We start from the raw sequence: 60,948 nt of genomic DNA, 5'->3' as shown, positions 1-60,948 counted from the left end.
GAGTCTTGGGATCAAGCCCCGCATCGGGCTTCTCTGCTCGGCAGGGAGCCTGCTTCCCTCTCTCTCTCTGCCTGCCTCTCTACCTATTTGTGATCTCTGTCAAATAAATAAATAAAATTAAAAAGAAAGAAAGAAAGAAACTGAGAAGCTGATTCTAAAATGTATATAGAAACACAAAGGACTTAAAAGAACCAAGACAACTTTGAAAAAGAAGAACAATATTGTAGTAGTTACACTTCAAAGTTTACCCTGAACTAAAAATAATTGAACCAGTGTGATATGGGCGTAATTACAAAACAAATGGATAGAACAGAATGAGTCCAGAAATATATGCACATTCATATGGTTGATGTATTTTCAGTAAAAATGCAATGCAAATGTAATGGGGAAGTATTTGAACAAATGGTACTGAACCAACAGTGTCCAAATGTAAAACAAAAGTGAACTTTGATTCCTATCTGATATCATACACAAAAGAATAGGAGAGAGAGCATCAAGTTAAACATACAAGGTAAAACTAAAACTCTTTCAGAGGGAAAAATAGAAGAAAATCTTCATTATTTGGTCACAGATAAAGATTTAGAATCTAAGGGGTGCCTGGCTGGCTTATTCAGTAGAGCATGTGACTCTTGATCTCAGAGTCATGAGTTCAAGCCCCACATTGGGTATAGAGCTAAGAAGAAAGAAGAAGAAGGAGAAGGAGAAGGAGAAGGAGAAGAAGAAGAAGAAGAACCCAAAGCAATAACCAAAAAATTGATGTTAGACTTTGAGAAAATTGCCAAATTCTAACTGAAAAATTGTTAAGAAAATAAGTTAGACAAGTCTCAGATCATGAAGTTGATGACATTTGTGAAATGTTCACAAAACATTTCTGACAGAGGCACCTGGGTGGCTCAGTGGGTTAAAGCCTCTGCCTTCAGCTCAGGTCATGATCCCAGGGTCCTGGAATCGAGCCCCGCATTGGGCTCTCTGCTGAGCAGGGAGCATGCTTTCTCCTCTCTCTCTGCCTGCCTCTCTGCCTACTTGTGATCTCTCTCTCTGTCAAATAAATAAATAAAAGTCTTAAAAAAAAAAAAAAAAAGAAAACATTTCTGACAAAGGACTTGTATCCAGAATATATATTAAGAAAACAACTACAAGGGGTGCCTGGGTGATTCAGTTGGTTAAGCCTCTGCCTTAGGCTCAGGTCATGATTCCAGGGTCATGGGATTGAGCCCCACATCGGGCTCCCTGCTAAGCAGAGAGTCTGCTTCTCCCTCTCCCTCTGCCTGCTGCTCTGCTTATTTGTGCTCTCTATCTCTCTGCCAAATAAATAAATTAAAATCTTAAAAAAAAAAAGAAAACAACTACAATTCATTAAGAAGAATCTAAACATGTGCAAAAGACTTGAATAGGGTCTTCAGAAAAGAAGCTACACAGATAGCCAAGACGTATGTTAAAATGTGCCAATCATTACTAGTCATCAGACAAGTACAAATTAAAACCACTCTGATACATTGCTGGTAGGACTGTAAACTGCTTTAAAACCACTTTGGAAAATACTTGACAATTTTAAAAACAGCTTTATTAAAGAATGGTTAACATAGAATAAAATGTACATATATAAAATGTGTGTTTTGCTAAGATTTTACATATATACAGCCATAAAATCATCACCACAATTAAGATAAAAATATCCATCAAGCACAAAAGTTCCTTACGCCAGGTTGTAATCCCTTCCTTTCCCTGCCTTTCCCTGCCTATCCACTCTAAACCCAGGCAAGCACTGATCTGTCTCTATAGCCTAGCTTGCATTTTCTAGAATTTTATATAAATGGAATGTACTTTATGGGGTCATCTAGCTTTTTTCATTCAGCCTAATTAATTCGAGATTCACTCATATTATTGTGTTTACCAGATCATTCATTTGTATTCATTTGTACAAGGATATACCACAAATTGTTTGCCCATTCATCAATTGAAAGTTAATTGTTTCTAGTTTTTTTTTTTTTTATTAAAACAATAGAGCTGATATGAACATTTAGGTACAGGCCTTTCTATGGACACATGCTTTCATTTGTCTTAGGTAAATACCCAGGAGTAGAGTGGCTGAGTTATGAATAATGAATGTTTAACTTTTTAAGGAACTTCCAAACTTGGCTGCAACATTTTACATTCTTACCAGTATATAAGCATTCCAGGAGTGCCATACCCTTCATGACACTTGGTATTGTCAGTGTTTTAAATCTTACACTAATAAATATGTATTCTAATGGATATGTAGTGGTAATTATGGTGGTTTTAATTTGCATTTCCATAATGACTAGGGATATTGAGCATTCACCCATGGGTTTGGGGTTTTTTTTTTTTTTTTGGCAATCCATTTATTTTCTTTGATAAAGTGTTTGTCCAAATATCTCACCTATTTAAAAAATTAGGTTGTTTTCTTGTTACTTAGGTTTTTTTTTTTTTTTTTTAGATTTTATTTATTTATTTGACAGACAGAGATCACAAGTAGGCAGAGAGGCAAGCGGGTGGGGGGGGTGGGAGAAGCAGGCTCCCTGCTGAGCAGAGAGCCCAATGTGGGACTTGATCCCAGGACCCTGAGATCATGACCTGAGCTAAAGGCAGAGTCTTAACCCACTGAGCCACCCAGGTGCCCCTTGTTATTGAGTTTTAAGAATGATTTACATATTCTGGATATGAGTCCTTCATCAGGTATTTTTCTTCCAGTCTTTGGCTTTTCTTTTCATTCTCTTAACAGAGTGTCTTTCAAAGAACAGAAGTTCTTAATTTTGATGAATTCTAATTTATCAAATTTGGATTTTATAAATCGTGATCTTCATATACATTTAAGAAATCTTTGCCTAACCCAAGGTCACAAAAAGTTTTCCCCTATGTTTTCTGTGGGAAGTTTTTTGTTTTTGTTTTTTTAAAATTTTATTTATTTATTTGACAGAGAGAGACACAGTAAGAGAGGCAACACAAGAAAGGGGAGTGGGGGAGGGAGAAGCTGGCCTCCCGGAGAGCAGGGAGCCCAATGCAGGGCTCTATCCCAGGACCTTGGGATCATGACCTGAGCCAAAGGCAGATGCTTAACAACGGAGCCACCTAGGCGCCCCATGTGGGAAGTTTTATACCAATTTTAGGTTTTATATTTAGTCCATGATCCATTTTGAAGTAATTTTTGGATATGGCATGAGAGCAATTTTTTGCACATGAATATTCATTTGTTCCAGTACGTTTTGGAAAAGATTATCCTTTCTTCGTTGAGTTTCCTGTGTGTATCTGTTAAAAATTAATAGACTATACACATGTGGTCTGTTTATGGACCTTCCATTTTATTTATCTATTTATCTTTTTTTTTTTTTTTTTTTAAGTAGGCTCTACACCCAGCATGGAACCCAGTGCATGGCTTGAACTCACAGCCCTGAGATCAAGACCTGAGAGGAGATAAAGAGTCAGATGCTTGACCAACTGAGCCACCCAGGTGCCCCTATATATCTTTATGTCAACATTATACCCTCTTAATTACTGAAGCTCTATACTAAGACTTGAAATAATATAGTACTAAGTCCTCCAACTTTGTTTTTCTATTTCAAAGTTGTTTTGGCTATTCTTGGTCCTTTGAATTTCCATATGAATTTTAGAATTACCTAGTCAATTTCTAAAAATAAGAAAAAAATCCTACTGGGACTTGAAATGGGATTGTATTGATACTATAGTTTTGGCAAAATTAGCAGTTACCTTATTGGCTCTTCTGACCAATGTGCATAGAATATCTCTTCATTTCTTTAGGATTTATTTGATTTCCCTCAAAAACTTTATAATTTTCACTGTGTGTTGGTGTACATTTTTTTCAGACTTATTCTAAGTATTTCATATATTTTTTAAAGATTTTATTTTTATTTATTTATTTATTTGAGAGAGAGCAAATAAAGGGGGAGAGGGAGAAGCAGGCTGCTTGCTGAGCAGGTAGCTCAATGGCAGACGCTTAACCAATTGAGCCACCTAGGCGCCCTAGTATTTCATATATTTTAAAGAAGTCTCTACACCCATCATGGGGCTTGAATTGTCAACCCTGAGATCAAGAGTCAAGCGACTGAGTTGGCCAGACACCCTGTATTTCATATTTTTTAGTACTACCAGAAATGGGATTTTAAAGATTTATTTATTTATTTTTAAAGATTTTATTTATTTATTTGACAGAGAGACAGAGATCACAAGTAGGCAGAGAGGCAGGCAGAGGGAGAGGAAGGGAAGCAGGCTCTCTGCTTATCAGAGAGCCTGATGGGGGGCTCAATCTCAAGACTGTGGGATCATGACCTGAGCCGAAGGCAGGGGCTTTAACCCCCTGAGCCACCCAGGCGCCCCATATTTATTTATTTTAGAGAGAGAGAGGGAGCAAGCATGAGTGGGAGGGAGAGAGGGAGAGGGAGAGAGAATCCCAAGCAGAGTCTGCACTGAACATGGAACCCAACATGGGGCTCTATCTCATAACCCTGAGATCACAACCTGAGCCGAAACCAAGCATCCGGCACTTAACCCACTGTGCAACACAGGCATCCCTGGAAATAGCATCTAAAAATTTAATTTGCTTATTGAGAGCATATAAATATACAGTTGATTTTTGAGTAGTGTTCTCTTTCCTGCAACCTTAAAAAATTCACTTGGTTCTGGTAGCATTTTTGTCATTTTCTAGGTAGACATACTTCTCATTTGTTAAGGACTGTTTTACTTATTACTTTCAATCTGGATGGATTTTATTTCTTCTTACTGCTTTATTACACTTTATTACACTGACTATATCATCCAGTACAATACTGAATAGAGCTTGTGAGACAAGTCATCTTAACATAGTTCCTGATCTTAGGGGGAAATAATCAGTTCATTCACAAGTAATTGTGCTGTTAGCGCATTAGAAATCCTTTGTTAGGTTAAGGAAGTTTCCTTCTAATCATAATTTTCTGAGGTGTTTTTTTTTTTTTAAATCAGGATTGGATGTTGATTTTGTCAAATGCTTTTGTCTGTATCTAAAGATATGATGATTTGTGTGTGTTAATATGGTAACTATAGTGATTTGCACATCCTAAACGAACCTTGCACTCAAGGGCTAACTTCACTTGGTCATGATGTATTAATGTTTTCACACCCTATAGGGTTTATTAAAATTTTGTCCTGAGGTTTTTCTTTAATCTATGTAAATAGGGGATATTTCTGTCAATTTCTTAACATATAAAGTCTTTATGGTTTTGATATCAGGGTAATACTGGCTTCATACAATGATTCAGGAAGTATTCCCTCCTCTTCAATTTCTTTACAAGGTTGTGTAAAATTGTTATTTCTTCTAGCGATGTTTGGTAAAATTTACCAGTGAAATATCTGGGTCTGGATTTTTCTTTGTGGGAAGGTTTTTACCTACAAATTCAATTATCTAACAGATATAAGGCCATTAAGGTTCTCTCTTTCTTCGTAAGTGAGCTTAATAGTTTGCATCTTTTAAATATTTGTACATTTCATCTTCTAGCCCAGTTTGTTGGCTAGTATTTCTGCCAGGTGGCTAGTAATACTCTCCATAAAGTCAAACACATCATTTCTTGTACTTTCCTGGAAACTACCCTTCCTGAGTCTTCCAACCTCCTGATCCAATCTGGACCTATTGACTTTTAGACAACTCCCAAACAGTTATGTTTGTACATTCCTTCCCTGCTCTCCTGTGTCAATTCCGTGCCTTTTTCATTCTTGTTTTACTCTCTGGTTTTCCTGGAGTTCATCATCCAGCTGCTTTCCACGTGAGCTTCTTGGGAGGCCCTTTGCCTCTCTCCTCAGATGTTTAGATTTCAACTTTCTTCCTTTGTTATGTCAACATCCCAGACATCCTTATTTCTTCCAAAACATTCATTGAAATAGCTCCTATTGGTTTCTCTCCCTTTCTTCTCATGGGTTAATAATTTAAAAAATGTTTTTACTGTCACCTCATCAAGGTATTGGGAGAGAAACCCATGTGTTTGATTAATCATCATAAAATTGGAACCCTGGCATTGCGTTTGGAACAAGGCATATATCTTTGATTTTAAGCAAGGAGAGAAAATTTGGTGCTGTGAAGATTAAAGGATTCATTCATGGGCTTTAGTTTTATCACTGAGAGTGATGATGGAGAAGGTGTGTAAGTATAAGGCTTTTGGAGAGAAAAAAGTCATCTCACTGAATAGGAATTACAGCAATCAGAGAAACATGTTATGGGCTTATTTGTGACCCCCAAATACATATGTTGGAGTCCTAACACCCAGTACCTCAGAATGTTATCATATTTGGAGTTAAGGTCTTTAAAGAGGTGATTAAAATGAGGCTATGAAGGTGGGCCCTAATCTAATATGGCTGGTGTCCTTATATGAAGAGGAAATTTAGACACACAGACTGATATCAGACACATGTAGGCACAGCATGACAAATGTGAAGACACAGCAAGGTAGTCATCTGTAAGCAAAGGAGAGAGGGCTGGAACAGATCCTTCCTATGGCCCTCAGAGAAAACCAACTTGCCAACACCTTGACCTCAGACATCCAGCTTCCAAGTATTATGAAAAAATAAATGTTCAAGCCACTATGAATTTTCTTCTGGCAACTCTAGCAAACTAATTCACATGGTCAAGTTCCTGGGCAGTGTTCAGTTCCAATCTGAGGTTTGTGGTCATTTAAGAGAGTTTTAAACAGAAACTAATAATCCTAATTAAGTGATTTTCTCCAGCATTATTCGGCAGTTCAGTGGGTTCCCAACAAAAGGCAAATGATCCAGTTCATCCAGGGGACTTTTCAGGGAATATGCTGGAGAGGCAAAGACACTGAAGGTGTATGGATTATCCAAATTAAATCATAAAGTACCCTCCACTTAGGGACCCAAGGCAGAAAATTAGCAGTTATACAAATGGTCACAAACTTCTGTTAATTCTCTTAACCTCTTTCCACCTCCACCACCCAAATATCAATATGTAATTGGATTATTTTAATAGCTACCAGGTCTTTCTATTCCTAGTCATTTCTTCTTTCAAGCCCCTTTTCACAATGCTTCCCCATTATTTAACTAAACATTTTTTTTTAATTTTTTTTTTTTAAGATTTTATTTATTTACTTGACAGGGAGAGATCACAAGTAGACAGAGAGGCAGGCAGAGAGAGAGAGAGAGGGAAGCAGGCTCCCCGCTGAGCAGAGAGCCCGATGCGGGACTCGATCCCAGGACCCTGAGATCATGACCTGAGCCGAAGGCAGCGGCTTAACCCACTGAGCCACCCAGGCGCCCTAACTAAACATTTTTGATGGCTCCCCATTACTTACAAGATAAAAGCCAAACTACTTAAAGTGTCATACAAGAACCTTCACGTTCCTGTGCCTGCTTACATCTTCAGTCTCATTGTCTATCATTTCTATTCCCCATTCAGATACCCTATATTGCAACCAAACTACTGGCAATTCCAGGACTAATCATTAGACTGTTACTTCTACCTTTACTTCCTGCCAAGCAAAGGAAGAATTTGTTCAAAGATCACTTCTTCTGAAGTTTTTCCTGACTCTTCAGGTAAGATTGACAAATGGCCCTTTCCCTGGACTCTTATTATACCTTATACTTATATCCATGAAGCCAATCATCATGTTTATTATTCACATTGTGCATTTTATCCAGTGACATAGTAGAGTCCTTGAGCTTAATGATCAATAGCACCAGAATGAGTCATGATAGATCTTCCGTAAATATTTGCAAAGTGAACAACTGGATGACACACAGAGCCTTAGAAGCTGTATTACAGATAGAAAGGAGTGACTGTTCCTAATGTACAGGTTGGCATGGATATATTTTATTACAATGTAATTATAATCAGCTGTGTGGCAATGAACTCTGTTGATAAAAAAAAAAAGATTAACTTTATGATGACTGTGGAGGTAATAACTGTAGAGTTCAAGCAGAAAATTCAATTGTTTCAATAGTATTGCTTTGACCAAGAACTGATTAAAACAAAACTACAGTCTTTTTTTTTCTTTTTTAGATTATTTATTTATTTGACAGAGATCACAAGCAGGCAGAGAAAGAGAGAGGGAAGCTCCCCGCTGAGCAGAAAGCCTGATTCAGGGCTCGATCCCAGGACCCTGAGATCATGACCTGAGCCGAAGGCACAGGCTTTAACCCAATGAGCCACCCAAGCGCCCCTAAAGCTACAATCTTTTTATTTCTAGTAGCTAGTGTACTATATTAAAATGAATATGGTCTTTTGAAAAACCTTATCCTGAATTCTACCTTTATCGTTTATTAGCTGTGTGAACATGGTAATGTTGCTGACATTTCTGAGCTTCAGTTTCTAACCTGCGTAATGGGGATGAAATACCTCTTTTCTCATGAACTGCCTTCTATTTCTTCAGACTCAAGATTTTAGCATCTTTTTCCTTCTCCAAGATTCAAGTTAACCATTACTTTTTCAAACTCCAAAGTCAAAGAAAGTTTCTGAGTTACATGAATATCAAAGCAATATAATTATGATTTTAAGCAAATGCCCTGGGCCCACTTCAACTTTCTCCTAAACAGCATCAGCTGTCACCATTTCCAGATGTGAAAATAAAAGGTCACAGGTATTAAATTGCTCACACGAACCAGAGACATTTCTGTAAGCTATAAAAAGCATTCAAAAAGTATTTATATACCACCAAGAATATGACATATTAATAAGGGTTCAGCCTGGTTAAACATTCAGCTACCACGTGGCAGGTACTTTTTAAGTGCAATGACTTAAAAAAACCCAGTATGTGCACCAAAGCCTATACATCCCAATGGCAGACATTTAAATATAAATCACCAATCAAGTATTAATGAAGATAACAGTCAATGTTGGCAAATGAGATTGGCACACTTTATACATGATCTTGCTGTTCTACAGTCTTTCTGGAAAGCCACTGGCAATATGCATCACGATCTTTATTTTTTTTAAAGATTTTATTTATTTATTTGACAGAGAGAGAGATCCCAAATAGGCAGAGAGGCAGGCAGAGAGAGAGGGGGAAGCAGGCTCCCCGCCAAGCAAAGAGCCCATCGCGGGGCTCGATCCCAGGACCCCGAGACCATGAGCCAAGCCGAAGGCAGAGGCTAGTCTAACCCACTGAGCCACCCAGGTGCCCCACATCACGATCTTTAAATGTTAAGAGTTTTTAGCTCTAAATTCTGTTTATGCATGTAAATTCAATATTTCATCTCGGGGTAATGGGGCTTATTTTTCTTCTGTGTTTTGAAAGTGTCCTATTAAATATGTACATAGCAGTTATTATTTCTAGACTACACAGAAACTGAAATCCAAGTCACACTCCTTATTGGGTATGATTTTGGACAAGTTTCTTAAATATGTCCTCACATGTAAAATAGCCCCAGGTGATAGGATTGCTGTATTTGGTAACACCTATGAAGTGCTTGACTATTAATATTCTTTAAAAGGTAATTTGAAACAACAAACATCTTCAACTGGTGGACTGTAAGGTTTATTAATTACATCCCAGAAAGGTCTTTTTAAATTTAAAAAAAAATTTTTAAATATTTATTTGAGGTAGGGGGAGGGGCAGAGAGAGAGAATCTTAAGAAGCTCCTGCCCCCACCCCCTTCCACCCAGCATGAAGCCCTATGCAGGGCTGGATCTCGCCACCTCAGGGGAAACCACAAGTTAGAGGGGCTTAACGGACTGTACCACCCAGGTACCTCAGAAGAAGTTTTTATATTTTATTTTTTTAAAGGTTTTATTTGACAGAGAAAAGGAGAGAGCACAAGCAGGGAGCCTGACCCAGGGCTCAAATCCCAGGATGCTGGGATCATGACCTGAGCTGAAGGTAAACGCTTAAGGACTGGGCCACCCAGGCACCTCAAAATGTTTTTAAAATACAACTTCATGTAGCAGTTCCGATGAGTACCTTTCACTTCATTTAAGTATCTTTTAGTAGCGATCCCAGAAGAAAATGCTATTTTTAGGAGTATATTTAACCAAAAAAACTTTTTTTCCACTTATGTTCAGGCAATTATTCTTCGTAAGAAAGGTAAGGCCCCATCAAGTATCTCACAACTAAACAGAGATTCCAAACCATAGTTCGTAGCTTTTTTTGAAGCTTTCATCCGGAATACATTCTATACCCTCTGTGACTTAGGAAATCTCTTGTATCTTCCCATCAGGGTGACGGAAAAGGAAACACTGTCACAGAGATTGAACTATGAAGTTTTATTAAAGAGTTTGGAGCCCCAGATATTCTATATGCAGACCACTATACTCATGCTGTTCAATAAGACTGGTCCAAAGGATCATTTTTCCCCCTCCTTCGGTTCCAGAATCAGTCCAGAGGTGGCAGCCCGGTGACTGCCTCCGGGTCAGGACCACTTTCTGCAGACATTGAGATGGTCGAGCTGGTCTACCACAAATCTGTGTGGGGGGAACTTGGACATGCTGGCCGCCTTAATGGCCTCGAAGGCCGCCGCCCTGCGCTCCGCGGCGTGGCCGTATTCCTGCTCCGCGGTGAGGTAGGGCATGCTCAGCCAGTAGTGGTTCTCCGCCTCTATCTCCAGGCGACGGATCATGTTCTGCTTCGCCTGGGAAGACACGGTCCGCGGCCGCCGGTGCTTCCCAATCCACTGTCTGCCAGGAATGCGATTGCGGCGGAGGAGGGCGGTCAGGAACATGGTACCTGCTGAGACGGCAGAAGTCGCACAAACACTGACGACGCGTTTGGCCGCGGAAGAAGCAAGGCGAGCGAGCTCAAAACCGGCTCTCTTGCCACTCGGCCAAACCCGACAACGCACACCGCACCCCATACAAAGCGGGATCCCAGCTAGGCGCGACAGTGAGAAGAAAGGGACTCGTGAAAAAACCAAATATGCCAACCAACTCACCGGCTGCGGCCCTCAGGTGACCACGGGTGACCTCCTGTCCTCCGCAGGAGAGCGGACGCGACCCCGGAAGTACGCCCGTCCCTCGGAACGGCCTTGCCTCTTCTCGCGAGACCTCAGCTCTCGCGAGCGAGGACTTGAGCGACTCCGCGGACACAGGGATGTTTCCGGCGCAAAAAGATTCAAACTAGTGGCGGGCTCAAGCGGACGGGTGGGATCTCCTAGCGTCTAGTGTACCGCGGAGGAGTCCTTACCCATGGATCTGATCCAAAGCTTCCACGCGAAGCTACGGTCCCTGGCCATCACCCTAGACAGCGAGACGGCTCGGCTGCAGCGAGCACTGGACGGAGAGGAGAGCGGTGAGTGAAGTGGGCGGGCGTCGGGGAGATCGCGGCTACTACGACCCACTCGGCCGCCCCAGCCAGCCAGGAGTGCGGCATTTGAAAAGGACCTTAACAAGTGAAAACGCACACACTTGCAGAAAGGTTATTGTCTACAATGGTGAGGAGTGCTTCGAAAGAGATACGGAATGGGGGGTGGTACTCCTATCAAAATGTTCCATATTAGCAGAGTTCCGAGGTGACAAGTGTCACCTTTTCATTATTTATTCTTATGCGCCCCTCAAGTATGTTGTGGCTGTTTCCACTTTTATGTACGACTACATTTGCTCTCCTCAAATAATGAAATAGCGCTATTACTGTGTTGCGAAGAGAAACAGCATAGACTAAGAATGTAAATTGACAGATTGAGCTCATAATGCGTACATGATATGCTTTCAAGTCACATATAATGGGTATTTATCAATAAAAATACAATATATTAAAACAAAATGCATTTATTTAGCAGGGTTCTTTAGATGCACAGTGACTTTGTCTCACCCAAATTGTTCACAGTTGCAGGAAATGTCCGTGTTTTTTCATCAAACAGTATTGCTAACACAAACACTAGGACTCAGTACTGCTTTTTTCCTTTCTCCCTCCCTTCCTTCCTCTACACCCAATGTGGGGCTCGAATTCAAGACCCAGAGATTGAGAGTCACATGCTCATGAGACTGAGCCAGCCAGGCACCCCTGAATACTGCTCTTTAAAAAAATAAATATAGCAGAATTTTTCACCACTAATCTTTATGCTAGAATTTTTTAAATTGTTTCATTCAGATTTTGAGATTATTTTATAAATGTCATAATTGTTATTTGCCTTAAAATATTGCACCCTGTAGACACAGACTCCTTTTACTTTAGTTATATTATGAAGTGTTCCAGCTATTTAAGAATATTTATTCTATTGACTGTAAAACAATACATGTACATGGCAAAATTTTGAGATATATATGCAAAAGTAAAAAGAGGAAAATAAATATTTCCTATAACTCAACCACTTAAAGACACCACTATTAGTATTTTATTATTTTTTGTTTTCTTTCTCTCTCTCTCTCTTTTTTTTTTTTTTTTTTTTTTTGTTGAGCTCTATGCCTGATGTGGGGCTTGAACATCAGGCATAGAGGGGCTTGACCCTGAGATCAAGAGTCACATAGTCAAGGGTCTGAGCCAGCTAGGTGCCTTTTTGGATTCTTGAGATATAGCTGAATTGATTTCCACAAAGCTTGTGCCAATTTACCCTTTTACCAGCATATTAACTGTGTACAGACATTTTGCATTTTCGTCTGGTTTTATAAGAAAAAGTTAGAATGATTTTTCTATTTGCAGCCAGCATGTATTACAGAAAATATGGAATTGTGATAGAGAAAATGATCACCAAAAAATCTCACCTATTATGATCAAAGTGATGAGTCAGCATGGAGTCTGCTAGGGATTCTCTCTCCCTCTGCTCCTTCCCTCTGCGCATGCTCTCTCTTTCTCTAAAATAAATCTTTAAAGAAATAAAGGATACAATTCAGCGGTTCTTGATATACTCACAGAGTTGTGCAACCATTATAGTAAGTTTAGATTTTCATCACCCTCAAAAGAAACTCTCTTGCTTGTTAATATCCACTCCCCATAGTCCCACCTCCACCTACCACACTAGCTTTATGCAAGCACTAATCTATTTTCTGTCTGTATAAATTTGCCTATTCTGGATATTTCAGATAAAACAAATCATACAATTTGTGGGCTTTTGTGATTGACTTATTTTAGCATAATGTTGTAAGGTTTATTCATGTCATAAGCATGTATCAGTACCTTGTTTCATTTTATTGCTGAATAATATTCCATTGTATAGCTATACCAGCCCACTGTGTTTATTTATCAGTTCATGAACATTTGGGTTGTTTCCACTTTGCAGCTATTATGAATGTATGTAAACATCTATGAGTGAGTTTTTGGGTGAACATAATGTTTTCAGTTCTCTTTGCTATGTGATTCGAAGTAGAACTGCTGGGTCATATGATAACCCTATGTTTATCTTTTTGAAGAGCTGCGAAATTGTTTTCCAAAGTGGATACATGATTGTACATTTCCACCAGCAATGAATGAAGGTTGCAGTTTCTCCACATCCTCATTTATTATTGTCTTTTTGAATATAGTCATTCTAGTGGGTATGAAGTATCACCATTGTGTTGACTTGCACTTCTGAAATGAAAATTGGTCAGCTTTTAGCAGTGAAAGGACATCTTCAAAGGAGGTGTATTTTAGAAAGAAAAATATAATTATTTAAAAAACTGCTTTTACATGATGTATATTATACATACTGCAACTGATTAATAAGGTGACAGTACAGTGGGTGAAGGATGTCTTTTCAATAAATGGTGTCAGGCTAGTTGGACACTCATGGAAAATAAGAATGGATCTTGATCCTTACCTCTTGCTATATAAAAAAAATCAATTAGATTGTATTGTAGCTTGTAGCTATAGGTAGATTGTAGCTCTAAATGCAAAAGGCAAACAATAAGGCACTTAGAAGAAAATGTAAGTGTTTTCATTGGCAGAGATTTTAAAACTAGGAACCAGAAGGTTCTCACCATAAAAAAATTGCTAAGTCAGATTACATTTTCTCTTTCTCCCTCCCTTCTTCCCTTCTTCCTTCTTGATCTGAGTACTGATTATGTAGGGTATGTTTGCTTTCAAAATTTATGAAGCTATATACTTATGATTTTTGTACATTATAATTTCATAAATTTTAAAAGAAAGGCCTTAACTTTTTTTTTTGGTGGGGGGTAATTGACAGATAAATTATGAGTAAATATTGACAAGGATTTTATTCTGGGAAACAACACTAAATTATATTTTCTATTTTGCACTTTTTCGTTTCTCTATTCATATTGAAGACTGTGAAGATTATCCAATGAGAATTTTATATGACCTTCATTCAGAAGTCCAGACTCTAAAGGTATAGCTTCTGCAATATTAATGTATCATCTTTGTGTCATAATTTTTAAAATCTAAATAGACTTAGTCAAAAGACAGAAATTATAATGTACTTTTTTCCTTATAAAAGGATGATGTCAGTATTCTTCTTGATCAAGCAAGTTTGGAAAGTCAAGAAAGCATTGGTTTCATAAAGGCAACAAAAGTACTGATGAAAAAAAATTCAGTGGATATCATGAAAATAAGAGAGTTTTTCCAGAAGTATGGATATAATCCACGTGCCAAGAAAGATTCAGGTGTGGACAACTTGTATTTTATGGTATTTGTTTCGTATTAAAGGAGGAAGCCTGCATGATTAAATATGACTACTCTGGGCTTGGCCATGCTTTCTGGTTCTAGCTCTGCCATTATGACCGTCATGCATGATTATTATTTATTCATCGCCGTGGTGGATGCAGTGCTGATTGGTGGTGTAAAACAAAGACAGTCCTTGCTCTCCTTTCCAAAGTACTAGGTAAAAGAAGAGTACAAGATATAAATCTACATGATTTTAGGATAGTTGGTTTCTAGACAGCTTTGCCAGTAAATAGCTGAGGGACTAATCTTAAAGCATGCTATTTCCTTTTTCTTCTCAATTTTCTCTTCTGTAGAATGAGAAATTTGGGGGTTATAAATTGAAAAGTCCTTTTTAAGTTCTACAGTTTTAAAGAAGGTTAGTATAGAATGGTGGTTTAGAATTTCACCCATAATCTGAATGCAAATCTCTATTTCTGTCATTTATTAGCTGTATTATCTTTGACCAGTTACTGAGCATTGTACCTCAGTGTCTCATCTGTAAAGTGGAGATGTTTAATAGTATCTACCTCTGAGGTTGTATAAGGATTGAATGAGATAAAATTTGTTTAGAATAGTACCTGGCGTGTTAATCACCCTGTGTTAAGTACTGTTAGGCCCATACCTATGAATGACTAATTTCAGTATGCTTCATTGTCTTTGTTTCTGTGAAGAGAATGATCTCTGTACATAAGTAAACCATTAATTAAATTCAGCAAATGTATATTGAGGATATGTGTGGAGGGTAAATTGAACAGTCTGCATGGTACAGTGGAAAGAATTCAGTTGACTTAATTGTGAACAAGCTATGGATTTAAGTACTGGCTCCACCAGTTACTACATGTGTTTGACCCTGGATAATTTCTTTGAATTGCTTTTTCCTCACTTGCAAAGTAGGAATGATAATATCTCCCAAGAGGCACTGATATGGTGATGATTTTATTAATCTCATCAGTGATAACCTTGTGATAAATACAAGAATAGGTTTTTGGTAGCTTTTATAACATTTCTCCAAATTAACAGAAAGCACAATGCCTAAACAGAAAGTAATCAGCAGCTCTTCCAGGGGCCAAAAGTCAAGAAACCAAAGTCTGTAACTTTTTTTTTTTTTTTTTTGGTATGGTAGACAAAAGGACGAGACTGATACAAGGCGAAGGTTAAGCAAAGCTTTATTTCGCGCCAAGCATTGAGAATCAGACTGACCGGCCAGGGCCGTCTCTTGCAAAGAGGCGACCCCTCCCAGTCTCACAGACTAATTTTTATAGAGTAAAGGCCATATGGTGGAGCCTGGCCACACACAGGTGGCCAATTGAATTACATTCTACCCCATAGTAGTTATTTGAACTAGCCTATCACCCTGGTCAGAATTGGCGCCCAAAAGGCAGGGCCCACATTCTTGGGTGGTTAGGGAGGTGCTTTCCTGATTGGATGTCTTTACCTGGCCGAACATGTCCTTGGCGGGTAGGGAGGTAATGCGTGCGCTTTCACTGATTGGACGTTTCCACCTGGCTGGACACGTCCTTGTATCTGGGCTCCGTTATTTTTGCCCAGCCTGACATGTCCTGGTATCTGTGCTCCGTTATTGGGGCTATTTAGCCGTATTTCACCAATTCTGTTTCTAATCGCTTTCCTCTTGCGGGGGAAGGGGCAGGTTCAATCTAAGTTTACTGCATAAACAACAAAATGGCTTGCTCTGGCTAAGTAGGCCCTTAAAAAGTACATACTCCATATTTAATACATCCTTGTTTATCATGCATATAAAAATAGTACCCTATCCTAGTTCATTTCCTATTACCAGTCAAAACAAAGAAAATCCTATCTTTAAAGAAAAAAAAGTGCTCCTCTTAACTTCCTCCAGTCTGTTGGATCTCTTAGCTGGACCAGGAAATGTATAGCCTAAATTTATCCTTTTTCTATTCCTTTGGATCTAAAGGATTCTGGGATGGTTCTGTACTAATGTCTGAAAGACCCCATTTTATTTTTATTTTTTATTTTTTTAAAGATTTATTTAAGAATAAGGAGGGAGGGGGCACCTGGGTGGCTCAGTGGGTTGAGCCGCTGCCTTCGGCTCAGGTCATGATCTCAAAGTCCTGGGATCGAGCCCCGCATCGGGCTCTCTGCTCAGCAGGGGGCCTGCTTCCTCCTCTCTCTCTGCCTGCATGTGATCTCTCTCTGTCAAATAAATAAATAAAATCTTTAAAAAAAAAATCTTTAAAATTAAAAAAATAAATAAATAAAAATAAATAAATAAAAAGAATAAGGAGGGAGGGAGTTCATACAAAGATCTCTTTTAGATGACCTTGAATAGATAACATTTGGTTGCCAAATTGGAAATACGAATTGTAACAACTGCACATATTGAAAGAAATGGGAAAAAGTTTCTCCATAATTTGTTGCATTCTTTTTTTTTTTTTTTTTAAGATTTTATTTATTTATTTGACAGAAAGATAGACAGCACAAGTAGGCAGAGCAGCAGGGAGAAGGAGAAGCAGGCTTCCCTTGGAGCAGGGAGACCAATACGGGCCTCGTTCCCAGGACCCTGGGATCATGATCTGAACCAAAGGCAGCCGCTCAACCAACTGAGCTACCCAGGCGCCCCTGTTGCATTCTTTTTAAGAATAAAGTATTTGGGGGCGCCTGGATGGCTCAATGGGTTAAAGCCTTTGCCTTCGGCTCAGGTCATGATCCCAGGGTCCTGGGATGGAACCCCGCATGGCATCGGGCTCTCTGCTCAGCAGGGAGCCTGCTTCTCTCTCTCTCCGCCTGCCTCTCTGCCTACTTGTGATCCTCTGTCTGTCAAATAAATAAATAAATATAAAAAAAAAAAAAGAATAAAGTATTTGTACTTTTCTTATGAATTGGAACATATTTTTGCAAGTCTGATAATGACCTTTCTTGTTTTTCTTCACTTCATCTTTTAAAGGAATGTCTGTAGTTAAAATGGGGTCTTTCAGGGGCACCTGGGTGGCTCAGTGGGTTAAAGCCTCTGCCTTTGGCTCAGGTCATGATCCCAGGGTCCTGGGATCGAGCCCCACATCGGACTCTCTGCTCAGCAGGGAGCCTGCTTTCCCTCCTCTCTCTCTGCCTGCCTCTCTGCCTACTTGTGATCTCTGTCTGTCAAATAAATAAATAAAATCTTAAAAAAAAAAAAATTAAATGGAGTGAAACATTCAAATGCTTGTCCCGGCTGGGGGGGCGGGTGTCTAAACACATTTTTATTTGTCTTCCTTCATCTCAACTCCTCCATTTTTTCTTCCTTTCTGGTACCCTTTCTAATTACTGGTTCATTTTCTTCTCCACTGCATGCTACACGTTTTACATCTGTCCTGCATTTTCTTACACTTGTTCGGTTCTCCACACCTTGTTATCTCACTGAAGCCCTGTCCTTTCTTAAGTTAATCTCTGCCCAGATCCTGGCCGATTTCCAGTTACCTTCTTTCTGGTTAGCCTCTTTGACTTTCTGTTGTCTTGCATTAAAACCTGTTATTTCTCTTTCTTAATCTTTCTTGGCATCATAGTGCTATCCCAGACCTTTTAACTGTCACTTGGGTCCCACACCAAATTCATTTACCATCAATGTATGCGGGGCACCTGGGTGGCTCAGTGGGTTAAAGCCTCTGCCTTCAGTTCAGGTCATGATCTCGGTGTCCTGGGATCGAGCCCCGCATCGGGCTCCCGGCTCAGAGGGGAGCCTGCTTCCTCCCTCTCTCTGCCTGTCTCTCTGCCTACTTGTGATCTCTGTCAAGTAAATAAATAAAATCTTAAAAAAAAAAAAAACCATTAATGTATGCAAGGAATGGCAAAGGACTGTGGGGAAAAGCGTAGTTGTTATTCAGTTATTTAGTCTGAAATGCTCAGTGTGGTGGTTAGGCATATGGGGTGTGGAGCCAGATATAACCTACTCAGGGTTGAGAAACTATATGTCTTTCTAATGCTCTCCTGTCATTTTCTTCAACCAGACTTTTGTTACGTGTGTTCCAGACTGAGGATAAAAATTTATCTTGGTGTAATAGTCTTTCCTTTTTAAGTTAGGCATCTATAAATGAAAAATCTAAAATAATACTATACTTCATGTTAAATCTAGATCATGATTAATTCCACCCTGTGCTTAATGTCATAAAATGGTAAAATGATTCTACAATCTATTAAGAGAGATGGGTAAATCACAGTAACTGAGAAAGTAAAGATATTGGACTTTTATTTGCATTGATTTTTTCATCTTTTAACATTTTAGTTTACTTCTTAAATGTCCTCAAAATGGGATATGGCTACACAAAAGGTACATGTCAGAAATTTCCTAAAGGGACAATTGAAATAAAACTCTAGAGACTAAGGAGGGAATCAGGACCTTTGCTGATTTGGGACATTTCAAATGGAGCTGTTGTATATGGTTTTAGTACATGGAATTTTGTGGTTTGATGTTTGACCAAAATATGACCTCCTTGGTTCTTCCTCACAGTGGATGAACAAGAAATCATTGACTCTGAATCAGAGTCCACTAAGCATGAAAATTTTCAAATGCCTGATGTGAAGGACAGTCTATCTGATCCTGCTATTCCGAGGACTTCTGGTTCTGAGAGGTCTCCACGGAGTCCACAACTTTCCGATTTTGGACTTGAACGGTACATGATATCCCAAGTTCCACCAAACCCTCCACGGGCAGTAAATGACCATGAGGAAGAGCCAAAAAATTTAACTCCATCTTCTAAACAGTCACTAGTTAAAGTACTAAAAACTCCAAAATGTGCTCTGAAGATGGATGATTTTGAGTGTGTAACTCCTAAATTAGAACACTTCGGTATCTCTGACTATACTGTCTGTTTAAATGAAGATTACACAATGGGACTTAAAAATATGAAGGAGAATAAAAGGTAAGCCACTTTCATAAAAGGCACATTTTATCTAACTTTCTAAATCTTTTGTATGATTGATTTTTCCTAGAAGGGATAAGACATTTCAGACAGTAACTTTCCTTCAAATGCTTCTCAGAAACTACATTTCAAACTTCCCTGAATCACCAATTCCATGAGTAAAGTGTGAGCTCTTGGATTTCCAATTAGATGCTGTAGGAGTAATTGATAGGGTTTGGCATTTGGAAGGATAGAGAAGAGGTAGAGTCAGTAAGAACCTGTGAATGATTTTGCATGGAGATGTGGGGAAAGACTTGGGGATCCAGGATAAATCACAGACTTCGGTTTTGTTACCTGTGATGATGCTTGGGAAAACAATGAAGACAGGAAAACCTGCAGCCTCGGTTAAAGGTGGATGTATTTCCATGTTGATTTAGAGGTCCCGGTAGAGGTGTTCTTGAGTGTAGGTATTTTAATATGAATTGGAAGCTCAGTGACCCATTTTTGTGGAGTGAATAGTGTGGAAGTGGTACTTAAAGAGTTACAATGAAAATGAAAATGCCCCATATTAAAGCAGCCAAGCAAGAGCTAAAGATAAATCCGTATGGTTAAGAACTGTAATTATTAAAGAAGTCAAATAAACATTCAACCTAAGGAGTCAAGTAAAAACCTCAAAAACCTTTGTTGTGGGACAAAGAGAAGGGAGTAAACACCAAAGATAAAATGTGATTATAAAAGATTTTTAGAAGAGTAGTGTTGATAAATCGAAGAACTGGTTCATACTTAAACGTAAATGCAAATAGCAGAATTAGGAAGGAAGGGCTATATTTATTATTTTTTAATATATTAAAAATACTATAGGGGTTAGTATTGGGAAATATGGAAAATTAAGATAATTGAAAATTTTTTGAAATAGTACACAGTTATCAAAATCAGCTTGAAATAGAAAACCTGTACAGACCAAAAGAGAAGAAAACCAAAAAAGCTATCAAAGAACTAACTCCAAAAAGCTCTGAGCACAGATGGTTTTCTGGATGAATCCTTTCATAATTTCATAGAATATATACATTTCATCTTACATAAAAAGTTATTTTCCTGAGGAGGGGATATACATTGTATTGTGGATCTCAGCATCTCACCTGGACTCTTCAGATTCATAAAACCTCCGTTTTCCATTTCTCACTAGTAAAATGTATATAACCATACCCATTGCTGCTTACCACATTGAGTCAGTGGAATAGAGTGGATAATAAAGTTATAAATTGCCTTAAGAATGAGATGCTATAAAAATAATTACCTTTAAGAGGAACTCATTATCAGGGGTCTACAAACTACTGCTGCAGGCCAAATCCAGCCTGCTGCCCATTTTTTGGTAAATAAAGTTTTATTGGAGCATAGACTAAAAAAAATTCTTTTTCTAAAAGTAGAATAAGACAGAAAAATGCTGCAGTTTAGTTTATGAGGTTGACATACCCTTGATACTAACCCTGACAAAGCACACAAAAGGAAAGTATAGCCAATCTAATTTAGAATATGGATGTAAAATCCCAATTAAAATACTCACAAATTGATTTTAGCAGAATATTAAAAGTGTAGTGAACAACTTTCAAGTTAAGCTTATCCTAGGAATGCAAAGATAGTTTAATACTTGGAAACTCATAAAATACATTATTTTAATGCCTTTATAAGAGAAAGGATAATCCCAATAGATACCAATAAGGAATTTGAGAAAATCTGACACTCATTCCTCATTTAAAATGCTTGGTCAAACTCAAAATACAATACTTCATTAACATGATAAACTATGGGTATCTCAATAATGAAGCTATCTGTCACCATCATTTAATGTCATTCTTGATATCTGGCCAGTAAGAAGTATGTTTAGGCCATGTTTTTTACCTGGGCTACTCAAGAAACTCATCTAAAATTTCAAGAAAGAGACTGATATATTTTATACAGTTATAACTATGTAAAATAATGTGCTTTCCTTTATTTTATTAGAACATAATTTTGGGGGCACCTGGGTGACTCAGTCTGTTAAGTGTCTGCCTTCAGCTCAGGTCATGATTCCAGAGTCCCTGGATTGAGCCCCACATCAGGATCCCTGTTCAGTGGGGAGTATGTTTCTCCCTCTCCCTCTGCTTCTCCCCTGGGTCTTGCTCTCTCTCTCAAATAAATAAATAAAATCTTTAAAAAAAAAATTTTCTAAACAAAGTGGAAAAAAACAAAATAAAATACCAACATCAGTGATAGGTAAAAAGGTCTATGTGATTAAAAACCGTAAGACATTTCTGAATTATGTAAAGGGGGAATTAGGGAATGTAGTGTTTTTCTTCATCTGAAAATGGACTGAATATTGCTAAGATGTTTAATCACAACAAATTAACTTACTGATGTCATGCATTTACAACAAAGCCTCATTAGGATAATGGATAATAGGAGAAAGGGATATTTGATAAAATGATTCTAAAATTTATTTGGAAGAATAGGGGCACCTCCGTGGCTCAGTTGTTAAGCAACTGCCTTCAGCTCATGTCATGATCCCAGGGTCCTGGGATCGAGCCCTGCATTGGGCTCCCTACCTGGCTGGAGGCCTGCTTCTCCCTCTCCCACTCCTCCTGCTTGTGTTCCCTCTCACTCTCTCTAGCTCTGTCAAATAAATAAAATCTTTTTAAAAAAATTATTTGGAAGAATAGAAAGTAGGAGTAGCTTAAAAAAATAATGAAGAGTAAGAATAATGAGGGAATTTGACCTCCTAATATGAAAATATATAAAGCTATAATAAGTAAAACAGTGTAAAACTGTCCCAGAATAGATATATAACTAGAATAGAATAGCCCAGAAACCAACTCTAAATTTATATAATTTATATAAGAAGGTGTTTTTGAATAAGAATGTTCAGTAAATTATGCTAGGACAGGGATGCCTGGGTGGCTCAGTTAATTGTCTACCTTTGGCTGGTGGGGGGTGTCAAGCCCTGCACTGGGCTCCTTGCTCAGTGGGGAGCCTGCTTCTCCCTCTGACTGCCGCTTCCCAGTGTATTCTCTCTTCCTCTCTCTCTCTCTCTCTTTCTCTCTGTGACAAATAAAATCTTTAAAAAAAAAATTATGCTAGGACAATTGGTTAATTGAACCAGCTTATAATACTTGATGACACTCCTCTTTATAACTGTATTTCAGACATCTGGGTAATTGACTGGAATACCTTTAGTAACTAGATGACAGGATCAGTCTTTTTAGTCCAAAAAAATGAAAAGTTCTTAATTTATGTCTGGTTATGATTGCAAAATTCCACTTCATGGTTTTGAAACCATGAGCTATATAATTCCTATATTTGAACTAATGAGTTAAACTTATGGCTTGCCATTAAGTCAGAGTTTCTTTTCTTTTCTTTTCTTTTCTTTCTTTTTTTTTTTTTTTAGAGCACAAGTAGGCAGAGGAGAAAGAGAACCAGGCACCTCAGCAAGCAGGGAGTCTGATGTGGTACTTGATCATGACCTGGGATTATGACTTGAGCCCCTTAACCGACTGAGCCACCCAGGCATCCCAGGTCAGAGTTTCTTAACCTGCTTCTAAGTCATACCTGTCAATACAAAATGGTGTATAACCTTTTTTGACCCGTGGGTATACATTAATTAAAAAAAAAAAAAAAAAAGATTAGGTCCATGGGACTTCTGTTCGGTAAAACAGAACTGAATGTTTGTCCAGACTTGATGACATATAGTAAGATTGATTTTTTTTTATAAAGATTTTTATTTATTTATTTGACAGGCAGATCACAAGTAAGCAGAGACGCAGGCAGAGAGAGGAAGGGAAGCAGGCTCCCCGCTGAGCAGAGAGCCGGATGCGGGACTTGATCCCAGGCCCCTGGGATCATGGCCTGAGCCGAAGGCAGAGGTTTTAACCCACTGAGCCACCCAGGCGCCCCAGTAAGACTGATTTTTTCCTCCAGAGGTTCAATATTAACTTTTTTTAAACTTATAATTTCCCTATGATTCACACCAGGGAAGAGGCCACAGAACCAGAACCAATGACCAGTGATAATTTCTTTGTCACTCCTGGCCTCCAGCAGTTGAAAAAAAATGGTAAGTATAACAATCACATTACTTCTCAGCTATCCTCTTTCTAGATTATCTTTGTACAGAAATGGTACTGTATCTGCATCTTTTCAGTTCATAACATTGAATTATATAAAGTATCATCCCATCAGGTGCAACATGATTTCATACTGTAGAAAGATATAATTCTCTGGTATGTTTTTCATATTTTTCCTGATTATAGTCAGTATCTTGGCTTGTTGTTTTTAACAAGCTTACTAAAAACATATATATATATTCAGTTACCAAACTTTTGATACAAAACCAATAGTACCTTTTTTAAAAAGATTTATTTATTTATTTTAGAGGGGAGGGGCAATGGGAGAGGGAGAGAAATTTAAGTAACTCCACGCAGAGTTCAGAGCTGGTTTCGGGGCTTGATCTCACAGCCCTGAGATCACAACCCAGTTATTACAACCTGAGCCAAAACCAAGAGTTGGATGCTTAAGTGACTGCGCCATCCAGCTGCCCTCAGTAGTACCTTTTTAAAACTTAGCATCAGCCTAATGATTAGAATTCTACATTATTTTTTCTTATATAAACCACACTCAGAATACATTAGCTACCATTTCAAATTCTGTTTTTTTAAAATACTACAATATCTGAAAGAAAATTTTCATGTAGTGTTTTCATATTTGTCCCACGAAACATGAAAACATTAGTTTTCACAAAAATGTAAAAAATTCTAGAGTTTGTGATTTTTTTAGTTTACAATTGTCTATATAAATTTATTGGCATATTTTTTGAAATAACTTGTCTTCATCAGGTCTTTCCAAATTTATAAACATATTTTCAGAAAAATTCTCTTTTCATACTAATTTCACTGACATGTTATTAAATTAAGTTAAATGTTATTAAATTATTAAATATGAAATGTGTTATTACATCTGTTTTTAAATTATCAGGTACTTCTGGCATACACAGAAGTGAAAAAATACAAATGACTTCTAGTAAACTTAGACCTCAGCTTGTTGGAAAGAGCCTGCCTGTACCAAAGAGAGGGAGAGAGTGGACCACCACCTCATACAGACCCAGAATTAATTCCCAGCGGAAGCAAACTTTTAGAAAATGATGAAGGAGGGGAATATCTATGTAACTTCTGAAGTGGGATGGATTTTTAAAGAATAGCTTCCTGACTGAAAGTCTTCAGTAACCACAGGCAGTGTATTTTGTGAAAGGAATGGCAAGCTCAGGTTTATCCACTAGTACTTTGGTTAAGTGGAGGCTTGTTAAGAGAGTTTCTGTTGTATTTTAGCTTGACCCTGTTCTTAGGCCACAAAAGTACCATTATTGCAGTCCATACCTGGGAAGGTTTAGTAAATCGTTTACCATTTTCTTTACTTACTCTTGCTTCTTATATCCCACTCATTCCTTCTGGGTTTAGTTTTCTTCTTGTTAAAGCACATCCATCAGCACTTCTTTCAGAGATGTTATTTCTAGTCTGCGAGAAGTCATCTCTGGTTTTGTGTCTGAAGACTTTTTTTAATTTTTCTTTCTCATTCATTTTTTAACAATAATTTAACTGGTTATAGACAGTAGGTTGACAGCTGACTTTCTTCAATATTTTATAAAGAAATTATTTCATTGTCATCTGTTGTCCATTGCTGATAAGCAGAATGCTGTGGGTCTGATTCGTTTGTAGATTGTTGGTCTTTTCTTCCTGGTAGTAAGATTTTTGTCAATATCTTTGACAGTCTACATTTTTCTATAATTTTAAAATACCTTTTTTTTTTACTCTTTTATGCTTAGAATTTGGTATGATTTTCGAACTAAGGACCCACGTCATTAATTTTTGAAAATACTCTGAGATTATCTCTTTAACAAAATTACCTCTCCCCTAATTCCTCAATTTTTTTTCTCCTGGGTTTCCTGTACACTGTATTTTAGAATGTTATTCTTCAGTCTCCTTGGTTAACTTCCCTTTGATATTTTCCTTCCTTTTGTCTATGCTACCTTGTGCTTTAGTTAGAACTTTCTTCCATTTTGCTATTTTTCTCTTACCCTGAGTCTAAATTACTATTTTAATCTATTAAATTTTTACTCCGGTGATGTTTTCTGTTTTATACGTTTTTCTTTCAAATGTGACTGTTCTTTTTCCGTTCCATATTACTGTTCTCTTGCCTCGTAATTTCTGTGCCTTCCTTTATCTCTTTGAATATTTTAAATATATGTATCTGGAAGACTGTTTATTTAAAGTGTTGATACTTCTCTTTATTTTGCTCTGTTCTTTCCTGGAGGTGCCTTTCCTCACAAGCCTTTAATTTTTAACTGTGAACTCCTCTTCTGGTGACACTGTTTTCAATGAAGTTCTGGGAGTCACAGGTTGTCCTGTGGAGCTGTTTCATGCTCACCCGAGCCAAGGCCCCATGGTTTACCAGTTGCACACAGGTTTTTGGGTGAACTGCTGGACTCAGGATGCCTGCACTGGACTCCTAGGGTGAACCTAGAACCCCACAATGCTGCACTGGGTAGGGTTGATATTCTGATTTTCAGTCTTTTCTGAAGACTTAACCCTTAGCCTGGCTGACTTCATCCTGTCCGCTGGAGCTGGCGCCGGTGGACAGGTATTTTCCAGTCTCTGTTTCACATACCTCACTGCTCTTCCCGGCTCTTGGCTTGATACATGCTCTGTTTCAGTGCCTCCTACGTTGGAGCCTGGGCCCTTAACTTCTGTCTGTGCTGGTCTTAGAATCCCAGGTGTTTTGGTGTGTACTTGGAAATTTCGGATTAGGTAGATGTTAGCATCTTACTGAATTTGCTCCAGATCTTCATCTTCATGTTATACCTAAAGCTAAATCCTCACTCTGTTATTCTCCTTCCCTTCCTACCCTAAATTGATGATTATTCTAGAGTTGTGTTGTTTGAAAATTTCATTTAAGTTGCAACATCCAATTTGTGTTCTTCTGCCACTTGATTTTTTTCACTCAATTCATGTAAATCCAGTTCATCCATTTTAATTGTTGAGTGTTGTATGAATAAGCCATATTTTATTTATTTACTTGCTTATTAAGTAGTTGTTTTTTACTATTACAGGCAGTGCTCTGACAAAATTGTGCTCTGATGAAATTGTTCCTTGTACATGTGTGTTATTCATGTTAGAAGTGGAGCCTCTAAAGCACATGGGATGCACATCATCCCCTATTCTAGAAAATGCTAACTTGCCACTCGAGAGTGGCTGTCCTGATTTTCACCAGCAGTGTTTACATTTCTGTTTCTCCATCTTTTCCAGCACTTGATGATTTTTAGACTTCATAAATTTTTGCCAGTCTTGTTATTTTTCTAACATATACTTTTTCTTTTTGATTTTTTTTTAAAGGTTTATTCATTTATTTGAGAGAGAGAGAGACTGCGTGTGTGTGCAGGTGGAGGGGCAAAGGGAGAGAATATTCAAGTAGACTCCCCACTGAGTGCAGAGTCCTATATGGGCTTGATCTCACAACCCATGGATTATGACTTGAGCCAAACCAAGGGTTAACCAACTGAGCCACTCAGGTGCCCCTCATTGGTTTTTTTCTTCTTTTTAAGATTTCTTTCATGATACTATGTATGGTAGAGGTATTAAATGTCTCTATACCCATGATTCTGTTCCTGGGATCTCTTTCTAAAAGTTCTGATAGTCAATTACTGCTTCAATTACTGCTTTAGAAAAACCCCATTGAAGTCTTAGAAGGCAGATCTCCTTGCCCTCTCTCTCCTCCTTTTTCTTCTTCAGAAATTTTATTTTCTCCATAAAGATCATAGATTTTAATAGAGTCACATGTAGGTGTCATGTCTTCTTTGTTGTTAAAAAAAATTTTTTTTAAGATTTTATTTATTTATTTGAGAGAAAGAGGGAGAGTGAGAGTGAACACACAAGCAGTGGGAGAGAGAGAAGCAAGCTCTCCACTGAGCAGGGACCCCAATGCAGAGCTTGATGCCAGGACCCTGGGATCATGACCTGACCTGAAGGCAGACATTTAACTGACTGAGCCACCCAGATGGTGGCTTTTCTCAAATTGTATTTTTAATTGTTTGTTGTTCTTTTGCTAGAACTATTCATTTTTATGTATTGCTCTTATATCTTGCAGCCTTGCTGAGGTTTTATTAGTGCGGATGATAACTAGATAAGCAAATAAGAAGTTTTATTTCTTCCTGTCTAGTCAAGCTCACACTATAGCTATTTCTTAAGTTATTAAGAATAAAGTACACAAATTATCTTGACTACATTTATAACCTAAAGTTCAAATAAGCATTTCAACTTTATTTTCAAATATATCTTTTCATGCCATTGTTTATGTCTTTTAGATGCTGACTGTGCAGATTCTCCCTTAGCACCTACATTCTGCACTCCTGGTTTGAAAATTCCTCCTACAAAGAACAATACAGCTTTGGTACGGTTCCGTAACATTGAAAGCTCTCGTCTATTTCCTGATGACTCCTATACACTACTGTTTCTAGACTGCAACAGTCTGTTTAAAAACTTAGATTATTGTATGTCAACTATACTTCACTTTAAAAAAAAACACACTTAGATTAATGCAGGCTTTACGAGTATTTTTACTTATTTCTGGAAGGGAGTTTATTTATTTATTTATTTATTAAAAAGATTTTATTTGTTTGACATAGACACAGTGAGAGAGGGAACACAAGCAGGGGGAGTGGGTGAGGGAGAAGCAGGCTTCCTGCTGAGCAGGGAGCCTGATGCAGGGCTTGATCCCAGGACTCTGAGCCAAAGGCAAACACTTAATGACTGAGCCACCCAAGCACCCTGTCTGGAGGGGAATTTAGCAGTGTATAGCAAAAGCTTTAAAATTTTTTCTACACTCTAACCGTATCTCAGAATTTATTCTAAGGCACATTGGCACAAAGAATTATAATAATAAAGTTATAGAATAAAGAACAGCATTACTTATAAGAGCAAAGAATGGGAAAAATCTGGATGTCAAGTGGTAATGGAGAAGCGAAATACACTATATGTTTTAAAGAACAGATAAAAACATATAAAGAATGTTTTCAAATATTTAATGATGGAAAATGACATGCATACATATGGATATACAAACACACAATATACGTTATTTCAAGGAAAAAGAATAAAAGAATGAAAACTATCAAAATGTGATTATTTACAGGTTATAGATTTACAGGTGATTTTTTAGGCTTTTTCCAAATATTTCTCAATGAACAAACTTACTTTAAGCATCTCAACCCTTTTTTAAAGTCGCTGTGAATACTTAAAAAACAACCAGTGCAGAAGACTGCACTGTCCAGAAAATTGCAGTGCAGTCCATAAAATGTGACCATATATCTGTGGAGCTAAGTTTTTATTTTTAAAAATTTGATGAATTTAAAATTAAATAGCCCCATGTGGCTTGTTGCTACTGTATTGGACAGTGTTGTTCTAGACCAACCAAATGCGATTCATATCAGTCTAAGTACCTCTCGGGTTATTGCCTGCTAGTACTTGCCTTTTACAGTTAATCCACTCCTTGTGTTCCAGTGTGGAAGGCACTGTACTGATGTGACTCTCCCTCTTTATTAACTCTGACCCTAGGGAGATGAGGGGGATCTACTGGATTGGTGAGTTTAGTATGAACTTCATGCTAAGCTACGTCAGATGGGCTGGGAACACTTGTGCTCATCTGTGCTGTTACTCTCACCTGGCCCAGCTTAGTGTTGCCCGAAACTGGTGGGTGAATTGATCTAAATCTAGTTCAGTCAAGCCCGTTTAGTTTTCATATTAAGCTGTAACTCAGCTGTTATTAGTAACAAAGGATGGTATTTTGTCCTCCCTATGCCATTTCTTTGTTTTCTCAATTTTCTTTAGTAGAGGAAGAACAGGTCATTTTTGTGCTTACTTCTATGTCACTTTCGTGCAACAGAACTAAAACTGACTCAATTTTTGTTCACTGTATTTTATACCATCATAATTTAATGATTTATTTTTGTTCAATAGGGGTGCACAGATTATCCATTACCAAAAACAAATAGTTCATCAAATGATTTGGAAATGAAAGACTGTACATCATTAGTTTTAAATTCAGACAAGTGTTTTGAGAGTTTTGCGGATCCCTCTTCTCCTGTAATTTCTTCTTATGAGAATCTGCTGAGAACACCTACACCTCCAGAAGTGACTACCATTCCAGAAGATATTCTCCAGGTTGTTTTTCCATGCTATTTCTTTCTCTGACACATTCTTTTCAAAATTAGATATTTAAAGACCTGAAACTGTATATAAAATGTCTTATTTCTCAGTGGGCTAATGTGCTGTTTTGTGTACTGAGAAAATCCAAATTCTGTGCCCTTCTGAGAGCACCTGGCTGAAGCTCTTCTGAGCTGTACAAGCTCATGACTTCATCATACTTCTATGTCCTCACGCTGTATTTTCTAACTTCATGTTCTGAAATGTATTCTTACAATATTTTGTAATAATTGTTCAACCGCAGTTGCCATGCTGGCCATTGTTTCCATTGGAGGTATGGCTGGCGAAAATCAGAAATGTCGTTTACCCTCCCGTTCTCCAGGGTAGGGTATCCTGAACCACTTAGATCAGCGTTTCTTGAACCCAAGACATCTTGGACCTCAGTTTGAGAAACACTGATTTAAATGTTAGGATATCTGATTCTTTAGTATATCATCATTTACCTCTAGTCTATTACTGGTCTGTATACCAACTGCCAGATCTGCTAAATAACCACCAGTCATCCCCCCCCCCCCCTTAATGGAAGTACAGTGCTTGGTGGAATGGCTTAGGCAAGTGGAATTGTTAAGAACCATTCTAGCAACTGACCTAGTTTGGGAGAGCTGTGAGAAGGATGAAAAAGTACTTGGAGGAATACTTAAATGCCATTAGAGCAGACTCATCCTGTGACAATCAACAAAGTATTTGTTACCCTTTTTTCTTTGTCTTCGGTTTTCCTGGGCATTATAAGAAGTAGGGTGGGCATCTTCGGTCTTTAAGAAGTTTTCTTGAGTTTCCACTTTACTGTGGTTGATCCTTCTCTTTTTATTTCTACATGGAAGAGGGGAAACCTTGTATTTAATGAAAAATATATAATCTTTAAGGGCTGATGATCTTTTGAGCATGTCTCTTGCCTTTTTCCTATATACATTTTCCCTAACAACTTTGTAGAGGCTTAATTTGCTCTGAGAGATGATTTGCTGCTTACTCCTATTAATCTTAGAGTACATTATAAAAGGCTTTAGAAATCAAGCCTCCAAATTCAGTTTCTCATAACTCCATCTTTTCTTTGCTGTTTGTCTGTCTGTGCGGCTAAAAATTATTAGTTTCAAAAACCCGTATCTTTCAATTTTCGTTGGCTTTCCTTGAATGTTTTAAAAGACCTTCCAAATTTGTTGTGTTGTTTTAATGACTTGCTAAAAAGGAGTATGTTTTGTTTCAGATTTTATCAAAATACAACTCAAACCTAGCAACTCCAGTAGCAGTGAAAGCCGTGCCACCCAGCAAAGGGCTCCCCACTAAACACGAAGGACCAAACATCCAAGGTGTTGGCAACAAAGAAAACTGGTGAAGGTATGTTACCGTTCTAAAGAAATTACCCGTGTTATTTGAGAACATTTAAAAATTAACATTCATATGGGGGGGTACTAAAAAAGTTTTATTTGCCATTTCGCAGCTTAGGTTAACAGCCTTCTCTCTTTTGATACAGAGCTTGTTAACCCTGGAATTCAGACTTCACGAGCAGTTGGATGACATCATTGGGAATGTATACCCAGTTATTTTATTATTGTTAAAGTATATAGCCACAATATTCTATCATTTGTTTTATTGGTGTCTATTAATTATGCTTGATTTTTTAAAAAAAATTGCATCTTTTTGCAGAAGTTCTAATGGATCCCACCCACTATAGAAACTGAACAGAAAGTTGAAAGCAGATCGGGACTTTGTTATTCACATTGCCCTACATTTCCCCCCTTCTTAAAAACCAAACCATATTGAAGATGATCATGGACACTGGTGTGATAACATGGTTTGTTTTGTTTTTGTTTTTTAAGTAGGCTCCATGCCCGGTGTGGGGCTTGAACTCACAACCCTGAGAACAAGAGCAGCATACTCTATTGCCTGAGCCAGTCAGGCGCCCCTGTCATGTTTTTTATTGAGATCTGCTTTAGTTTAACCTTGGTCTTAATCAGTTACTCACTTTTCAAAGATCATTAGTATTTCACTGATTTCACATTTACCCTGCCTAATCTGACAGAATGGCTGAGTAATATCAGGAAGCAGAGCAAATAATTTAAAATTTTAAAATGTTTGTTACTTGCGCAGGGCCATCCTGATCTCATGGTGAGGTGGTGTTGCTGTTGGCTGGAGCTGGGCTTCTTCCCTGATTCTGGCTCTGCCCTTGTCCTGTCTCCTCTCACAACTGCCCCCAGAGCCTTTCACACCATTTATTTCAGCAGTGCTTTTAAGACTCTTATCTACAAACAACAGCTCAAATAACTTGAGGAAAAGTGTATAGCAGGTCTCAGAGAGTTGGAAACAGACTCACCCGTCAGGATGTGTGGTTGTTTTTACTCCCAGCTATTTACTTCATGTCAGTTTTATCCTCTCAGATCAGCTCTTTCCGTCACATGTCTGCTGACCTCTCCAAGCGCCCTCTCCAGTTTGGCCACCCAGCAGACCTTGAGCCTCTATCTGGAAGGTTCTGATGACTCTTCCTGGGCTGGGTGCCCTTCTGTGTCTTGTTACCTGAGAGCCCAGGAGGCGGGAGACCCTTGCCTCTCGAGCTCTTTGATAGCTTCAGGCTGCCCTGTCCAATGAGCCCAAGATCCTTCCCATTTAAGTATAAGCAGGAAGTAGTTCAAAGTTCATGCAAGTATTATTGGCAAACTCCAGATTATAGCCAAAGGGAAAATAAGGACCTGGTCTATTGCAGAGAGCAGTTCAAATGCTGAAAAGAAACAGTTTGCAAGTATTGTGACAAGGTGCTTCAAAGGCTTAGGTTTGGGAAATCTACTGCAGTGAAGACTACCCTCTTTTGGGACGCCTGTTGGTTAGGTATCTGCCTTCAGCTCAGGTCATGACCCCAGAGTCCTGGGATCAAGTCCCATGTTGGGCTCCTCACCAGCAAGGAGCCTGTGTCCCCCTCTGGCTGCTCCTCCCCCTGCTTGTGCTCTGACAAATGAATACATAAAATCCTAAAAATAAAGACTACCCCCCCCCCCGTTATGATGGTATCTTGGAAGTTCATTGTGAAAACCTGTCACATGGTGCTTTTCATCTTGTCAGAAAATCATCACTAAAACAAAACTTTGCTCTTTGTTTTAGGAATTCCTGTGTGGTTAGAATATTTAAGTATAGTGTAAAATAAATTATTTTCAAGGTAAAGCTCTGGTCAACTTTATATAGGACAGACTCCAAATTGCTGTCAAACTCTTGTTCGCTGTTATCCATAGCTACATGTGCGGAGATCCACAGAGCAGACGAGACAGCTTGAGGAGGGAGGGGCAGATTCAAAGCAAACTGAGGACTGAACCCTGGAGTTCTCCTAACTTTGGAAGATGGAAAAAGGCAGAGCAGTCTAGCAAAGGGGGTTGAGAAGAGGCCAGTGAAGCAGGAAGAAAGTATTTCACAGAGAGTAATCAATTCTGTCAATATTGCGGAGAATCTAAGTGGAAAAAGAGAACTGACCACTGGACGTGGTGAAACTGATTGACAGCACTGATCAATTCTAAGAGGACCTAGGACCAGAGGTCTGCAGTGGGCTAAAAAAGGGGGGGGGGGGGGGGATGAAGAGCAAAGGGTATTTTAAAATGAGAAAGAATGCTATAGTAAACATTTCTGGCTGTCTGCTAGTATCCCCCAATTGTTTTGTGATGGCCCCCCAAGTTCCATTTGTCTAAAACTTTTCTTTCCCTGACGCTTCCCGCTTTTCTGCTATGATCCTAGTTTCTGTTATAACTATGATGCTTCCAGCTTATCAAGTTAGGATCTTGCAAGCCTGTTCCTTGCTTAAAACCCTTGGAGTGTCTCCACATTGCTCTCAAAATGAAATCCAAGATCCTATGTAATCTGACCTTTAGGTTACTTCTCCATGTTCTCTTGCACCTTGTGCTCAGCCCCGCAGGCCAACTTTCCTTTCCTTTCCTTTTCTGCTTCGGGGCTTCAGGCACACTGCTCCTTTTCCCTACCTGCTCTGCTTAGCTAACACCCTCTCATCCATCTTTCTTCAGATGCCTGAGGTTTGTCTGCCCACCACTACTAGCCCTTTAAAGGAAAAAATATTTTCCTTGAAGAACTGACAGCCCACCTCCAGGCTCAACCAAGCAGTATCAGGATCCCTGACGGGTGTTGTCAGTGATGAGATTATAACCCATTAAGTCCATGAGAGCCAATTCTTGGACTTTGGGAACTGCTAGGAAACACCAGTTCTTTTCTGGTGGGCACAGAGACACACACCTGGAGCTCTTGGTCACCATCTTCTCACCATGATGGGAATGGACCCCGAGCAGGAGAGAGCAAGAGTGAGCTGAGGTGTGACAACTTGGAGCCTTATCACCTAGCTGGGCCCACAGCCAGCTCTCACTAGCTGGAGACTTTGCAGTTAAATGCTTCCTAAACTGTACTATGCTAACTGGAGTTTCCTTGTTATCTGAAAGGAGTTTCAGCTGATCTGTTTCAGGTCTCAGGTTAAATGTCACTTTGTTAACTTTCCCTGGCCCAAAGGTCCTCCTGCATAGTTCTGAGCTCCCTGTTATCCTTCACAATACCTGGTAGAATTTGTTCGAAAATATCTTGTGTTTTAATTTTTTTCTCTGCTACTGGACCATAAACTCAGTAAGGGCAAGGATCTTGTTTGCTTTTGTTCATTATGCAGATACTTAGCAACTTAAGCTCCTGAATGATTTCATGGTAACATCAAACACTGAGATCACACTATGCTAGGCACAATTCTAAATATATTAACCAATTCTTAGATCAACTCTTATGAAGTAGGTCCTATGGTCCCAACTTTTTGGATGAGTACATTGTGGCTTTAATGACTGACTTAACTTTTCTGTGCCCCATTTCCCACCCCAGATCTTGGCCACAGATCTTTTTGACAGCCTAAGATCTCTGGGACTTGTTCCCTCCCCCATTCCCTCTGCCACCATTGCAATTCTCACCTAGATTATTGCAGTGCCATCAGACATTCCTTTTTATCCTCAACTCCAGTCAAAACAGTTCTTCAGTGCTCTAGGAACTGTTCCTGTTTCACATTCCTGCCTTTATTCATGCTAGATCTGTATCTGGAGTATAAATCCAACCCAACTTCTCTGAGGAGTTCAACAAGCTCAAATGCCATCTTCAGTAGCAACTGTCTTTGGCATGACCCTTTTCCCTCCACCTTTTATCATGACTAGACTGTAAGACTTTCCAAGGAGGACCTGTATCTGGGTCAGATTTATCTGTGTATCACACCAGGCCCATAGTAGCTACTACCAGGGAAGCACTTTCTAAATATATTTTATCCCCTGGTACAGTACTGGAAAGCGAGAGGAGTTAATCAGGAATCCTACAAATTCTGACAGTTCCCAATAGTCATGCTGCAGATTTTGAAAATGCCTCAGGAGGTTTAACTCATTCACAGTGGAAACTGCTTTAATCTCATTAACTCCTATCTGAAATTTTCTTAGGAGCTGCTTGCCTGGACAGGAAATTCTGACAGCTGAAAGCACAAAACAAGGAAGCACCAAATGCCTTTTTTCTTCTTTGTAAATTGCTCTTCACTGAATATTCACCATCAGGCACACTCAACACCATTTCATCGGCTCCTCCCAACAAGCCTTTGTGGCTGGTACTAATGAGAACACCTTTCTATAGTAAATTATGCATAACATTCCCGGGTTCATTTTTGCTTAGGAAGATTATTTTTTAGTATTAATTATTAAAATTGCTTTTTAGACATTAGCTTATTTGCTTGGTATGGGGGGAAGAAAATCCATAAATAAACATACTTCCTTCAAGCTTGTCCCACTGCAGGATCCCAAGAAATTACAGCTGTTGGTAAAACAACCTGTATGCAAACAAAAGAACACAACTCGAACACAGACCTCTTTCGGCAGCTCTGGCCCTCCAACTGGAAGCAGGGACCATATCATTTAAGACACATGTTCTGGTTTGTATAAAAACTGAAACCAGTCCATACTCAGGACAATGCACCTTGGCAGAAATTAGTTACAGAGGATAACTTCCCTAAGCAAACAGTAACCTGGGGGGTGCGGGTGGAAGCCAGGGTGCAGAGTTGAGGATCAAGTAAACCGTCAAAGAACACCACTTTGGAAATGTATTATTTCAACATCTGTTCAGTACCCAGGTTCATGTGACCCACTTGTGACCTGTTAAAGCGGGCTTCAATCTCACCTCTAAATGGGAACTAGTCTTTGCAGCTTGGTTGGGAAGGTTCATTGAGGGGATACACAGACAAGTTCCTCGTGCCCAGCACAGCACCCCACTAACTGTAATTCTGATGAACTGTTTCAGGGTGTGGCCCTCTTGGGAGTCTGAGAAGTACTCAAGTCTGGAATTTGACTGAATAGAAAGAGGCAGGCTGGATTCAGCTCTTTATTGAAGAATAACAGTTTAAGTTTTAGAATTCTAAACCTAAACTAACAGTGTAATAGCTCCTTCCCCCTCACATGCATGTGTGCACTCGCACACACGTGCACACGCCACCATCTCAAACATCACCCGAGCCAGCAATTACTGTGGGTGTAATGGTCCCACAGCCACGTTTTATAAAATCCAAATATAAATGTAATAGCGAGACTCCCTATTGAAGATCTGTTAAATAACTCAAAACACCAAGTTCACGTATACTATGAGGAAACTCAAAAGATAGGCAAATTATAGGCAACACATGAGCTAGAACACATATTCCGAAGAGAAAATTTCAACTCCAGAAATACCTTCTGAGCAAACAAGGCAGTCAGGATACTAAGCACTGAGCACAGTACTGTCACGGTGACCATTTATATCTATTTTATATTTGAGGAAACAGCTCAGATACTTACCTATAAGCCATACTTACCAAAGCCAGAGGTAAATAAGGACTAAGTACAAGTCGTCTGATTCTTAGCATTATGGTCAATAATAAATCCATCAGGTAGTCTTTAACTGTACTTTTGGTAGAAGACTGAAATCTTTAAAGGAAAAATTCCATGTTGGAACCAGGCAAATAAACCACTTTAAAATTACTGGGAGAATAACCTGGAATTACAGGAGAGCCCTCATTGTAGTTCACGCCATATAAAAAACTGGCTTACAAAGGTCCTGTATTTAGTTCCTGCCTTGTTCTCTGCATAGGAAATCAGTTTCTTCCCTACAAACAGGAAGATAACCATGGTTCCTCTTCTAAAAAAAAAAAAAAATAAATAAAGGTTTAAATTACTTTTATGACTGACAGAACTCGTCTATCTAGTCTGAATGAATAAAAAAATCTAAGGGTTTGTGGTGAACTTCAGAGAAGAGGCACTAGATCTAGGTTCTGGGCTGGTTCTCTGCTGCCTGGTGATGGGCTTTGCAAAAGGGACATCAATTCCACAGAACCATTACATTTAAAAGGCTGCTTCTGTATGTACAAGATAAAATGACTGGAATTGGACTGAAAATCACTGCTAGCACCTATTTGTTCATTTTGGAATATACGTTTTCCATTTCCTACTGTAACAGACTATGGTAATTTGGGCTCACTATACTCTGGCCACACTCTAGAAACTTCAAGATGCGGATGTAATAAGAGCCACAGAAGATTCGGCTCCAGCTTAGACTACTTTATGGCTACTAGCTAGTATTTACTGTTTCTTACAGGTCAAGCCTCTAGAAATATTTAATCGCCACAATCCCATGGGCTGTCCTCTCCATTTTACAAATAAATACCAAGAGATTCAAGTAACTGGTCCTAGGCTGCCAAGCTGCTGGTGCAAAAATGTTCAGCCCAGCTGGTCTTAAGCACGACGCACACTGACTCGCCAGACAATGATACAAGCCAATCCCCGGCACTGGTAACTCCAAGTGTCGATAGCCTCTATTTACTCAACTTCGCCAAATCCCTGGCTCTGCTCCCAGGTCTTGGGATTCCTCTTTTGTCCCTCCATTTTCAGACCTTCGAAGTAAACCTTCCCAACTTATCCTAAGTGCTAACCCTTGTTTCCTCTATACTGGTTCGTCTTCAAAATGCCCTATTCTCCCCATTTTTAAAACATAAAAAGCCCTCACCATGGCACCCATTTTCCTCTTTTTACATCGCTGTACCTTGTTTTAGGCAGGCCCATCTCTTTAAGCAGATACAGCTTCTTCAACTTGCCTCAGCTCATGCTATTCCAAAATGCCACCTCATCCTTGTTCTAACTGCAGGCAACAGTCGAGGCCACAAACTCGCCCTCTAATTCATCCCGAGACTTTCTCAGTCGGCCCCATTTGGGCTTAAACATACCACCCATTACTCAGCATAAACCCCAAATACTACATTAAACCCTGTTCCCGTGCCTTCATGAACTTTCACACTCTGGTTGATTGCACACATATATTTAACAATACAGTTTTACAAAGGATGCTAAGAGCACTTTTCTTTGTATTCTATGGAAGGACCAGAAACATACAGACTTTCTATTAATATCCATACCATAGCACAGCCAAATCTAATTCCTAAATAGACGCATTACAATTTGTTTAGACTTTAAAGGCTTAATGGCAATGATGAGGAGAGGAAAAAGAATTTATTTTACATAACTGAATGAAAAATAATTCAAGAAATAGTAAATAAAATTTAATATGGTCTCATGCGCCCTGAAGGTGGTGGTGCCCGATTTGGAGGTGTGATTGCTATGTCCAGATAGTCTCCTATTTGGAACTTCTGCGACTGCAGGGTCATCGAGTCATCAGTCCCCTTCCTCCCAGACATGGTGCTGCCAATCTCCTTTACTCTGCAGAAAAGGAGACCCAACTGTTAATGGATCACAAGTCAATGAAACTAAATATGCACTGCAAAGTAAACACGGGACTGGATTTGCTCCATATCTTATGGCACAATTAAAAATTAATTACTGCATTAAGCTAAACCAGAGTAATAGAATTTATATCCCCCCGCAAACCAAAGACTTATTAAAAGGTGAGGGGTTATCCCTATCTATTAATCTTAAGAGATTATAGGAATTAAAAATTAAAAATTACCTACCGATAGCCAGGCCTTTTAGGATCTGTAAAAACAATTGCAAAATTGAAGTGTGTGCCCTTCTTTCTAGCTTCTGGGTAGACTTCTTTTACTAAACTAGTCAGTTCTTTCAAAGTTGCATCCATCCTGAATTTTTAAAAGAAAACATTATATTTGATTAATCAATAATATAAGAATATAACAAGAATATTAATATACAATGAGTTAATTATGTGTGAATTATGACCTGTTAGAATTACAGCTGTCAAGGTCTTATACTTTAATTTTATTTTTTAAGAGTTTATTTTTAAGTAATCCGACACATAACATGAGGCTCATTATCACAACAGTGAGATCGAGTCACATGCTCTACCTGAGCCAGCCAGGTGCCCCATGCTTGATTTTAAAGCAGCTAATAATCCTATCTGCCCCCATAAACTCCCCTTACCAGCCCCAATGATCGAAATGTTAATACATTAAAGTCAGACTATTAGTGCTAAAAGGGAATGCAAGCTGGTGCAGCCACTATGAAAAACAGTATGAACATTTCTCAAGAAGTTGAAAATGGAGCTACCCTTGACCAACAAGTGCCCTGTTAACCACAAAGATACAAATGTAGTGATCCAAAGAGGCACCTGCACCCCAATGTTTTTTGTTTTTTTCCCTAAAGATTTATTTGACACAAAGAGATCACAAGTAGGCAGGGAGGCAGCTAGAGACAGGGGGAAGCAGGCTCCCTGCTGAGCACACAGCCCAATGCGGAGCTCTATCCCAAGACCCTGAGATCATGACCTGAGCCAAAGGCAGAGGCTTAACCCACTGAGCCACCCAGGCACCCCGCACCCCAATGTTTACAGCAACAAGGACCACAACAGCCAAACTATGGAAAGAGCCCAGATGTCCATCGACAGATGAATGGATAAAAGATCACGTCGTATATATACACAGACATCAAAAGGGGGAGATCTTGCTATGTGTAATGATGTGGATGGAACTAGAGGGTATTATGCTAAGCAAAATATGTCAGAGAAAGACAATTATATGATCACACAGATATGTGGAATTTAAGAAACAAGATCATAGGGGAAGAGAGGGAAAAAAAAGAAACAAGATGAAACCAGAGAGAGAGACAAACCATAAGAGACTCTTAATCTCAGGAAAGGTTGCTTGAGTGTAAGGGGCTGGGACGGGGCTTCTGGGTGATGGTCACTGGGGAGGGGAATGTATTGTGGTGAGTCCTGTGTGTTGTGTAAGACTGATGGAATCACAGACCTGTACCCCTGAAACAAATACATTATATGTTAATAATAATAAAAAAAATAAATAAATATACCTATCCAAAAGAAGGGGGGGGCACTTCAGGGATTATATTTGCTGTCTTTTGTTGCTATATAACATCTTACTGGCATAGTGATTTACTTGTTTAAGAGTAACTACTCCAAAGTAATCCAATTAAAATAATTATATTTCCTTATCTCTAAAGCATGTACTTTTCCACATTTCATGTCTAAAGTTGGAATGCATCTTAGAATCAATGACAGGAAAGCATTTTCATTAAGATGTAGTATTTTTTCTTTCTAAGATGGAATCTTAAGAGTTTTACAGTAGATAGAGCCATAAAACCAATGAAACATGAAATTTTCTTTAGGACTAAGCATAGTTTCCTTTCACAGTACATATTCTTGCCCTGCAAATATTTATTTGAACTCAGAACTTAAAACAGTCCTCTGAGCTAATATGGCACAACCTGAAAAAAATCTTTCTAAATATGAACATCTTGGAAAAAGTTAACAAACTAGAACAGTGTACATTTTTATAGTTTTCTTTCATGACAACTAAAAGAATGAAATGGATGATGTGAAACTGAAACACCTTTGCCTATAGGGGGCCATAAAATGAAAACAAGGGACACTAGATACTCTCCAAGAGTGTTCTCCCCAAAACATGCCTGGCTCTCTCCTAATACCATCAAAACTACCATCACTGGGGCGTCTGAATGGCTCAGTTCGTTGAGCATCTGACTCTTAACCTCAACTAGGGTCTTGAGTTCAAGCCCCATGTTGGGTTCCACAATGGGTGTGGAGCCTACTTAAAGAAAAATAACAAAAAAACCTCTATTATCACTCACATCATTGCTCAGGCCATAAACCTTAAAGTTTTTCCCATCTCCATCCCGTTATTTCTACCTCCTAAATACAGAGCATATCATTTCCTCCATTTTTCACCATCACAGATTTCTACACCTCATTATTTAACTGCCTTTGATTCATCTCCATCTCAGTTTTTTAAAGTTTCTGTGTAAAGCTGTTGTCACATGAGTGACACCTGTTACCACCACCCGGGGAGGAGACCAACCACCTGGAGGATAGCAAAGAGCCCAAAAATGCCTTCCACCAGGAGCAGCAATCCCAGAATATCAACCTACTGCATTAGCTTGCAGGTGTTGGGGTTGCCAAGACAGACACAACTCAGAGACAACAGAGGGAACAATGCTTTACTTGCACTGAGAAAAGACAGCAGAAGATATGCTTCATGAAGTGTGGGTCCCCCATGGCCAGCAGGTCTCCCCCTGTAGCTGTTGCCCAGACAGTCTGCATGTACCCTTCTTGTGCTGCAGGTAAAGACCCCTGAGAACAGATACTGCAGGTCAGGTCCCACACAATGGCACACGGGCAGAACAAAGAACACATCAAACCCAGAATAGGGAAAGATACTCCCAAAGACATTTACCCAGCACAGTTGCGAGAGCTCTTTAACTCTTTGCAAAAAACAAAACAAAACAAAAAAACAAAAAAAACCAGGGGTGCCTGGGTGGCTCAGTGGACTGAGCCTTCAGCTCAAGTCATGATCTCAGGGTCCTGGGATCGAGTCCCGCATCGGGCTCTCTGCTCAGCAGGCAGCCTGCTTCCCACCCCCCTCTCTCTCTGCCTGCCTCTCTACCTACTTGTGATCTCTATCAAATAAATAAAATCTTTGAAAACAAAAACAAAAAACCAAATGAAAAAACACTTCTGGGCCCCAGGTCACTCTTACGTGGCCATGCAAGGAAGGGGTGAGAAGCTGTGCATGACTGCCTTTCTCCACTTGACGGATCTTCATGTTACTTAAAGAGGTGGGAAAGCCATATGCAAAAAGGTAGTAAATTATATCCCAAATTTCACCAACCAGAAATAACCAGTGATATTTAACATCACTTGTAGGCATCTTTTTTTACATATACACAATGCTACAGAAAAAAAATCTTAAGATTATCAAGCATATTATACATACTAAGATTATAATTGTAATTATTATTAATAATGAATAATGCAATTATTAATAAGGTAATTATTTTATATAATTACAAGTGTAATTCATGCTTCAAATATTACATGTATTTTTAATAAAACTCACATTTACTTGGGTTTAACAGAATAAAAAACAAATTGAAGGAATTATAAAATTTTAATAAAGATTCAGTTACCCCTATCACCACCTAATTTTGTAACTTCTTGTTTACTCTGTCAGAGTTCTACTCTGTTCTGCAACAATTCCCCTGGCTATTTTAACTCTGTCCCCATGAAGTCTGAGGCAAGACTGATTTTTTTAAACCCGATCTTCTGATGCTAATTACTCTGCATCAGCTATTCCCTGGTACACCTTACATGATATGTACAAGAAAGGGTCCTTTCTTCCTTTCTAAAAACACTTCCCATATTGTCATCTTGTTCCTAGTGAACATGCGGAATTTGGTTTACATCTGTTATCAGTTCTGACAGTGAATCTCCTACAAGCTTCCAACCTAACAACCACCTCCCTAGACCAGTAGTTGGGAGTGCCAAGTACTGCCTTCTGACCACTGGTCCAAAGCTTGAGTACACCATGAGGAATGCAAGAGCTCTCTTGGGGCTGAAGTCTTTGTGTTGCCAATGTGAGACTCAGTTTTGTGTCAGTTTGGCAAAGCTACAACCTCAGTTATTCAATCACAATAATAAAGGTGTTACTAGATGGTATGTTGTGTATATGGTCAAAGTCTATAACCAGTTGGCTTTAAATTTAAATTACCCCAGTTAATCTGAGTAAGCCTCACTCAATCACTCAGAGTAGGCCTGATTCTATTAGTTGAAAAGGGCTTACGAGAGCAGAGGCTTCCCTGCAGAAGAAATTCAAGCTGCTATGGGGAGCCTTAGCTCTTGCTTAAGAGTTCCTGCCTGAAAAAAAAAAAAAGTTCCCGCCTGGGGGTGCCTGGGTGGCTCAGGCGTTAAGCATCTGCCTTTGGCTCAGGTCATGATCCCAGGGTCCTGGGATCAAGCCCTGCATCAGGCTCCCTACTTGGCAGTAAGCCTGTCTCTACGTCTTACACTCCCCTTGCTTGTGTTCCCTCTCTGTGTCTCTGTCAACTAAATAAAATCTTAAAAAAAAAAAAAAAAAAAAAAAAAAGTTCCTGTCTGGACCTTCCTTAGAGCTCACCTCACAGATTGGGGACTTAAAGAGTTATCTAGGTAGCCCTCGGAATCATGTAAGCCAATTCTCTGCAATAAATCACTTCATAGAGATCTCCTACTGGTTCCATTTTTCAATCTGAACCCTGATAGAGCTACCTAGGTAATTCTCTTTCTATATAACATGTTTAATGACCACCCAAGCACAGGAGACTGACCACTCCTGTGGTGTCTGGCTTGTTCCCCTTGAACTTTGGCAAACTCAACTTGCTTCTGTTAGGCTCCTCTGGACTTCACTCCTTTTTCTCTGACTTATCTTAGGACTGCCTATTTAGTCCCTCAGTCTACTTCTACAAACAGAGAATTCCCAAGATTTGTTGACTAAACTAATCTTCCTTCAGTACTCCTTCTGGAAAAGGGGGGAGGCCTCTGTGCTGTCACACCAACCACTCAATCTTTTAGAATCTTTGTCTTTGGCCATCATTTTGAGGTATAACATAAGGCTGCCTTTCCTTATTTGGTTGCAGTTTAGGGATAGGGCAATTTAGGACAGAATTTTTCTGCATTTTTTTTTTTTCTGGATTAGGAATAGAGGACCTCCAGAACAATCTCACTCTGCCATCTTCACCCTAAAGTTTTACCTAATTATTATTTATTCATATGCTTTCTCTGTTAGACTCAGCTTACTACAGGGAGGGGCAGTACCTTCTTTCCTTCATACCCTCAGAATCTAACCACCGCACCTAGCAAATAGAACTCTTACTGCTGGAAGAAGTATACACTTTAATCTCCAAACAGAAGTTTTCATCAATACATTAGTAACAGTTCTTCCTCATAAGTTAAATCAAACTTTCTGGAACTTTATCCTGGAATGATGCTGAACTAAAATCATACTACATAAATTTAACAAGTACCTACAAAAGACAAATAGGGTCCCAATCTTTAAAAGAATCAAGTTTTACTATGCTGGGCTCACAGTTTAAAATTACACACCTTTCTGGGGCTGTAAAATGGTGCAGCTCCTGTGAAAAGCAGTTTGGCAGTTCCTCAGAAAGTTAAACATATAATAACGGTATGATCCATTTCTAGGTCTATACCCAAAATAACTGAAATCAAGGACTCAAAACAGATACTTGTATACCCAGTTCATAGCAGCGTTATTCACAAAGCCAAAAAATGGAAACTCAGGTACCTATCAACAAAAAAGTGGATAGACAAAATGTGGTACATTGATACACACTGAATATTCATCCATAAAAAAGAATGAAGTTGTGTTACTAGCTACAACATGGATGAACCCTGTAAATATTATACTAAGTGAAATAAGCCAGACACAACAAATATTGTATGAGTCCACTATACAAGTGGACACAAATATCTAGAACAGGCAAATTCATATAGATATAAACCAGATTAGAGTCTAACAGGGGAAAGAAAGGAATGGGGAGTTATTGCTTATTGGGTACAAAACTTCTGCCAGGGGGTAAAAGAAAAAGTTTTGGTAATGGGTAATGGTTACACAAATGTGAATGTAATTCTACCACAAAACATATTTTTAAACCTTATTAACTTTTTACTGCTACTAACAGCTATTAGGATGTCAAACTCAGGAAATATATGCAGCTCTAAAGATACGCTTGTAATATGTAATGGCCCTAGACAGACTTGGGGGTACAGAAGGTACAGGTAAGATATAAACTTTAAGGGGCAGGTCTTCAGGAAACACACATCAAAAGCTTTTCCATTAAGCACCAGATCAGAAATCAATTGTTTTTTTTTTAATTTTTTAATGCACCCAAGGCTTAATATTACACAGAAATGCTCTTGAAGATAAATATCCCATGACTCCACCTTACCATGTTATTCCAGTACCACTTATTTATGAGCCCCTTAACGGCAGCTACTGCATTTTATTTATCTACATATTATATTTGTACCAAGCAGCCACAACAGTGATAGCAATCTTGGGTGTGTCAATTCTTCACAACCCAAAACTTTGAACATTAAACCTAACGGTATTACCAGATGGCGTGAATCCCCTTTTACCTAACAGCTAAAATCTCTAACTTCCCGAGAGCTGGGCCCAAAGACCCCGAGTGACAGAAAGCAAAGTCGAGAGGATATTTCTTCACTGGCACAGGGAATTATTTAATGTTACTGCCGGACCCTCCCAACCCCCAACGGCCGCGCCCCCGCGCCCCCCACCACCCCCGCGCCCTCACCAGGTGTAGATCTGCAGCTCGCTGGACGGTACATTTCCGCGGGAAAACTCGTCCATTCGGTGGTGGCGGCCGTTATTGGTGGTGAAAACACGCAGCAGCAGCGGGCACGTCTGAGAGCGAGAGGAGGAAAAGGAAGGGCAGAAGTTAAAGAAAACGACTGTGAGTCCGGAGCTCCCTTTCCCTCCGGAGATGCCGGGGCCTCCGAACTGCCCGGGGAGCAAAACACCGCCGCCTTCCGCACGCAGGCCTCGCTCTCCGCCCCGCCGGGCCCACCTCCACCTCTTTCCGGACCCCATACTTTCTCCCGATCGATCGGTTTCTCCGGCTCCTTCTTAATTTCCTCCTGGGTAACGCGCGACTCCACCGCCATCTTCCTCCTACGGCCCGCGAGACGCTCCGTCTGACCTCCGACCCCTGCTGCGAGCATGAGAACGAACTCTCTCGCGATGAGAAACTCGAGGCTTTATAGAAGACCGGGGAAAGAGGGGAGGGGCGTTCACTGGCGCAGGCGCAGTTCATTGTGCGGCGCCTGTACCAGGGCCCGGCCGCGCTTGCGGTTTGCGTGCTCAGAAAAAGGCGGGCGTTGGCGTCCGCGGGGCGGAGCTTCTAAGAGATACTCTCATTGGTGGGTGTTTGGTGGTCTGGGAAATCACGGAGATGATCCCAAGCCACACGAGCTTGCGGAGGCATTTTTCCTACGCAATGAATAAGTTAACCACTCTTAAGAGTGGTACAGGAGGTAAGTGAGTAAGCAAAAGCATGACTTTATTAGCAAAGTATCCTACTTTTTATAAAGGAAAAACAAGCTCTGAAATGGACCCTTGTATGTGGACCCCTGAGTGAAGACAGAAGACGCTCTGCAAAGCTGAGGGGAAGACCAAATGCCCTGCAGTAAGTGCTCACGAAATAATTAGTGATCTGTACTGGGGAAAAGTGAATTGGACTCTTCCCGCACCACAGTGGAGCAAAGCCGAAATGTGAACAGCAAAACTAGAACTTTGTGGATGTAACATCATAAACTATCTTCATGATCAATGGATTGGAGCACCAAGGAAAAAAATCAATAAAAAGCAAATCCCAAGATTAAATAAATAAATAAATAAAGGAACACATGCTATAAAAAGCATTAACCAGGAAAGATTGATAAATTTGACTAGATTTAAATTGAAAACACACACACACACAAAATCTGACCTTCAAAATACACCTTAGGGAAAGAAAGACAAAAACCACAGAGTGGAAAAAAAAATATCTACGATGCACGTGATTGACGAAAGCTAGTGTCCAGAATATATACGGAAAATGACAGACATCCCAATAGAAAATGGGTAAAGTAATTGAATAAGTGTTTCTAAAATGAAAAAATCCAAATGACCAATAAACATATAAGGTGCCCAAACTCATTACCAACCAGGGAATGCATTAAAGCCATAGTGATTGGCTTTAATTGATTGATTTGTAACAAACTATACTCACTAGCGTGGCAAAAATTAGAAACTGACAACATTTGTTGGTAGACTAATGAGAATTTTCTAATACTTGTGGTGAATGCAGAAACTGGTATACCCACTTTGGAAAGTAGTTTAGGATTATTTAATAAAGTTGAAGATATGTATACGTTAGATCCAATAATCTCCTGCTTGGTATATACCCTAGAGATAGGAGATCTTGATCAAGGGTATCCAGAGACATTATAAGAATGTTCTTGGCCATTTTGTAAGAACAAAAAGCTCAAAACAACCCCAATTCCATCATGAAGACAATAATTCCAAGAATTGTGTTGTACTATACAGAAACAAAAGTACCAAACAGCAATGAAATACTATATAGCAACAAAAATGAACAAACTACAGCTACATGAAACTACAACTATGTGAAACAGCATGAATTGACTCTGTGAAACCATTTTTGTAATGTTCAAAAGCAGGCAATACTAAACTATACTGTTCAGGAGATATTCCCAGGTGATAAGTCTATAAAAAGAAAAGTAATGAAGTAATTGCCACAAAAGTCAGAATGGTAATTACCTCTGAGAAAAGATGGTGATGAGGTTGGGGGAGTGCAAAGGAGGTGTTGCTGGAGTGTTGGCAACATTCTTTTACCTCTGTGGTGGTTGCACAGTTTTTATTTTAAATCATTCATTAAGCAGTGTGTTTATGTTTTACACTCTCTGTATGAAAGCTGTATCTTGCTATTAAAAAAAAGCCCCCCTCAAGAATGCTTATCAATTGATAAAAAACATACAATCCAATAGAAAAGTGAGCACAAGTTGTGATAGGTATTTCATAGAAGAAAAAACGCAAATTACATATAACCATATAAACATGAAAAGATGCCCAATCTCATGAATAATCATAGAAATGCACATTTAATCCACAATAAGGTAACATTTCACTCAGATTCGTCAAAATGTAAAAACCTAACAAGTATGGGCAAGGATATGGAGAAAATGGAATTGCCGTAGATCACTCGCATCCACTGTAGAAACATTGGTGTTATCTAGAGAGACTGGATGTGTGCACACTTTAGGACCCAGCTATTCCACTCATATTTGAACACCCAGAGAAACTGTTACACATGAGCTCCAGGCAACAGGTTCAAACACTTATTCTTAATAACTAGAAAAAGCTGAATGTCTACCAAGAATATATTCATAAAATGAAATTCCATAAAGATTTGAAAATATGAATCAATATGCTTTTTTAAAAGGTAGACTAAAAAAAGCAAGTCACAGAACAATACGTACAATAGGATTCAATTTATGGAAAGTTAAAAAATAGGAATTTTCTCTCTCTCTTCCCCCAAATACTGTTTAGGGAAACAAACACTAAGTGGTAAAGCTATAAAGAAACAAGGCAATGGTTAACACTATATTCAGGATAGTGTTACATCTGACAGTAAGCGAGGGCAATGCAATTTATGAAGTGCATCCAGGGAGCTTCTAGGACTAATAAGTACTCTTTCTCACTAGAGGAGGTGTGGTTTTTCACTGGCTACATTGTAGCTATACATGATAAATACTGGTGTGTATGATTTAGATCTCTGTTAAAAAAGATTTTTTTTAACTGCTTAGACATGGGTCCTTGTATGTAGATAATATTCAGCTTTTTAAAAAGGTATTTAAATTTCTTCTCCAGTTCTATGATTCTTTTAAATTAAATTTTATTTTTTTTTATTTTTTTCTTCTAATTCCAGTTGACATACAATGAAATATTAGTTTCAGGTGTACAATATAGTGATTCAACACTTTCATACATCATCCTGTGCTCATCACAAGTGCATGCCTTACTCCTCATCACCTATTTCTCCCATTCCCCCACCCTCTATGATTCTAATATCAAATCTTTTTCAAAACTTTCATAGCACAAAAATACAGACACACGAGGGCACTCTAACCAATCAGTTAAAGGGACAACGTTGAAACTGGGAAAATGAAGAACTTCACAGTGTGTTATTGCTATTATTGGGGAGGTTTTGTTTCTTACACATAAGCTGTCCTTTGGAGCTTTACAAATAGCCTTCATCAAAACAGAGTTTTCCAATACCCTGAGGCAGTGGAACTGCAGGTATAGTTAAGGTAGATCTTCAGCATCCCTCAGTCCATGTACTTGGGCTTCTAGGTCCAGCCCTGAACACAAATTGTAATATTTAAGTATATGCATCCTTTAGAATTTACACACATGAATATTACACTTCTAGGTATATTCCCCAGAGAATTGAAAGCAGGGACTCCAACAGGTATTTGAACACCAATGTTCATATCAGCATTAGTCATAGTAGTCAAAAGTGAAAACTACTGTCTCTCAACTAGTGAATTGATATACCTATAATGAAATATTATTCAGACTTAAAAAATAATGAAGTACTGATACACGCCAACAAGGACAAACCTTGAAAACATTCTGCCAAATGAAATAAGCCAGACACAACAGAGCAAACATTGTATGATTCCACTCATATGAGGCACTTATAATACGCAAATTCAGAGAGACAGAAAGTAGAAAAGAGGTTACCTGGGGGGCGTGGGGGGCTGCTGGGTAGTTCAGTGGGTTAAACCTCTGCCTTCAGTTCAGGTCATGGTCTCAGGGTCCTGGGATCGAGCCCTGAATCCCTGCATCAGCCTCTCTGCTCGGCAGGAAGACTACTTCTCCCTCTCTCTCTGCCTGTCTCTCTGCCTACTTGCAATCTCTCTCTCTCTTTCTCTGTCAAATAAATAAATAAATTCTTAAAAAAAAATAAAAGAGGTTACCTGGGCCTGGGGACAGAGAAAGGAATGTGGAATTATTGTTTCATGATACGGAGTTCCTATCTGTGCCAATGAAAAAATTCTGGAGATGAACAATGGTAATGATTGCACAAATTGTGAATATACTTAATGTCCCTGAATTTTAAACCTAAAAATGGTTGAAATGATAAATTTCATGTTATATATATTTTACCACAATAAATGTTTTTATTTATTTTTATTTTTTATTTTTCAAAGATTTTATTTATTTATTTGAAAGAGAGAGAGAGAGATCACAAGCAGGCAGAGCAGCAGGCAGAAAGAGAGGGGAGAAGCAGACTCCCCGCTGAGCAGAAAGCCTGATGCGGGGCTCTATCCCAGAACCCTGAGATCATGACCTGAGCTGAAGACAGAGGCTTAACCCACTGAACCAACCAGGCGCCCCTATTTTTTATTTTTTAAAGATATTTTAAATTTATTTATTAAAGAGAGAAAGAGAGAACACAAGTGGGGAGCAGGGAGGGGAAGAAGCAGGCTCCCTCCTGAGCAGGGAACCTGATGTGATCCCAGGATCCTGGGATCATGACCTGTGCTGAAGACAGAGGCTTAACCGACTGAGCCACCCAAGTGCCCCCACAATAAACATTTTTAAAATGAATGAACATTTGAAGTATGTGAACTCTGAAAATATCTCATCAAACTTTCTCTACCTGTGATTTTCTCTCTCTTTAAGATGTTCTGGCATTCTGAATCATTTGAATCATCTGGCATTTTGAATTGGGGAAAGTAGATTGCCCTAATTAAAAAATCAGAAATACGTAATGTGCAGTTTTACAGAATATGCCTCAGTCAGTCACTACAAGTGCATTTTTTTTTTTCTGCTGAGGTTCAGAAGGACAGCTTTCTCATGGCAAGAAAACATATTCATAAACATGTTCAAACTGTGTTTCTGGAAAAGGTTTAATAGAATGTATTTTTTTTAGAATTTTGTGATTCCTTTTACAAAAGTTGTGGGTTGTAAAGTTGGATATTTTGGGAGGTTTTTAAACCTTTTCTAATTCTTTCAGATGTATCTGTGGGAGACTAGGTGTACAGCATTTATAAGCACAATATTTATGGGTTCTTTTTTCAGAAAGAAATATATGTAAATACTCTCGTTTAAGCATCTGCTTATTACCAAGAGTAGAAAAATGTGAATTTCCATAACCATTCCTAGAAAAGTTAAGCCTAGAGACAATATAATTACTACTTAGAAGATACATTGCTTTATATTACTGTAAGAACTGTATTTTTACAAGTGAGCATACATGCCTGTTCGGCATTAGCACTGAAAGCAATGCTGCTGTGAGCCAATCCTGATGCTCCCAACTGGTCTCTTGTGTTACCCCTTCCTCACACTATAGCCAGAGAAGCAGTGTTTTTAAAGGCTGCTCCCACTAAAATGTTCTCTAAGGTATGGGTTCTGGGAATCCAATTTTTTTTTTTTAATTAAAGGTTTTTTAAGTAATCTCTACACCCAGGGTGGGGTTTGAACTCACAACCCCAAGATCAAGAGTCACATGCTCCACTGACTGAGCCAGCCTGGTGCCCCAGGAATCCACTTTTTAACCAGCTTCTCGGGTTGCTCTGAGAACATCTCATTTACAGTACATTTTAAGCCATTGGAACAGAATGAGGACACACTGGTTTTTCAGAGTTGAAATATCTCTCACTTTCAACCCCTATTTTATGCATTTAAATGATTAGATTGATAATGGTTTTTAAAGCCATCCTCTTCTTCAAGAGTCTGCAGTGCCAACAACATATTCCCCAGAAGCAAGCTGTAGAGGGCAACTAAAAAGTTTAATTAATAGTTGAAAAATCTTAGGCTTTGAATTTAGATGGAATGTAAATTGAAACTTTACCTTAGTCACTTGCTAGCTGGTTAATCTTGAATCACTTAACTGTTCTGAACTACAGATTCCCGATCCATAAATTAGGATAATAAAATACCAAACATCCCCTTATGAGGAATAAATGCATCTAAAACAGTTGGCACAGTGTCTGCTCAACGAATGTGAGCCACTTACAATTATCTCCTTTTGCACATCTCCTTTTGCGAGGAGGCAAGGGGGCAAATTAAGAGGCTAATTCCCTGTCAATTTCCCTCAATTTTGAAGGATAGCAGATTCCATGAAAATTTCAATGAAAAAACAGCATTGCTGTCATGATTCCTTAGTTATAAATATTCGCCAACTCATTATCATGTACATTCAAATAGTTATGTACTAATCTTTGCTCACTGCAAAAAACTGAGAGCATGTTTATTCACCTGAAAATAAAAAAGCAGCTATGGAAATTATTTGGCTTAGGTATTTAACTATCAAATCTGGAATGATTGGTATTTTGGGAGACTTGGGGTGGCTCTTCTGGCCCTGATTCCAAGGTGGCACATGAAGAAGGATCTTTGATAACTTACTAGTTCTTTGAAATTAGGAAATGCATTTAATAGATGTCCTTGTGGTACTGAGACCATCATAGCATAAATAAAATTTAACATCCTCCTTTATGTATGTCTAAGACTAAAATATGTATGATTAAATACATTGTAAAGTGCTTAGGTAACATCTCATTATCATATTATCACCTTTTAGATTCATAAGGTAATAATATCAGTTCATATCTGTTGCTCACTGTGTCAGTTACCTTTTTAGTGCTGTGTAACAACCACCTGAAAACAAAGAAGCTTAAGACAACATGCCTTTTATTAGGGCTGAACTCAGCTGGGCAGTGTCTTGGGTCTCACCTGGCTTCGCTCAAGCAACTGTAGTTACCTGATCACTCAACTTGGAGGTAAGGAGTTAAGATGCTCTAAGAGGACTTTGCCTCCTCTGTAGGTGATGTTGCTGGCTGTTGGCTGGGTCATGTGTCTTTACCAGGCTAATCCAGGCTAATCATAGCCTCAAGATTCCAAAAGAGTGAGAGCAGAAGCTTCCAGCCATCTCAAAGAGTTGGCTTATAAGCTACACTACTTCACTTTGGCCACATTCTCTTGGTCAAAGCAAGTCACAAGGCTATGCCAAGAATGAAGAAAGTAGAGAAATAGACTTCACTTCTTAGTCAGAGTTGTGGCCAAGACACCCTACAAAGGGGCATGTACATAGGGATGTAAGGAATTTGTGGCTGTTTGTTTTTGTTTTTTACAATCTACATTGCTAGGCACTTTGCTCCATATTTTGCATGCATTTTTTAATTTCACAACATTCTTTGAAATGTGTATATTATGAAACCCATCTTACAAGTGAGAAAACTGAAAACAGATATGTAATTTAACATTTATAATGAAGGAATTAGTGAGTAAAGTCATGCTAATAATGGAATGTTATGTTTAAAAGAATGACAGACTATTATAAAATAATTCCATTATATTTTTAAATAACATGTACACACATGCAAGCATCCTTGTGAGATGGACAATACTAACAAATATTAATAAAATTCTCTGAGTTAGAAGATAATGAGTAACTGTGATTCCTATTTCTTGTATTTTCTACATTTTTCATAGTAAGTATATATTTACTTTTAGAAATTAAAAGTAATATTTTAAAAAGTAAATCTCTGGGGCACCTGGGTGGCTCAATTGGTTGGGCATCTGATTCTTGATTTTAACTTTGGTCATGATCGCAGGGTTGTAAGATCGAGCCCCACTTTGGGCTCCGTGCTCAGTGGGGAGTGTGCTTGAGATTCTCTCTCTTTCCTTCTGCCCCTCTCACACCTCTTTCTCTCTCTCAAATAAATAAATCTTTAAAAAACTAAAAAATGAAAAAGGTAAATCTAGCAAAACTCACACAAGAAGATATAGATTATCTGAATAGCCCTATATCTATCAAAGGAGTGGAGCCAGTAATAAATAACTTCTCAGAACAGAAGCAACAGGCCCACATGAGTTTACTGGTGAATTCTACCAAACATTTAAGGAAGAAATCATAACAAATCTCTACAATCTCTTCAAGAAAGTAGAAGCAGAGAGAATACTTCTTAACTCACTCTCTGAGCCCAGCATTTCTCTAATATCCAAACCAGCCAAAGAAATTTCAAGAATTGTAAACTACAAACTGATATTTCTCATGCATTAGATGTAAAAATTCTCAACAAATATTAGCAAATCAAATCCAGCAATGTATAAAAAGAGTTATAAACTATGATCAAGTGGGGTTTGTCCCAGGCAAACAAGGCTGGTTTAACATTTAAAAATTAACATTTAAAATTTTAATCAATGTAATCCATCACATCATCAGGCTAAAGAGGAATGATCATATGATCATATCAATAGATGCAGTAAAAGCATTTATCAAAATCCAATACCCATTTATGGTAATGACCCTTAAAAAGCTAGATTAGAGGGGAACTTCTGAATCTGATAAAGAACATCTACAAAAAAATTACAGCTACTACTATACTGGTAAGAAATATTATAAATAGTATATTATAAATATTATAATGGTGAGAAAATCGAAGCTTTACTAAGATCAGGAAAAAGCCACGATTGTTCCCTCTCACCACTCTTACTCAGCTTCATACTGGAAGTCCTAACTAATGCAACAAGACAAGAAAAGGAAGTTATAGACATACAGATTGGGATGGAAGAAATAGAACTGTTCTAGTTCATAGATGACGTAATTGGATATGTAGATAAATCCAAAATACTGACAACACCAAATGCTGACAAGGATCTGGAGCAATGAGAATGATCATTCACCGCTGGTGGGAATGCAAAACAGTACAGTTACTTTGAAACACAGTTTGGAAGTCTCTCACAAAATGAAACATATTCTTTACATAGGATCCAGTAATCATGCTCATAGGACTTAAGAACTTATGTCCACACAAAAACCTACTCATGGATATTTACAGCAGTTTTATTCATAATTGCCAAAACTTGGGAAAAAACATGATGTCCTTCAGTAGATGAATGGGTAAATTCAGGCAATGAACTATTACTCATTGCTAGCTATCAAACCATGAAAAGCCATGGAGAAAACTTAAATGTATATTGCAAAGTGCAAGAAGCACTTTTTGGAAAAGCTACATATCATATGATTTCACCTATATGAAATTCTAGAAAAGGCAAAACTAAGGAGGCAGGAAAAGGTCAATAGTTGTCAGGGATTGGGAGAAGGAAGTGATGAATAGGCACATCACAAAGGATATTTAGGATAGTGAGACTATTCTGTATGATGCTATAGGGTGGGTATATTCTATTATAAATTTGTCTGAACCCACAGAATGTACAACACCCAAGAGTGAACCCCCATGAAACCCATAGACTTTGGATGATTATGTTATGTCAATGTAGGTTCATCAGTTGTAACAAATGTACACTCTGGTGGGGGATGTTGACAACGGAGGAGGTTATGCATAGGTGGGATGGGGGAAATAGGGATACTTTGTATTTTCTGCTCATTTGTGAAGTGAACCTAAAACTACTCTAAAAAATGAAGTCTATTAAAAAATGTTTAGTGAGATTTTCAAAGTTGTGACTCTCATCATTGGATGAAAAGTTAGTATTTACATTATTCCCTTCAAGTTGTATTTTCATTTATATGCTCATCATCGTGTATATCTGATAATTTTTGTATCTCACTATTTTTCCCATTTTTCACCATTCTGATGTGGAACATCTCAGATCTTACCCTGATAATTTCACTAATGGTAAAGCAACCGGCAAACTGGTAAGGGCCCCTTGTAGAAAATTTTATATTTGGTTACTTATTGTTTCTTAAACTAATATAGTTATTGCATTCAGATAAAGAGTCCTCAACTCCCTGGAAAAAAAACCAAAACTGATTAACAAAACTTATAACTACATTTTAAAAAGTAAATCTCTAATTTTGACTCTAGTTTTATTTTGTTCTACTTTCACAAAACCCTAAACTGACTAAGTTCTACTTGATGTCTGATCTAGATCCGTTAATTAATTAGATGTCTAGGCAAAACATCGCAATGTTTTAGCTTTATACAGTTTACTAAATGGTTCCTAAATAGTCTCCAATAGCTCAAAGCAGTCATAGCACTAATTGCCTAATTCTCTCACGGAGAACTTCATGCTGGACCTCAAAGTCCACAAAAGGCATATTCAATATCATACCTTAAAATCACATGATCAGGCAAACTACTGAATGCTTTTTCCTGGTAGGCTGACAAACCAAAAATTACAAAGTTATAAAATTAAGACTCGTGGCCAGAATTTGCAACTGGAATTCACTGATGTGGATTGTCATTCTCTCTATAAAACACACCTGTTTGAGTGTTGCAGCTGTTTTTAGGTATTCCATGGACAACTCCAAGATCAAGAGTTGCAGGCTGTACTGACTGAGCCTGCCAGGTTCCCCAAGGGCAGAAAATTTCTAAAGAAATGTTTTATGAAACATATACAAAATACCGAAACAGAAACTGCTCGTTTTATATCTTTCAAAGCGGTTCAATCTTATAAGGGGAAGAAATCATAAACATTCAGGTTATTCACCAGTATATGTGCTGAATCAAATTTCTTTGCTAAATATTACATGAAGTATAATTTGTATTGTGAATTTCACTGAATTGTGAACTTTGGGGCACCTGAGTGGCTCAGGTGATTAAGTGGCTGCCTTCAGCTCAGGTCATGATCCCAGGGTCTTGGGATCCAGTGCAGCATCAGGCTCTCTGCTCAGTGGGGAGCCTGCTTCTCCCTCTCCCTCTGCTGTTCTGCCTGCTTGTGCTCTCTCTCTCTGTCAAATAAATAAATAAAATCTTTAATAATTAATTAATTAATTGTGAATTTTAACTGCTAGTACTTATCACGATTCCACTTTTGGTTTTTAGACAAGAACTGTACAGTAAGAAAAAATTTTTAAAAGATTTTATTTATTTATTTGACAGAGATCACAAGTAGGCAGAGAGGCAGGCAGAGAGAAAGGAAGGGAAGCAGGCTCCACGCTGAGCAGAGAGCCCGACGCGGGGCTCAATCCCAGGACTCCGGGACCATGACCTGAGCCGAAGGCAGAGGCCTTAACCCATTGAGCCACACAGGTGCCCCGAAAATTTTTACTGTTTACATGTTTACTGCATGTTTACTGTGACTTACATGTATTTTTAAATGTTACAAGTATCTCAAAATTTATTTTTTCTCCTATATAATCATAATGCCAGTATAAGGACACTCAATTTAAAGTGAGGTCAGTACTACCACTACCATTACAATCTGAAATCATCGGGCAAAAAATATTCCTTTGCTTTAATATAAAGCCTTCACTTACTTGTTTTTGCAACTAAGCATTTGATATGAGATCTCTTCCACACGGAAAGTATTAGGATCACAAAGGCAAGAGCTGAGAGTTTTGATGGTCTTCAGAACTTACCTACTGTCATGAAAAAACAAACAAACAAAAACCAAGAATCTGCCAAGTCATGATTCAGACCAAAGTCCCAAATTACTGCCAAGGTGCAGGTACTAACTCTCCCTAGTTAGGACTGCCTGGATGCCTCCCTTTCATGTTTCATCTTCTGTGAGCAACGTATCAGCAAGCCATGCTGGCCCTGCCCTTCGTTTTCAAATCCCTTTACTTCCTTCCATATCTGCTGTCATTATTTTAATCTAATGAATGGGCAGGTCCCAAAACATATGGCGTATACAAGTGGCATTGTTTTTATATACATTAGGATGAGTGCTTAGGTATTTTGCTAAGAAGTTTCCATTTTGAAGGAAAAAGTAGTGTCTTTTCACTGGGTCTTTTAAATGTTTGTAAAGTATGTTATGGTGTAAAGAAGATCAGATGTTTTCCATAAGGGTATATAAAAGTAATGAAATCTAAATTAATAGGAACATAGTCGTTCCCCCTTTTGTTGCTGATTGTAGCCAAGGCTCATGGTCTCCTTAAAAAATGGATACGCTAGGACACACATTTCCTTCACAGGATTATTGTGAAAATCAAATAAAAGTAATGTGACACTGGAAACCAATTCACTAATGTAAACAATCATTTACTGAGCATTCACTGCATGATATGCTTACCACTCTCCTAGGTACTGAGCATGCAGTGGTGAAGAAGGATGACTTCCCTGACTTCTTGGACAGGGACCATAGGGTAGAGGAGACCGAAAATAAATGAATACCAACAAAGACGCGCGTACACGCACTCACACACACACCTTCACAGAGGAATACATGGGACAGTAGGTTCTTGAGTTCTACTGATAGAGGCAAAGGGAGCAGCAATATGCAGTTCTGGAAAATGGGGTTCCAGGCAGATGAACTCCGTCATGGGGCTGAGAACGAAAAGCAGCCAGGATGGCTGGAGCAGGGAGGACAGAGCAGAGGAAGGAATCCGATGAGGCGGAAGAGGTGGGCAGGAGCCGAGTCACCTGTTGGAGGCTACCGCAAGAGTTTGAACTTTATTTTGATTGGAATGGGAAACTGCAGTGGTTGGGAGTCTTATGCAACTAAAAAAAAAAAAAAAAAAAAAAAGACTCCAGTCAACTGAAGAAAAGGAATTGACTGAAAAGAAGTTGGAAAACTTCCAGGGGGTACCTGGGTGTCTCAGTGGGTTAAAGCCTCTGCCTTCGGCTCAGGTCATGATCCCAGGGTCCTAGGATGGAGCCCCTCATCAGGCTCTCTGCTCAGCGGGGAGCCTGCTTCCCTACCTCTCTCTCTGCCTGCCTCTCTGCCTACTTGTGATCTCTGTCTGTCAAATAAATAAATAAACTCTTTAAAATAGAAAAAGAAAAAAAAAAAAAGAAAGAAAACTCCCAGGACCACCAAGAAGCCAGATGAGTCAGGTTTGGAAAATGGGCAGCTGCTCCGTGAGGCAGGCAGGCGGGCAGAGTAGGCAGGACCCTCTCCCAGCACTGGTGTGGGGGACCACGGCTGCAGCTGCCAGAGTGGACCCAGCAGGCCTGCCTCCACACCACCTGCAGCCCCAGACCGGTGTCCACTGGTGTCCTCTAGCCCCTTTGGTAGCCTGGCATGGAGGGAAATAGAGAAAGAGGCTGCAAGCATAGGACTGCCAAAAATGTAGTGTCTGCACGAATGTACCCCTGGGGCATTTTAAGCGTTGACCCCAACTTCACTAGGCCCGCATTACTCACTAACCCCCTGAGTTAATTATCCACTTCATATTCTTCCTTCTGAACAAGAAAGAAAACAGCTCTGGGTGTTCTTGTTCATACCCATGTCACAAATATCACACAGTTGGTTATAACATTGTCTTACTCCAAGACTAAATGTTAGGACATACTACAAAATATGAGATGTCCCGGATTGAGGCATAACACTCAAAATAGAAGCATTTGCTTACCTATTGCAATGGTAATGTTCTCTGTTAAAGGAAGTCATGGTGGAAGGAGCAAATTTTTCCCCTCACTGAGAATCCTTCTCATGGGGGGTGTGACTCACATTCTTGGCAACTGATTCAAGCTCCTGAGAATATATATTTTAGTCAGTTTCTTTCAAAATCCTAAATTCTGAACAAGGAAAAGAGAGAAAAGGCAAATGAGTAGGCTTGTCTTGTATGCAGAAGGCATTTCAAAATGGCTGGCCAAAAGAGAAGACAGGAATGAGTGTGTACATACGGCTTTGCCAAGGGAAAGTCACTGCCTTTCAGGAACAAGGATCAGCCGTAATCCCGGGCTTCCGAAAGGAGGCAAGCAGGGAGTCCGTGACAGGCCAGGTGAAGAAAACTTTCCCTGGCATCCATCCAGGATGATACCATTGTGGGTCAGGAAATAGCAGGATGTTTCTGGCTGTGCTGTAACAGTAGAGTAGTACCAGGAAAACAATTGAGACATCTGGATCATTTCAACAATGGTGATGGGCGTGTTACGTGGAGGTGGTATTTTTTTTAAACCTCCAGATTGGAAGTTTCCAATCCTGGCTACACATTAGAGTCACTTGGGAAACTTAAACACACACACACACACACACACACACACACGTGCACACACACGTACACACACTGAAATAAAAATCTCCAGGGAAAGTCCTGGGTCTCAGCACCTCTAAGAGCTCCCAAGGGATTGCTATGTGCAGCCAGGACTGAGAATCACTACTCAAGCTTCATGCTTCTGACTTGGGAAGCAGGAGAGTTGGAATTCAAGAGGCTGGAGAATTTCTTTGCAAGGCGACCAGTGTCTCAGGTGCCTCTTCTTCATTATTTCTACAGTTCTAAGTTCAGAGAACTTCTAAGACATAGTCCCAGGTCTAATTTTTGCTTCATCTACTTTGGTAGACAAGATAACTTGCCTCTGTTTTTGTTGTTGTTGTTGTTGTTCTTTACAGACTTACATTTTAATTGTCTATGCTTAAAAAGAAAAAATGGCTAAGTCTTGAGCATTTATAATGGTATATTTGTCTTTATATCCATCATCTTTAGAAGTTTAATAGCCATCTGGTTTGTAAGTCAGCCTAATTTTATTCTCTGCTAAGGTATAAAAGTATGAAACTGTAAATTTATAATATCTACTGAGGATATGGGTTGGGTGAGATTGGGTAGCAACCGGAACCCTACAGTGGACTACTTGTCATTCTTCAGGACAAAGGGAACTTCCTGTTTTGTACTCAGACACATGCCCTGGGGCTTACAGGGAGGCTGGGCCAGTCTGGGATGACTCTAGGGCCTGTACTGTCCCCATCTGCTTCTGACAACACAAGCTGCCACTCTGGACAGAGCCCATGCCCACTCTGGGTAAGCGGAGAGCTCTTGGGACCTGGACAGACACATGGTCAGTGAGTCCTGTGGACTTTTCAAAAGTTATAAACTCTCAAAACCTTGGTTTCCCAGCTAGAAGGAAAACAAAAGCCTCTCGGAGGGCAACACGGCTCCCCACCCCCGCCAGTGTTAGCAGTAAATATACCTAAGGCTTCTAGAAAGTTCACTTCCAGGGAGTATGTCTTAGTAGGTTTGTGTGGGGCTCAAGGAGCTCCCTGGTTAACCTGAAGCAGTTGGCCTTTGGGTCAGTCATTGAGAAACAGTGGTCATGGGCCAGGCAGGAGCTTTCCACAGGAAGAGTCTAATTAAGAGAGCTGAATTCCTGATTACAAAAAAGGTTATTTTTATGGGGTATGCTAGCCGTAGAGAAGCTTTCTCTCCCTCTTTTTATCTTCAACCCTTGTTTATCACCATCACCTTCCATGGAAGCCTGGAAACCATACATCCCAGAAACCCTAGCCTTCTGCATTCTAGGGTTTATAATCTCCCACAACAGGCACTTATGCACTACTTGAAAGGCAAAGGGACCCAGAAGCAGTGGGCTGATGTGTGGATCCTGACAGCCAAGGTTCTGCATGGCCACCAGGCTCCTTAGGGAGGCCCCCTCCTGCTGCGGCTAGGTCTCCAACCTCACCTTAGGTGGAGCTCCCTAATCAGGAAACAAACAGCAACAGATTCCCAAGTCTCTGCCCCACCATTGGCAGGATGAATCTGAAAACGAATGTCTGTTTCCCTTGACTTTTGCTCTCTTAGAATTTCCATCAGC

At 39.1% G+C, this 60,948-nt stretch overlaps 3 protein-coding genes and 1 long non-coding RNA gene across 7 annotated transcripts in view; 1 reads left to right on the top strand and 3 right to left on the bottom strand.

Annotated features, from left to right (window-relative positions):
* Positions 1-10,273: 10,273 nt before the first annotated feature.
* Positions 10,274-10,921, bottom strand: MRPL57 (mitochondrial ribosomal protein L57). 2 transcript variants are annotated; one of them, XM_032838184.1, is made up of 2 exons: positions 10,882-10,921; positions 10,274-10,676 (listed from the first exon to the last, which is right to left on the bottom strand). In XM_032838184.1, exon 2 carries the CDS (start codon positions 10,669-10,671, stop codon positions 10,363-10,365), a length of 309 nt encoding a protein of 102 aa, XP_032694075.1. In that variant the 5' UTR covers positions 10,672-10,676; positions 10,882-10,921; the 3' UTR covers positions 10,274-10,362. The 2 variants fall into 2 exon arrangements, with proteins under 2 accessions (XP_032694075.1, XP_032694074.1); XM_032838183.1 differs by having other exon boundaries at positions 10,275-10,679.
* A 177-nt stretch (positions 10,922-11,098) lies between these two features.
* Positions 11,099-31,477, top strand: SKA3 (spindle and kinetochore associated complex subunit 3). 3 transcript variants are annotated; one of them, XM_032838169.1, is made up of 10 exons: positions 11,099-11,237; positions 14,144-14,205; positions 14,314-14,479; positions 18,976-19,387; positions 23,371-23,450; positions 26,496-26,543; positions 27,747-27,832; positions 29,398-29,601; positions 30,845-30,975; positions 31,112-31,477. In XM_032838169.1, exons 1-9 carry the CDS (start codon positions 11,135-11,137, stop codon positions 30,971-30,973), a joined length of 1,290 nt encoding a protein of 429 aa, XP_032694060.1. In that variant the 5' UTR covers positions 11,099-11,134; the 3' UTR covers positions 30,974-30,975; positions 31,112-31,477. The 3 variants fall into 3 exon arrangements, with proteins under 3 accessions (XP_032694060.1, XP_032694061.1, XP_032694062.1); XM_032838170.1 differs by lacking the exon at positions 26,496-26,543; XM_032838171.1 differs by lacking the exon at positions 29,398-29,601.
* A 6,475-nt stretch (positions 31,478-37,952) lies between these two features.
* On the bottom strand, positions 37,953-45,693 carry SAP18 (Sin3A associated protein 18). Its single transcript, XM_032838172.1, has 4 exons — positions 45,535-45,693; positions 45,237-45,346; positions 38,618-38,740; positions 37,953-38,366 (listed from the first exon to the last, which is right to left on the bottom strand). The coding sequence occupies exons 1-4, from the start codon at positions 45,661-45,663 to the stop codon at positions 38,210-38,212; spliced, it is 519 nt and encodes a 172-aa protein (XP_032694063.1). The 5' UTR covers positions 45,664-45,693; the 3' UTR covers positions 37,953-38,209.
* Positions 45,694-57,817: 12,124 nt separating this feature from the next.
* LOC116855440 overlaps positions 57,818-60,948 on the bottom strand; it is a 15,519-nt gene continuing 12,388 nt past the window's right edge. Inside the window, exons 2-3 of the long non-coding RNA XR_004380355.1 lie at positions 58,773-58,894; positions 57,818-57,918 (exon numbers count right to left, since the gene is read on the bottom strand). This is a non-coding gene — a long non-coding RNA (uncharacterized LOC116855440). The remainder of the gene's footprint in view (positions 57,919-58,772; positions 58,895-60,948) is intronic.

The sequence above is a fragment of the Lontra canadensis genome, unplaced genomic scaffold (assembly GCF_010015895.1).
Source record: "Lontra canadensis isolate GAN:19392208 unplaced genomic scaffold, GSC_riverotter_1.0 scaffold103, whole genome shotgun sequence".
NCBI lineage: Eukaryota > Metazoa > Chordata > Mammalia > Carnivora > Mustelidae > Lontra > Lontra canadensis.
Note: the sequence above shows the minus strand (reverse complement) of the source record. Positions and strands in the feature narration are given on the sequence as shown.

Bases quoted from the DNA above. Each gene is read 5' to 3' on its own strand.
- MRPL57 (XM_032838184.1), bottom strand. From the start codon at position 10,671: ATGTTCCTGACCGCCCTCCTCCGCCGCAATCGCATTCCTGGCAGACAG.
- SKA3 (XM_032838169.1), top strand. From the start codon at position 11,135: ATGGATCTGATCCAAAGCTTCCACGCGAAGCTACGGTCCCTGGCCATC. The intron at 19,388-23,370 runs GTAAGCCACTTT...GATTCACACCAG, and splicing joins AATATGAAGGAGAATAAAAG to GGAAGAGGCCACAGAACCAG. The intron at 26,544-27,746 runs GTGTGTTATTCA...TATGTCTTTTAG, and splicing joins TGAAATTGTTCCTTGTACAT to ATGCTGACTGTGCAGATTCT.
- SAP18 (XM_032838172.1), bottom strand. From the start codon at position 45,663: ATGCTCGCAGCAGGGGTCGGAGGTCAGACGGAGCGTCTCGCGGGCCGT. The intron at 38,741-45,236 runs GTGAGGGCGCGG...TTAAAAATTCAG, and splicing joins GAGCTGCAGATCTACACCTG to GATGGATGCAACTTTGAAAG. The intron at 38,367-38,617 runs GTAGGTAATTTT...CCTTTTCTGCAG, and splicing joins CCTAAAAGGCCTGGCTATCG to AGTAAAGGAGATTGGCAGCA.